This window comes from Aquila chrysaetos, unplaced genomic scaffold (genome assembly GCF_900496995.4).
Source record: "Aquila chrysaetos chrysaetos unplaced genomic scaffold, bAquChr1.4, whole genome shotgun sequence".
NCBI classification, from domain to species: Eukaryota; Metazoa; Chordata; class Aves; order Accipitriformes; family Accipitridae; genus Aquila; species Aquila chrysaetos.
Genome location: NW_024470395.1, coordinates 1 through 52,987, shown reverse-complemented (window position 1 = coordinate 52,987; position 52,987 = coordinate 1). Strand labels below are relative to the sequence as shown.

Genomic DNA, 52,987 nt, shown 5'->3' with positions numbered 1-52,987 from the left:
CAAAATTCCAGCCTGGCCTGCCTGTTCCTGAAGCGGGGGGCTGACGTGAACGCGGTGGACGCAGAGGGCAAGGACCCCCTCACCATCGCCATCGAGCTGGCCAACGCCGACATCGTCACCCTGTGAGATTCCCCTCCGGGAGGCACCCATGGGTGGTGGGGGGGGGCACCCATGGGTGGGGGTACCTGCCCTTCTTACACCGCCCCCCCCCCCCCTTTCTCCTCCCCAGGCTGCGGCTGGCCAAGATGCGGGAGCTGGAGGTGGCCCAGGGGCAGACTGGTGGGTTTGGGGGGGGTCCAGGGGTTGGGGAGGGTTTTTGGGGTGTCCCTGGATTTGGGGGGGGGTCCTGAGCAGGATCTTGGGGGGGGGGTTGGGGGGGGGCACAGGGGTGTTGCTGTGTGGTCCTCAGGTCCTGAGAAAGACCTAAGGGCGGGGGGGGGGGGGGGGTCCCTGAGTTCAGGGTGTCCTTGGGTTTGGGGGGGGGGAGCAGGTTTGGGGGGGTCCTTGGATTTGGGGGGGTCCCAGTATGGGTTTGGGGGGGGGGGGCTGAGTTTGAGCTGACCTGGAGGGGGTCCTTGGGGGGCTCCCTGGGTTTGGGGTTCCCCCAAGAGGGTCCCTATATTTGGGGCAGCCCAAGTTTGGGGTGTCCCCATGGAGGTTTTGGGGGGGGGAATCCTTGGTTTTGGGGGACCCCGATGGGGAGCTTGAGGGGGGATCCCCATTTTGGGGTCCCCCCACCGACCCACCTTCACCCCCCCCAGGCGACGACACCTACCCTCGACATCTTCCGCGACATCTCCCTCATGGCCTCTGACCACCCCGAGAAGCTCGCCCGCCCCCACCACAAGCTCACCACCCTCTAGCTCTGCCCCCTCCAGACCCTGCCACGCCCCCCCGGGGCAGGGCCCCCGCCCCCTTACAGGCAGCTTCCAATGAAATAAAGCATCGCCTTGGCCTTGCCCCTCCCATGGTCCCGACTCTGCGCCCGGCCGGGAACATCTGATGTGGTACCTACAATGGGGCTGGTTGGGCTACCTAGAACCGCCCCCCCAAATCTGCTCCCCACAATGGACCCTACTTGCGTTACCTAGAACTGAGCCCCCCCCCGATGGTTGGGTCATGCAGGACCAACCCCCCCCAAATCTTCTACCTACAATGGGCCCCACTTGGCTTACCTAGAACCGCGCCCCCCAAACGGGCCCGGGGTGGGTTACCTGGGCCTGACCTCCACCATGTGGTACCCAAAATGAACTCCGCTTGGGTCGTCTAGAACCAACCCCCTCAACGGGCCCTGGTTGGGGTACCTAGAGCTGACACCGCGCCAGTCTTTCACCTAAAATGGCTCCTGGCCAGGTCACCCCAAAGCAACCCCAATGCATCACCTAGAACACCTGGTGTTTTAATGGGGTGTCCCCACCCCAGGAAGGGGGTGACACCCACCCTCCGCCCTCCCCACCCCCACCCTTGGGTGCTGAAGGAAGGACGGGAGCCCGGGCTGAGCTTTGTGGGGAGCAGAGGGTTTTACATGGCTGGTTCTAGAGCGGATCAGCAGGGGGTCTCGGGGCCAGTGGGGGCCGGGGTGGGACTCCCCTCTTTGCCGCCGGCACCCTGGGAAGCGTGGAAGAAGCCGGGGAGGGTGAGGATGAGGAGGCTCCCGGCCAGGAGGAAGGCACCGGCAGCAAGGAAGGAGATGGTGTAGTTCCCGGTCACGTCCCGCAGCCAACCTAAAATATGGCAGCGTTGAGGCACCTGGAACCCCAACCGCCCCCCCTAGAATCAGCCCAGAGCCCACCTGGGGGGGCCAAAGGGTTGGGGAACAAGGAGTGTGTGGGTTGGGGCACCTGAAACCCCACCTGGGACCCCCCCTAGAACCTGCCCGCACGCCGCTGGGGGGACCCAAGGGTTGGGGGAGCGGGAGCATGTGGGTCGGGGCGCCCAGAACATGCCCGGGTTCCAAGGGGAACCCCAATCCTCTTGGGGTACCGAGAGCCTGCAGCGTGGCCGAGGTCACCCGACGTCACCCCACGTCACCCGATGTCACCCCACGTCACCGAATCCGGGTCACCCGAGCCCACCACGAGCCATCGCCCACCCAAACAGCCGTGGGGATGGGAAACACATCCCCCAACCGGTCCCCGGGTGCCCCCTGTGACCGGTTCTAGGTCACCCAACCCTCCCGGCCCCCCGGCACCGCGGCGGGTCACCTGCATACCGGCAAAGGGTGCCCCCAGCAGAGACCCAAAGCTCTCGAACATCTGCATGAGGCCGATGGCGTGGACCAACCGCCCGGCGCCAACCACCTCGGCCACGCCGGCAAACTGGAGGGGCACGACGGCTCCGGCGCAGAACCCGTAGGCCGAGGCCAAGGCCAGGAGACCCCCGAAGGAAGTCCCCAAGGGCAGGAGCAGCGACACCAGCCCCGTCAGCACGGCCCAGGCGAAGAGATGACGGAGCAGGGGGGTGGCCGGCCGGGCGGCCAACCAGCCGGCGGCGACCCGGCCTCCCCCGTCAACCGCCGCCATCGCCGCCATCACCAGCCCGGCGCGGTGCTCGTCGCACCCCACCTCGTGGGCGCGGGCTTCCCCGTGGACAAAGGGCACGTAGTAGCCGGCGTCCACCAACACGAAGGCCAAGGCGTAGCGGACGAAGGGCCCGTGCCGCAGCAGCCGCGTCAGCCCCGGCCGGTCCCGCGGCGGCCCCGGGGTCTCGCCGGGGACGGGCAGCGGCCGGAGAAGAGCCCCGGCGGCCACCAGGTTGAAGGAGGCGGCAGCCAGGAGGAGCAGGGCCCCCCGCCAGCCGTAGGCGTCCAGCAGCAGCGGGACCAGCGGCCCCAGGGCCAGTCCCGAGACGCTGGCGCCCGACACCACCAGCCCGGTGGCCAGCGCCCGCTGTGCCGGGAAGTAGCGACCCACGGTCCCCAGGGAGGGCGTGAAGACCAACGCCCAGCCCAGGCCTGTGGGGAGAGGCGGGGCACCCCGTGGGCACGGCCGGCCAATGGGGCGGGGTGGGCGAGGGCACCCGATAGCCTTGGGCCCTCTAAGGTTGCCCCATGGTTTGGGGTGTTCTGGGTCACCCAACGGCCCAGAGAGCTCCAGGCCGCCCGATGCCGCAGGATGTTCTAGATGACCCACATTCCCGCGCACCCCATCCCTCGCCCGGTGACCCGCCACGTTCTAGGTCACCCAACCCCTCTCGCACCCCATCCCTCGCCCGGTGACCCCCCACGTTCTAGGTCACCCAACCCCTCTCGCACCCCATCCCTCGCCCGGTGACCCCCCACGTTCTAGGTCACCCAACCCCTCTCGCACCCCATCCCTCGCCCGGTGACCCCCCACGTTCTAGGTCACCCAACCGCCCGGCACCCCGTTTCCCAGCAGCCCCTGCTCCGTACCCGCCAGCAACCCGACGCTGAGGTAGAGGTGGGTCATGTGGGTGGCGAAGGCCCCCAGGAAGAGCCCCAGGCCCGAGAGGAACCCCCCAACCATGGCCACGGGGCGGGCGCCGAAGCGGGTGCTCAGGGCACTGCCCAGCGGCCCTGCAATCGGGGGAGGGGGGGCGGAGCCCCCAGGGCTGCTTACTGGGGGGACTGGGAGCCAGGGGATGGATGATGGGGGGGTGCCAGTGATCCCAGGGCCCTTTACTGGTGGGATTGGGACCCCCAAGGGCTGGATAGGGGCAATCCCAGTGTTCCCAGTGCCCCCCAGTAGCCTCCAACCCTTCTTACTGGTGTGATTGGGACCCCAGAGGGATGGCTAAAGGCAATCCCCGTGCTCCCCAGTAGTCCCCAATCTTCCTTAGTGGTGTGCTTAAGACCTCTGGGGGGGGGTAGGGGGATTCCAGTGCCCCCCAATGCCCCTTATTGGTGTGCTGGGACCCCAGAGGAATGGATAGAGGCAATCCCAGCCCTCCCAGTGCCCCCTACTAGTGTGCTGGGACCCCAGAGGGATGGCTAGAGGCATTCCCAGTGCTCCCAGTGCTCCCCAGTAGCCCCCAACCTTCCTTAGTGGTGTGCTTAGGACATCAGGGAGAGGGTAGGGGGATCCCAGTGCCCCCAGTGCCCCCTACTGGTGTGATAGGACCCCAGAGAGGAGAATAGAGGCAATCCCAGTGCTCCCAGTGCCTCCCCAGTGCCCCATACTGGTGTGCTGGGACCCCAGAAAGATGCATAGAGGCAATTCCAGCCCTCCCAGTGCCCCTTACTGGTGTGCTGGGACCCCAGAGGGATGGATAGAGGCAATCCCAGCCCTCCCAGTGCCCCCTACTGGTGTGCTGGGACCCCAGAGAAATGGATAGAGGCAATCCCAGTGCTCCCAGTGCCCCCTACTGGTGTGATGGGACCCCAGAGAAATGGATAGAGGCAATCCCAGCCCTCCCAGTGCCCCCTACTGGTGTGCTGGGACCCCAGAGGGACAGATAGAGGCAACCCCAGCCCTCCCAGTGCCCCCCCAGTGCCCCTTACTGGTGTGCTGGGACCCCAGAGGGATGGATAGAGGCAATCCCAGTGCTCCCAGTGCCCCCTACTGGTGTGATGAGACCCCAGAGGGATGGACAGAGGCAACCCCAGCCCTCCCAGTGCTCCCAGTGCCCCTTACTGGTGCGCTGAGACCCCAGAGCGACGGATAGAGGCAACCCCAGCCCTCCCAGTGCTCCCAGTGCCCCCTACTGGTGTGATGGGACCCCAGAGGGATGGATAGTGTCAGTCCCAGCCCTCCCAGCCCTCCCAGTGCCCCCTACTGGTGTGCTGGGACCCCAGAGAAATGGATAGAGGCAATCCCAGTGCTCCCAGTGCCACCTACTGGTGTGCTGGGACCCCAGAGGGATGGATAGAGGCAATCCCAGCCCTCCCAGTGCCCCCTACTGGTGTGATGGGACCCCAGAGGGATGGATAGTGTCAGTCCCAGCCCCCCCCAGTGCCCCCTACTGGTGCACTGGGACCCCAGAGGGATGGACAGAGGCAACCCCAGCCCTCCCAGTGCCCCCCAGTGCCCCCTACTGGTGCGCTGGGACCCCAGAGGGATGGACAGAGGCAACCCCAGCCCTCCCAGTGCCCCCCAGTGCCCCCTACTGGTGCGCTGGGACCCCAGAGGCACGGATAGAGGCAACCCCAGCGCTCCCAGTGCCCCCAGTGCCCCCCCGGCGCACACTCACCCCCCAGCTGGAGGGCGGCCAAGGGGGCGGAGCCCACCCAAGCCGCCGCCCCCGCCCTGGCCCCGAAGGCGCCCCCTAGCGGCCGGAGGCAGAGCCCCAGCGCCCGCACCCCCCCGGCCACCAGCGCTGCCTGCAGGAACGCCCCCCCCAGCACCCCCCACCCCCCCGGGGGGGGCCGGGGGGCACCCAGGTGGCCGGGGGGGGGACCCAGGCCTCCGGGGGGGGGGACACTCAGGAGTCTGGGGGGGGGGGGACCCGGCTGGCTGGGGGGGGGGCACCCAGGTGGCTGGGGGGGACCCAGGTGGCTGGGGGGGGGACCCAGGAATTTGGGGGGGGACCCAGGTGGCTAGGGGGGACGCAGATGGCTGGGGGGGCACCCAGGAATTTAGGGGGGGGGGACCCAGGTGGCTGGGGGGGGCACCCAGGCCTTCGGGGGGGGGACCCAGGAGTTTGGGGGGGGACACCCACGTGTCTGGGGGGGGACCCAAGAGCTGGGGGGGACGGACCCAGGAATTCAGGGAGGGACCCAGGTGTCTGGGGGGGACACACGCAGGAGTCCTAGGGGGGGGACCTAGGTGGCTGGGGGGGTCACTCAGAAGTCTGGGGGGGGGACCCAGGAGTTGGGGGGGGGCAGGTGTCTGGGGGGGATCCCAGGAGTCCGTGGGGGGCACCCACAAGTTCTGGGGGGGGGACCCAGATGTCTGGGGGGGGGGGGGACCCAGGAGTCTGGGGGGGGGGACCCAGGTGTCCGGCGGGGGGGGTCCAGGAGTCAGGGGGGCACAGGCAGCCAAGGGGTCCCAGGGGGTCAGGGGGGCCCCAAGTGCTCCGGGGGGGGGGGTCCCAGGTGTCCGGGGGGGGTCCCAGGCGTTCGGGATGTGAACCAGGAGCCTGTAAAAAAGAGACCCAGGAGTTTGGAGGGGGGGGGGGGGGGTCACAGGGGGGACCCAGGCATCCAGGCCCGGTCCCTACCTGGTTCAGCGTCGGAGCAGCTCGGGGAGGGGGGGGGGGGGGGCAAAGTCCCCTGGGGGGGGTCGGGGGTCACCCGGCCGCCTGGGTCCCCTATGGGGGACGGGGGGACGGGGGGGTCCCCAGCGTCCTGAGCCCCTGTTAATGATCCACCCCCCCCCGTGCAAAGGGCGCTCCTGCCCATAAACCACGCCCCCTTCCCCCAGGGCGGGGCCTCCTGCCCGTAACCACGCCCCCTTCCCCGGGGCAGCCCCCTCCGGGGCTGCCCCGGGGAAGGGGGCGTGGTTACGGGGAGGAGGCCCCGCCCCCCCTCCCTGCTTTCCTGCCCTCACCCAAGATGGCGGCGCGGCTTCATCCCCGCCCCGCCCGCGCGGGGCATGCCGGGACGGGGGATTCCCCACAGCGTGCGGCGGCGGGAGCGGCTGGAGGTAACGGGGGGGGGGTCTCATATCGTGTGTGTGTGTGTCCCCAAAAAAAAGGGGGGATCCCGGCTTTTTGGGGGGGGCAGGGGGTGTCCCGGCCACCTATGGGGTGGGGGGGGGGGAGGTCACCCAGAAATCTGGGTGCTGGGCGGGGGGGACGACGCCTGGGTCCCTCTTTTTCTTGGGGGGGGGGGGCTCGTGGATACCTGTATTCCTGTTTTTTTGGGGAGGGGGGGGCTCCTGGATGCGTGCGTCCCTCCTTTTTTTTGGGGGGGGGGCGTCCCCAGATGCCTGTGTCCCCCCCGGGGGGGTGTCGCGGACTCCTGGGTCCTTTAATTGGGGGGGGGGGGGGGGGGAAGGCCTGGGCCCCATTTTGGGTTCCCCAGGACGCCTGGGTCCTCTATAAGGGGGGGGGGGGACACACGACACTCCATGGGGGGGTGTGCCCCCCCCCCCCCCCCCCAAAACCGGCCCGAACCGGCCGGATCGGTCTCTCTTCCGCCCCCCCCCGCGGGGCGGGTTTTGCCGGATTCACTCTGGTTTTGTCTCATTTCCCTTCCCCGGGGGGGGGGGGGGGGGGGGGCTCCGCCCCCTCGAGTGACCTGCAGGGACCCCGGTGTCCGGGTGACCCCCCCCAAACAGCACCCAGGCATCCAGGTGACCCCCCCCCTACCCAAAAGGGACCCAGGCATCCCGGTGACCCCCCCCAAAGAGGACTCCGGCATCTGGGTGACACCCCCCCCAAAAAAGGACCCGGGTGTCTGGGTCTCCCCCCATTCCAAAAGGTGTCCCAGGCATCTGGGTGACCCCCCCGAAAAAGGACCCAGGCATCCGGGTGACCCCCCCCCAAAAGGGACCCAGGTGTCCGGGTGACCCCCCCAAAAAAGGACCCAGACACCCAGGTGACCCCCCACCCAATGGCACCCAGGTGTCTGGGTGACCCCCCCCCCCCCAAAGGGGACCCAGGCATCCGGGTGACAGCCCCCCCCCAAAAGCACCCAGATCTCCATGTCGTCGTCCCCCCCCCCAAAAAGCACCCAGGGCACCCTAACTCCTTGTTCTCCCCCCCCCCCCTCCAGGGGACACAGGTGTCCGGACAGGCCCCCCCCCCCACCCAAGAGGGGACCCAGGCGTCCGGTGCTGCCCCCCCCCGCCGCCCCCCCCGGCCCCCCCCCCATCATGGCGGAGGAGCTGGAGCCGCTGCTGGGGGGCGAGGGCTTCCTCGACCTCTGGAACATGTGAGTGGGGGGACACGGGTGTCTGGGAGGGGGGGGGGAATTGGGGGGGGGGGGTCACCCTGGTGACCTCTGACCTTGACACCCCCCCCCCGCAGGCTCCCCGATAACATCCACTCGATTCCTGAGGAACTGCCGGAATGGGTAAGTGCTGGGGGGGCCGTGGTGACCCCCAAAAGGGGACCCAGGTGGCCTGAGACCCCCCCCAAAGAGGTACCCAGGCATCTGCGTGATCCCCAAAAATGGCACCCAGGTGTCCTGAGACAACCCCCCCTCGAAAAAGGACCCAAGTGTCCTGAGACCCCGCCCCCCCCCCCCCCCCCCCCAAAAGGGACCCAGGTTTCTGGGTGACACCAAAATGGGACCCAGGTGTCCTGAGAACCCCCCCCCTACCAAAAGGGACCCTGAGACCCCCCCAAAAAGGGCACCCAGGTGTCCTGAGACCCCCTCCCCCCCCCAAAAAGGGCAGCCAGGTGTCTGGGTGACACCAAAATGGGACCCAGGTGTCCTGTCCTGAGACCCCCCCCCAAAAAGGGACCCTGAGACCCCCCCAAAAAGGGACCAAGGTGTCCTGAGACCCCCCCAAAAAGGGACACTGAGAACCCCCAAAAAGGGACCCAGGTGTGTGGGTGACCCCCAAAATGGCACCCAGGTGTCCTCAGCCCCCCCCCAAAAGGGACCCTGATCCCCCCCCCCCCCCAAAAAAGGGGTCCCAGGCATGGGGGTGCCCTAACCTCCCCCCTTTCCCCCCAGCAGGAGCTGGACCCCCTGGACCCCCCCCGCGGACGCCCCTGGGGGGGTGCCGGTGCCCCCCCTCCCTGCGGACCCCCCTCCGCCGGTGCCCCCCTCCCCGGTGGTCCCCTCCACCGAGGACTACGGGGGCCACCACAATTTCCGTTTGGGCTTCCTCGAGGCCGGGACCGCCAAGTCCGTCACCTGCACCGTGAGTTGGGGGGGGGCACATGGGACCCCGGGGGTGGGGGTGGGGACGACACCCAGGGGGTGGGGGGTCCTGTACTGGGGACCCAGGCGTCTGGGTGCTGGGGGGGGGGTCGTGGTTTGGGGACCCAGGTATCCGAGGGGTCTCATCTCGGGGTCCCAAGCATTGGGGGGGGGGGTCCTGGATAGGGCACCCAGGGATTTGGGTGCTGTGGGGGGGTCCCAGCTTGGGGTCGCAGGCATCGGGGGGGTCCTAGATCACGGACCCAGGTGTCTGGGTGCTATGGGGGGGGGGTCATGGTTTGGGGACCAGGTATCCGAGGGGTTTCATCTTGGGGTCCCAAGTTTTGGGGGGGGGGGGGGGTGGTGTCCTAAGTAGGAGACCCAGGTATTTGGGTGTTATGGGGGGGTCCCAGCTCAGGGTCCCAAGTATTGGGGGGGGGGGGGGGTCCTAGATAGGGCAGTCAGGTATTTGGGTGCTATGGGGGGTCCCAAGCATCTGGGGGGGGGGGTCCTAGACAGGGCACCCAGATATTTGGGTGCTATAGGGGGTCCCATCTCGGGGTTGCAAGTATTGGGGGGGGGTCCTAGATAGGGCAGCCAGGTATTTGGGTGCTATGGGGGGGTCCCAGCTCGGGGTCCCAAGTATTGGGGGGGTCCTAAATAGGGCAGCCAGGTATTTGGGTGCTATGGGGGTCCCATCTTGGGGTCCCAAGTATTGGGGGGGGTCCTAGATAGGGCAGCCAGGTATTTGGGTGCTATGGGGGGGTCGCAGCTCGGGGTCCTAAGTATTGGGGGGGGTCCTAAATAGGAGCCCCAGGTATTTGGGTGCTATGGAGGCTCCCAAGCATTGCGGGGGGGGGGGGGGTCCTAGATAGGGGATCCAGGCGTTTGGGTGCCATGGGGGGGTTCCATTTCGGGGTCCCAAGCATTGGGGGGGGTCCTAGATGGGGAACTGGGTGTCTGGGCGCTATGGGTGGGGGTCATGATTTGGGGACCCAGCTATCTGAGGGGTCCCATCTCGGGGTCCCAAGCATTGGGGGGGGGGGGGGGTCCTAGATAGGGGATCCAGGGATTTGGGTGCTATGGGGGGGTCCCAAGTATTGGGGGGTGGTCCTAAAGAGGGGGCTCAGGTGTTTGGGTGTTATGGGGGGGTCTGATGTCGGGGTCCCAGGCATCTAGAGTGTTCTATACAGGACACCGAGATGTCTACATATATTGGGGGGGGGGGGGCCTAAATAGGGGACCCCCGCTACCCAGGGGGTCCAAGGTCGGGGTCCCATGTATCTGGGCAGTATGGGGGGGGTCCCAGCTCAGGGTCCCACACACGTCGTGTGTCCTGTCCGCCCCCCCCCAGTACTCCCCGGAGCTGAACAAGCTGTACTGCCGGCTGGCCAAACCCTGCCCGGTGCAGGTGAGGGTGGGGGTCCCGCCCCCCCCCCGGGGCTTTGCTCCGCGCCGTCGCCGTGTATAAGAAATCGGAGCACGTGGCCGAGGTGGTGCGGCGTTGCCCCCACCACGAGAGATGTGGGGGACCCGGAGACGGTGAGGACCCCCGCCTTGGGGATGGGCGGGGGGGACTGGGGGGGCTTGGGGCGGGGGGGGAGGTATCGGGGGGGGGGGGGGGGGCTTGGGGGAATTGGGTTTGGAGGGTCTGTTGGGGGTTGGGGGGGAGTTGGGGGGGCATTGGGGGGGTCTTGGGGGAACTGGGGGGGGTATTGGGGGGCTGGGGGGGTCATTGAGGGGCTGAGAGGTGGAAGGGGTTGGGAATGTGGGGGTGCAGAGGGGGTGTTTGGGGGTGCGGGGGGGGGGGTGTTGAGGGTCAGGGCCTGACTTGGGGTGTCCCGTTCTCCCCCCCTCCCCAGGCCTGGCCCCCGCGCAGCACCTCATCCGGGTGGAGGGGAACCCCCAGGCTCGTTACCCCACGATGATGAGACCACCAAGCGACACAGCGTGGCCGTGCCCTACGAGCCCCCTGAGGTAACACCCCCCCGAAAACCCCGGACCCCCATAGCTCCCCAGGACCCCAAATAGCCTTCCTGGGACCCCCCCGATCCTCCCACAGACACCCAATAACACCCCAAGGACCCCCAAATAGCCCCTGGGACCCCCAAATACCCCCCCCCAAAATTCCATGGTCACCAAATACCCACCTAGCACCCTTAAATACCGCCCAGGGACCCCAAATACCCTCGGGTACCCCCAAATATTTGTCAAGACAACTGAACATCACCCAGGTACTTTCAAATATTATTCAAGATAAGTAAGTACTTCTAATGAACCGTGAATCCCCCCAGCTAGCCCCAAGTATTTGACAAGATAATTAAATGCTTTTCAGAGGCTCAAAATATCTGCAGGTACCCAAAAATATTTTTAAAGACAACTAAGTATTTCTCAGGGACCCCAAATACCGCTCAGGTACTCCTAAATATCTGTCATGACAGCTAAATACCCGTCAGCAATCCTAAATACATCCCAGTTACCCCACCACCCCCAAATATCTCCCCGGGATCCTTAAATATCCTCCCCAATCCCCAAATATTTTTCCTGGGACCCCCGAATACCCTCCAAGAGTCACAAATACTCCTCCGATACCTCTAAAAAGATGTCTGAAATACTTAAGAGCAATTTAGGTATCCCAAATACACTCCCAGCCCCCCCCAAATAATTCTTTGGGATTTCTAAATATTTTACTTTCTAGGTCACTGAAAGGTAGTATTACCACCCCAACTGCTCCCTCAGACCACAAATACTTTCTGAGACCCCCAAATATCCCCCCAGGACCCCCCCAAATGCCCCACAGGGACCCCAATACCTCTCCAGGGACCCCAGAATGTCTCTTGACTCTCTTAAACACTTTCCTAGACCCTGAAATACTTTCACAGGGCCCCCCTTAAATGCCCCCCAGGGACCCCAGTACCTCTCCAGGAACCCCAGTACTTCTTTTGGGATTCCTAAATACTTTTCTAGACCCCAGAACGCTTTCACAGGACACCCCCCCCCAAATACACCCCATGGATGCCAATACGTTTTCTGGGACCCCAATACTTTGTTTCCAACACTTAAATATTTTTCTAGACCCCAAAACACTTCTCCTGAGGCCCCAATACCTTCCTTGGAACTCCAATATTTGTTTTGGGAGTCCTAAATACATTTCTAGACCCCAAAGCGCTCCTCCAGGGTCCCCCCTAAATGTCCCCCAGGGATCCCAATACTTCTTCGGAGACCCCCCATACCTCTCTTGGGATTCCTAAATACTTTGTAGACCCCAAAACACTGCCCCAGAGCCCCCCCCAAATGCCCCCCAGGGACCCCAATACCTGTTCCAGGAGGTATACTCGCTCTGTGACCCCCAAATACTTCTCTAGACCCCAAAATACTTGCCCAGGATCCTCCCTAAATGCTCCTGAGAGACCTCAATACTTTTCTTGGGGCAGCTAAATTGTTTTCTGGACCGCAAAATGCTCCCCTAGGCTACCCCCTAAATACACCCCATAGACTCCAATATCTTTGCATGGACCCCAATTCGTCCTTTGGGACCCCAGTACTTCATCTCGGACCCCTAAATATTTCTTTAGACCCAAAAGTGCTTCTGCAGGACACTCCCTAAATGCCACCCAGGGACCCCAAAACCTCCCCAGGGACCCCAAAACTTCCCCTGGGGACCACACATAGCCCCGTGGGGAGGGCTGGGGGGGGGGAATTTGAGGTGCTGGGGGGGGTTGGGGGTGCCTCTTTCCCCGTAACGACGTGTCGCCGTCCCCGTCCCAGGTGGGGTCGGACTGTACCACCGTCCTTTACAACTTCATGTGCAACAGCTCGTGCATGGGGGGCATGAACAGGCGCCCGATTTTGGCCATCCTCACGCTGGAGGGGCCGGGGTGAGCCGAACACCGGGGTCGTGTCTGTACCCCCCCCCAAATACCTGGGTCCCCCCCACCCCAGATGTCTGGGTCCCCCCTGCCCCGAACACCGGGGTCCCTTGGGAGGGGGCTGTCTGGGACCCTTCTGGATACCTGGGTCCCTGGATGGGGGGGGGTATTGCTGGGGTGGGGGGGGTCCCTGGGGGTCACTGGATGCCTGGGTTCATGGGTAGGGGGGTGTCCCCGGACGCCTGGGTCCTTGGGTGAAGGGGGGGGGGTCCCTGGGGATCCCTGGACACCCGGGTCCTTGGGTGGGGGGGTGTTTTTGGGGGTCCCCAGACACCTGGGTCCTCGGGTGGGGGGGGTCCCTGGGGGTCCCCGGATGCGTGGGTCCCCACCCAGACATCTGGGTTTTTGGGTGGGGGGGGTCCCTGGTGGTCTCCGGACACCTGGGTCCCCCACCGGACTCCTGGGTGTGTGTCGTCATCCCCCACCCCCCCAGAGGACAGATTTTGGGGCGTCGCTGCTTCGAGGTCCGGGTCTGCGCCTGCCCCGGCCGGGACCGCAAGATCGAGGAGGAGAATTATCGCAAGAGGGGCGGGGCCAAGGGCGGGGCTAAGAGGGGTGAGGGCGGGGCCAAGGGGGGGTCCCCGATATGTGGGTTTCTGTTGGGGGGGGGAGTACCTGGATGTTTGGGTCCTTTGGGGGGGGAATGTCCTTGTGGGTCCCCAAGACACCTGGGTCCTTGGGGGGGTCACTGGGTCTTTTGGGGGGGGGGATGTTCCTGGGTCCCCCCGCCTCAGATATGTGGGGGCTGGGCGGGGGGGAGGGTCTATGGGGGTCCCTTGGATGGCTGAGGGTTTTTTTTGTGGGGGGGTCCCTGCATCACCCCGGACACCTTGGGGGGGGTCGCTGGGAGTTCTCTGGGTACCTGAGTCCTTGGGGGGGGGGGGGGTCCCTGGTGGTTCCTCGGCATGTGGATCCTTTTGGGGGGGGGGGGGGGGTGTCCCTGGGTCCCTCCCAGATGCCTGAGGCCCCCCTGGACACTTGGGTCCCACAATGGGGTTAGGGTGGGGGTGCCCCCCAAGGTACCTGGGCCCCCCCGGATGCCTGGGTCCCAACTCTTGCCCCCCCCCCCCCCCCCCCCCAGCCATGTCACCCCACGGCTGAAGCCCCCGAGAGCTCCAAGAAGCGGGTGCTGAACCCCGACCCCGAGGTCTTCTGCCTGCAGGTCAGTCCTGGGGGGCAATTTGGGGTCCCAGGGGGGGCAATTTGGGGTCCTGTGGGGCAGCTGGGGGTCCCGGGGGGGGGCGGTTTGGGGGGTCCCAGGGAGAAATTTGGGGTCCCATGGGTCAGTTGGGGGTCTCAGGCAGGGAATTTGGGGATCTCTTTGGGCAGCTGGGGGTCCCAGGGGGTGTTTAGGAGTCCCAGGGGGCAATTGAGGGTCTGGGGGCAGTTGGGAGTCCTGGGGGCGGCAATTTGGGGGTGCCAGGAGGAAATTTGGGGTCCCATGGGTCAGTTGGGGGTCCCAGGGGGGGCAATTTGGCATCCCAGGGGACAGCTGAGGGGCCTCGGGGACAACTTGGGGGTCCCAGGGGCCACTTGGGTGGTCTATAGCTAGGGTTGGGGGGGGGGGGGGGGCGGTCAGGACCATCCCAGACACCCGAGGTTTTTTGGTTTTTTTTGGGGGGGGGGACAGGTCCATGGGCGCCGCCGCTACGAGATGCTGAAGGAGATCAACGAAGCGCTGGAGGCGGCCGAGGGGGCGGTGGCACTGCCACGGCCGTGAGTCCGGACAGGGACCCCCGGGGGGGGGGGGGGGGGCAGCTGGACACCTGCGTCCCCTTAGGATGGGGGGGTCCCAGGTGCCTGGGTGCCTGTGTGGGGGGGGGGGGGGGGGGGGATGGGGGGGTTGAGGGCAGGTGTCAGGCTTCCAGACGCCTCAGTCCTCTGGGGGCGGGGGGGGGGGGGGGTGTGGGTGGGGGGTGGGGTTTTGGGGAGGGGTCCTGAATGATGCGGTCACTTTTTGGGGGGGGGGGGGGGTGGGTATGAGGGTGGGTGTCAGGCTGCTGGATGTCTGGGTCCCCTTGGGGGGGGTGGTGCATGGCGGGGGTATGAGGGTCCCTGACACCCCCCCCTCGCCCCCCCCCCCCAGGGTGAAGGGTCGCCGCCCGCGGGGGGAGGGGCTGGTGCCGCGCTGCGGGAAGAAGCTGCTGCTGAAGGGGGAGCCGGTGGACTCCGACTGACCACGCCCCCTTTTCTGGAGGCCACGCCCACCCTGCCCTGCTCTCCGTGAAGCCACGCCCATCTTACCGTACCCCCGCCTCCTAACCCCACCCTCTCCTCTTAGCCATGCCCTCTCCCCTCCCTGATGCCCTCCCGGGGGGCACATTGCCGGGGGGGGTTGGAAACATGGGGGTTCAGGGGGAACAGACACACGGGGGTGAGGTCACCCATCCAGGCACCGGACAGGGTGGCACCTGCTTAGCTTCCCAGTGGGGGAAGCTGTGCTGGGTGCCCCCCCATTTTGGGAGACACTTAGGAGATGGGGGGGCAGGGATTGCACCCCCCAAAGGGACTAGGGACCCCCCAAGAGAATAGGGATCCCCCAAAAAGGGACTAGGGATCCCTCCCAAAGCAATAGTGACCCCCCCCAAAAGGAATAGGGACCCCCCAAGGCACTAGGGACCCCCAAAATAGAATAGATAACCCTGAAAGGCAATAGAGACCCCCAAAAGGGAATAAAGACCCCCCCCGAAATGGAATAAATAACCCCCCAAAGAATAGGGATCCCCCCAAAATGGGACAGACCCCCCCCCCCCAAAAGGAATAGGACTTCCCCAAAATGGGACAGGAACCCCACCCCAAAAGGAATAGAGATCCCCCAAAATGGGGCAGGAACCGCCCCAAAGGGTATAGGGATACCCCCAAGGGAATAGAGGCCCGCGCTCAAAATAAAGAGGGTTACCCCCCCCCAGTTCAATGAGTAGGGTCAGGTCACCCATCTGGGCACTGCCCAAGGCAGCCCCTGTTTAGCTTCCCAAACCGGCCGCTTTTGGGGTGGGCGCCGCCACCACTGATAACATAGGGCTCAGAGTGAGGGGCAGTACCCCCCCCCCCCAGTTCCCCCTCCCCACCCCTTCCCAGTACGCTACTGGGGACGCACCCAGTATGTCCCAGCACGGTGGCATGGTGCAGCGGCCCCCGCCCGCGGCTGTCGCTCTGGTTGACGCTGGCTCCGTTCTGCAGCAAGAACTCGCAAGCCAGCAGCGAGTTCTTTTTTTTTGGGGGGGGGGGGGGGGGGGGTCATACACAATTAGGTGGGGGGTGGTCCCAGCACCCTAGGGTGCCCCTGTGGGTGCCACCCCCCCCCGAAAACACCCCCTCGGTTACCGCGGCGACAGCTTGCAGCAGGGGGGTGCGGTTGTCCTCGGCGGCGTTGACCCACCCGGGGTCGGCGCCGTGGGCCAGCGCGTCGGCCATGGTGGGCAGGCGCCGGTGCTGGGCCGCCCAGTAGAGCAGAGCCCCGGGGTGAAGGCTGGGGGGGCCCTCCGCCTCCGGGGGCTCTGGGGGGGGTGGGGCTTCAGGACACGCCCATCTTGCTCGGGACACGCCCGCCCGCGGAGAGGCACGCCCATCCTGCCGCCCACCCACCCTCCCAAAGCTTCCCCCCATCCTCTGCTAGGAGGTTGTTGGCCTGTAAGCCCCGCCCACCTGGCTGGGAGGTCACGCCCACCCGGGATACCACGCCCACAATGCATAGGCCACGCCCACAAGGCACAAGCCATGCCTGAGGCACAAGCCACGCCCACAAAGGTGCAAGCCACACCCCCAGCAACTGCAACCCCCAGCAGCTGTTCTCCATCACAAGCCACGCCCCCCAAACCACACCCCTTCCCCATAAGCCCCGCCTCTTTGCAATAGCCCCACCCTTTGCCATAAGCCCCGCCCTTCATAAGCCCAACCCACTGCTAAGCCCTGCCCCTCACAAGCCCTGCCCTAATGATAAGCCCCGCCTTTCTCCATAAGCCCCCACCCCCTTATAACAAGCCCCCACCCCTCCAACTGAAGCCCCGCCCCTTAACATTATGCCCCACCCCCCACCACAAGCACATCCCCTTGAATGGCAGGCTCCACCTAATGATAGCCCTGCCCTCCACAAGCCCCACCCCACCCATCAAGCCCCTCCCCAATACACAGAGCCCCGCCCCTTCCTCCCCCCCACCCCCTTCCCTCCCCTACCTGGGTGTGGCAGCTGCGGGGGGTGGGGCTGCCGCGGGGGGCGGAGCCTGGGCGAGAGGCGGGGCCTGCGCGGGATGGGCGGGGCCGGGGCCCCCCTCCCGGGAGCCCGGTGACGAATTTCTTCTCCACGTACTTGGCCCGGATCCAGTCCTCCCGCTGCGCCCTGGGGGGGGGGGGGGGGTTTGGGGGGTCCTGAGGGGTCCTGGGAGGGTCCTGGGGGGTCCTCGAGTCCTCCCACTGCGCCCTGGGGGGGTTTAGAGGGGCTGGGGGGTCCTGGAGGGGGGCCTGAGGGGTCCTGGGGTCCTCCCGCTGTGCCCTGTGGGGATTTGGGGGGGTCCTGGGGGGTCCTAAGGGCTGGTTCTGGGGGTCCCAGGGAGGATCCTGGGGGGGGGGGGTCCTGCGGCTCCTATCACTGCCCCCTGTGGGGGGTCACCGGTTTGGGGGGTCCTGGGGGGTCCTCTTGGGTGGGGAGGGGGATATCCCAGGAGGCACCAGTTTGGGACTTGGGGGGGGGTGTCTCTGAGGGCCTGGGGGGTGTCTGACACCCCCCCCCAATTTTGGGGTGCAGTATGAGGGGGGGCTCTCACCGGGAGCAGCCGGGGGGGGGTCTCTTCACCCCCATCTCCTCCACCCGAGCCTCGTAGATGCGGTTCAGGGTGCTGTTCCCCAGCTCGCACATCAACTGGGGGGGGGACACACATTACCCCCAGAGTGTCACCTGGAGGGGCCACCCAGGCCCTCCCAGTCCCGTCCCCCCCCCTTCCAGTGCTCCCAGTTACCTTCACCAGTTCAGGCTCCCAGGAGTCCAGCGTCAGCGAACGCACTTTGGAGAAGTGGACCCCCAGGCTCCTGGGGGGGGGGGATTTGGGGGGTCAGGGGTGGCCCTCATGGTCCTGGGGGCATCCCTGGGGGACTCTGAAGGTCCTTGGGGGGGTCTTGGGGGGCATTGGTGGTCCCTGGGGGAGTGGGGGGGTCCTGGAGGCCCTACAGCTCACTGGGGGGAGTGTTGGGGGGGCCCTGGGGGATTTTGGGGGGTCCCTGGGGTGGCCCTGAGGGTCCGGGGGGGTCTTGGGGGGGCCCTGGAGGGTGTTTGGGTCCCTGGGGGTGGGCTGAGGGCTCTGACAGTCCCTGGGGGGGTCTTGGGGGGCCCCGGGTGGTCTCAGGGGGCTCTTGGGGGGGCTCAGTGGGAGGTCCTGGGGGTCCCCAGGGCCTGTGCAGGTCCCTGGGGGAGTCTTGGGGTGCATTGGGGGGCCCTGAGGGTCCTGGGGGGGGCCTGGGGATCGTGGGGGGCTCTGAAGGTCCCTGGGGGGGCCCTGGGGGTCTTGGGGGTCTCTGGGCGATCTTGGGGGTCACTGGAGTGCCCTGAGGATCTTGCAGGGGTGTTGAAGGGCTCTTGGGGGGGCTATGCAGGCCCACGGGGGGACCCTTGGGGGACTTTGGAGGGACCTTGGGCGAGATCTTTGGGGGGTCTGGGGGGGGCCAGGGGGATTTTGGGGCGCCCTTATCTCATTTTGGGGTGCCCCGGTAGATGCTGAAGCCCTCAAGGCAGAGGCTGATGCTGGATCTGGGGACCCTTGAGGGACATTTGAGGGACCTTGGGGAGACATTAGAGGGTCCTGGGGGGCAGGGGGGGGGTCGGGGTGCCCTGGGGGTTTTTTGGGGTGCCCGGGGGGGGGTTTGGGGTGCCCTCACCGGTGGATGCCGGAGCACTCGATGCAGAGGGTGATGCCCAGGTTGACGCTGGCCCAGGCGGGTGCCGGCTCCCGGCAGTCGCAGCAGCTCCCGTTCCCCTCCAGCCCCAGCACCGTCTCCAGAACCTGAGATTCGGGGGGCCCCCCCCCGAACCCCCCGGGACCCCGACCACGAACGTTCGGCGGGCTGCTGGGTGGGGGGCAGGGGTTGGGTAGTGCTTGGGGACCCCCCTTGGGGGGCAGGGAGGGGGCCCTGATCCCCCCCCAGAGAAGGTTTTGGGGTGCCAGATCACCCCATGAGGATTTTGGGGGGTCCCTGACCCCCCCAGAAGAGTTTTGGGGGTCCCTGATTCCCCTACAAGGGTTTTGGGGGGGTCACTGATTCTTCAGGAGGGTTTGGGGCATCCCTGACCCCCCCATGAGGGTTTTAGAGTCCCCAATCCCCCCTGAAGGTTTTGGGGGTTCCAGATCACCCCAGGAGGGTTTTGGGGGGTCTGCAATACCCCCCGGTGAGGATTTTGGGGGTCCCCAATCCCCCCCAGGGAGGTTTTTTGGGGGAGGGGGGGGTTGTCCCTGATTCCCCAGGAGAGGTTTGGGGCATCCCTGGTTCCCCCAGGAGGGTTTTGGGGGTCCTTGATCTCCCCAAGAGGGTTTTAGGGTGTCCCTGATGCCCCCAGGACAGTTTTTGGGGTCCCAGCCCCAGCCCAGGGGGTTCCTGATCCCTCCAAGAGGATTTTGGGGTCCCTCATCTCCCCCCCCAGTAGGATTTTTGGGGGTCCCTGATCCCAGGAGGGTTTTGAGGGGGATTCCTGGTGCCCCCAAGAGAGTTTTCGAGGGTCCCAGGCCCACCCTAGGGACTTTTGGGGTACCCACCTAGCCAGGTGGGCTTTTGGGGTACCACCCCTGCCAATGGAGGAGGTTTTGGGGTACCCACCTGACCGGGGGGGTCCCGGGGGGGCCCCTGGCTGAAGGCGGAGGCGATGCTGCTCTGGACGGCGCTGAGCCAGGCTCGCTGCTGCCCCGCCGAGTCTGCCTGCAGCACGCAGGACCTGGGGGACGAGGGGGGGCACGGGGGGGTCAGGGGGGGCCGGGGGACACAGAGGGACTTGGGGGGGACTTGGGGGGTCAGCGGACAGAAGGGGACGCAGGGACACGGGGGGACGTGGGGATGTGGGGGGACACGGGGGGGCACGAGGGGTCAGGGGACGTGGGGGGGACACGGGGGGACACAGGGATATGGGGGTCAGGGGACATGGGGGGGATGTGGGGGAGCAGGGCACAAGGGGGTTTTTGGGGTCCCCCCCGAGGTTTTGGGGTCCCCCCCCCGGTTTTGGGGGATTCCCAAGAGGGTTTGGGGTCCCCCGGGTTGTCAGAAGATTTGGGGGTCCCAGGGATTTGGGGGAGGGATTTTGGACCCCCCCCTTTGGGGATTGGGAGGTTTTGGGGTCCCGCAGGAGGGTTGGGGTCCCCCCCCGGGTTTTGGGGTTCCCCCGAGGTTTTGGGGGTCTCTGGGCACTCACTTGGAGGGGGAGACGACCTCGAAGCAGAAGCGACGCTCGAGGTCGGGGCAGGGCTTGACGGTGCAGAGGCGCAGGTCCTCCACCACCACTGTTGGGGGGTCCTGGGGGGGCACCCCCAAATTTCAACCCCAGCGATCCCCCCCCCAATTCTGAAGCCCCCCCCCCCCAAATCCACTCCCCAAAACCAGGCCCTAAAAAATACCTCCCAAAGTTCAGCCTCTCAAAGTGTCCCCCTGAGAACAGCCCCCCCAAAAGTGCACCCCAAAACTGACCCCCAAAAACTGCACCCCCAAACTGCCCCCCCAAAACCACCCCCCCCAAAACTGCACCCCCAAATTATTCCCCCAGAATCTGCCCCCCAGAATCTGCTCCCCAAAACTTGACCCCCAAATCTGCCCCCCAAAACTTGATCCCCAAACACCTGCTCCCCAAAACCACCCCCCAAAATTGCACCCCCAGAACCGGCCCCCCCCAACTGCCCCCCCAAACCTGATCCCCAAATCTGCACCCCCAAACCTGCCCCCCCAAAACCACCCCCCAAAGAACATGTCCCCAAATTCACCCCACTCAAAGTGACCCCCAAAACCTGCCCCCCAAATTACACCCCCAAAAACCTGCCCCCCAAATCTGCTTCCCAAAGTCACCCCTAAAAGCAGCCCCCCAAATCTGTTCCCCAAAACTTCACCCTAAAATCTGCACCCTCAAAGTACCCCCCCCAAAACTCAACCCCCAAATCTGCTCCCCCCAATCCATCCCCCCCCAAGCTCATCGCCCCCCCCGGGGCCCCCCAAAACCCGCTCACCCGCGCCCGTTTGAGGTACACCAGTTGGTTGCTCTGGATGGAGAACCAGCGCCTGGGGGGGGGGAAATGGGGGGGACCCCAAAACTCACATGGGGGAATGGGGGGGGTCAGGAGGATCTCCAAACCCCCCCAGGGGAAAGGGGGGGTCAAGGGGGGACCCCAAAACCCCCCAGGGGAAAGGGGGAGGTCAGGGAAAAGAAGGGGGCTGGGGGGGACCCCAAAACCCCCCTGGGGCAAGGGGGGGGTCGGGGGACCCCTCAAACTTTCCCAGGGAAAGGGGGGGGTCAGGGGGACCCCAAAATGCCCCAGGGGAAAGGGGGGGTCCGGGGGCACCCCATAAAAGGGGCATTCAGGGGTACGGGGGGGTTGGGGGTACGGGGGGGCACAGGGATTTGGGGGTACAGGGGTTGTTCAGGGGTACCTGGAGCTGTTTGGGGGTACGGGGGGGGGGGTGAGGGCACCGGGGGGGGTCAGGGGGGATTTGGGGGGTTGGTTTGGGGGGGGAGCAGATTTGGGGGTTGAGTGGGGTGCGGGTGGGGTGCGGGGGGGCTTTTTGGGGATCCGGGGGGGTTTTGGGGTACCGGCTCCAGGTGCGGAAGGCGTTGCTGGCTCTCTTGTACAGGTACCCCTCCATGGGGGGGGGCCCCCGGCCCCGCCTCCCCTGTGGCCCCGCCCACCGTCTCCTGTGATAGGTCCTGGGGGCCGCCCGTCAGCCTGGGCCCGCCCCCAGCCTCTCTGGACCTGCCCCTCAGCCCTGCTTGCCCCCAATAGGTCCTGGGGGCTGCCAGTCTGCTAAAGGCCCACCCCCTTCTTGGACGTGTCAATCAACTTGGCCCCACCCCCCCAAAGCTGTCCGTCAAAGGTAGTCCTGCCCTAGAACTGTCAATCAAACCTGCTTCATCTGGCCAGCTGTCAATCAAAGCTTATGAAAGCTGGCCCCGCCCCCAGCTACCTGTCAATCATCCCAGCCCGACCTGAAGGCTGTTAGTCAATGCTGACCCCGCCTGTCAATCAACCGGGTCCCCACCCATCAATCAAAACCGAGCCCGCCCCTCCCTGCTGCTGATTGGATACAGACCCCTCCCACTGCCCACGGCCCCGCCCCTTGGAGCTAGCTCCACCCCCACACCCCAGGCCACACCCCAAGCCTCCAAGACCCCGCCCTCCGGCTCAGGCCACGCCCCCTCAGCAGAGCCCTCTTGGTGCACCCCCTGCCTTTTAGGCTCAGCCCCCCCGCCCGCCTTCTAACCCCGCCCCTCCGGATTTTAACCCCGCCCCCTCGTGCCCTGACCACGCCCCCGGCCCCGCCCACCTGCTGCAGCAGCAGGGCGTGGCGCTGCTCCATGTCCCGCTGCTGCCGGGCCCCCTCCAGCACCAGCCGGTCCAGCTGCGGGGACCGGACCCCTCGGTCACCCCCCCCGGGCACCTGGGTGTCCCCTCCCCAAATGCCTGGGGCCCCCCCCGCACCCCTGGGCCCCCCCCCCAAATGCTGGGTCCTCCCCAGATTCCTGGGTCCCCCCCCTGAATGCCTGTGGCCCCCCTCAAATGCTGGGTCCCCCCCATACCTGGGTCCCGCCCCCAGATTCCTGGGTCCCCCCCAGCCACCTGGGTCCCCTGGGGTGGCTGGGGGGGGGTATGGGCGGGAGGTGTCCCAAGGGCCCAAGGGGTCCCACCCGGATAGTTTTGGGGGGGGGGGGGAATGACACATCCTGGATGCTGGGGTCTGCTGGGGTGGGTAGGGGGTCCCTCCCGGATGCCGGGGTCCCCTGGGGTGGGTGGGAGGGTTTGGGGGTGGGTGGGGGTCCCCACCTGCGCCCCCAGCTGCCCCCGGTACTGCTGGGTGCTGGTGGCCCTGCGGTGGCCCTGGCTGAAGAAGGCGGCCTGGGCTTCCAGCAGGGCCAGCACCTGGGGGGGGGGGGGGGGGTGTTAGTGTGTCATCTGTCTGTCCCCCCCCAGGACCCCTAGATCCCTCCGCCTAGCCATAGATCCCCACCATCACCCATGGGACCCCCCAAAAATTCTTAACACCCCTAAGCAACCCCAGTGGTGCCCAGACCCCCAGGACCTCCCCAGGCCCCCCCAGACCCTCCTTGAGACCCCCAGGCACCCCAGGACCCCCCCTTGTGCCTCCTGGACCCCCCCAAACCCCTTCACATCCCCCCAGGAGCCCCCCAACACCCCCCCAGACCCCCCTAGTTGACACCCAAACCCTCTCAGAACCCCACCAGGCCCCTCAGAGACCCCCATGACCCTCAGGGACCCCCAACTCCCCCAGGGACCCCCCAAAAACCCTCAGGGACCCCCCCAACCCCCCCCAGGGACCCCCCAATACCCTCCACCCCCCATCGCTCACAAACTGGAGGATCTCTGTCTTCTTCTTGTCCTGCATCACATTGATCTGGGGGGGGGGGGGAAGGTTAGGGGGTGCCCTGGCCCCACCCTCTTAAGCCCCACCCTCACAAGCCCTGCCTGCTCCAGCCCCTCCCACCTCAAGCCCCACCCAACAAACCACACCCCCTACAAAAAGCCACGCCCCCTCCAGCCCTACTCAATCCTTTCCCACCCCCCACCCCAACCTCCCCCCTCCCACAAGCCCCTCCCACCTCGAGCCCCACCCAGTTAAACCACGCCCCCGTAAAAAAATCACACCTTCTCCAGCCCTATACAATCCCTCCCCATCCTCCCCCACCCCAGCCCCCCCACCACCCAAACCCCGCCCCTCCCACGACCCCACCCCTCTCGAGCCCCACCCACCTGCAGAACATAATCCAGCCCCCTCGCCCGGGCCACGCCCCGGGCCCCGCCCAAAGCAGCGGCAGCTTCTCGGGCCTCCAAGGGCCGCCGGCGCGGGACCTCGGCGTGGTGCTGCAGGGCCCCCGCCAGCGCCTCCGCCGCCCGCGCCCGCTCCCGACGCGCCTCCCGCAGCCCCCGCGCCTCCCTGGGGGGGGGGGTACCCATGGGTGCTCCTGCTGGGGGGGGGGGGGTGCCGGGAAGGACACCCGCCCCCAGCCTCCGCACGGCCCACCGGGACATTTCCCCCCCCCCGCCAGGGTCTATAGGGTCCTCACAGCACCCATGGGACCCTCTGGCGCCCATAGGGTCCTGTAGGATCCCCACGGCACCCACCAGACCCCCAGCACCCATGGGAGACCCCCAGCACCTCCAGGACTCCTGTGGCAGCAATGGGATCCCCCAGAACCTATAGGATGCCCCCAGCACCCGTGGGACCCCCCAGCACCAATGGGACCCCCCCAGCACCTCCAGGACCCTCATGGCAGCGATGGGGTCCCCCAGAACCCATAGAACTCTCCTAGCACCCATGGGACCCCCCAGCACCCATCGGCTGCCCCCAGCATCCCTGGCTGACCCCCAGCACCCATGCCCCCCCCCTCCAGTACCTGTAGGGACCCCACAGCACCCATGGGGTCCTCCATCACCTCCAGGACCCCCATGGCACACATAGGCTACCCCTAGCACTCGTGGGTCCCCCCCCAGCACCCATGGGCTACCCCCAGCATCCCTGGTTGCCCCCCAGCACCTCCAGGACCCCCATGGCACCCATGCCCCCCCCCCCCCAGCACCCATGGGACCCCCCCCCCCACTCACTCCTTGAGCAGGGTGTGGATGGTGGCGGCGCAGGGCGACCTGGGTGCTGTCCTGCAGCTCCTGGGGGGACACGGGGGGGGGTCAGAGGGACCCGGGGGGGTCCCCAGGGAGGGGGGCAGGGGGCTGAGGGATCCCTCGTTGGGCCCCTGGGGGCGTGGCCAGGCCGGGAGGGGCGTGGGTAGACCGGGAGGAGGCGTGGCCAGGCCGGGAGGGGGCGTGGCTCTGGATGGGGGTGTGTGAGCCAGTTGGGAGGGGGCGTGGTCTTGCAAGGGATGGGGCGGGGCCAGGTGGGAGAGGGTTGGGAGGGGCTTGGAGAGGGGTGGGAGGGGCTTGGAGAGGGGTGGAGCTTGGGGTGGGGGGCGTGGTCTAGGGAAAGGGGGCGTGGCTTGCTTACCTCGTGGCTGTCCATCATCTGCTCTAGGGAGTCACAGAATTTCTCCAGAGCCTCCTGGGGGGGGTCGGGGGGGTCGGGGTGGGGCTGGGACCCCCATCCCTCCCCCCACATTCCCCGGCACCCCCCCGCCCCTTCCCTGAGCCCCCCAAAATCCCCCAGCAGGGCCCAAGGCCCCCCAACCCCCAGGGGCCCCCCAATAGCCCTGTAGCCCCCTCCCCCAGACCTGGGACCCCCCAATTTGGGGTGCTCACCTGGATCAGGGGGTCCCCACAAGCCCCTGTGACCCCCCCCAATTTTGGGGCGCCTGCTCACATCGGGGGCTCTGGCATCCCCAGACCCACTTTGGACCCCCCGGAATCACCCCAGGCCCCCCCATTTTGGGGTGCTCCCCCGCTTTGGGGATCCCCAAACCCCCTGGGACCCCCCCTCGGTTTGGGGGTGCTCACCCGCACGAGGGGGTCCCCGCGGGGGATCCCCGCCAGCTCCCGCAGCCCCGCGGCGAAGGCCCGGCTCGTTCCCTCCAGCTGCCGTCCGGCCTCCAGCATGGCGGAGCACAGCTTCAGCACCTGGGGGGGGGCACCGTCAGCCTCTTGGGGATCCCCCCCCCCCGGCCCCAGACCCCCCCGATCCCCTGGGATCCCTCAGGGAGCCCCAAACCCCAGGGAAAACCCCCAGGACCCCTCCCCAGCCACTGCCTGGGACTCTGAGGTCCCCCCCAGATCCCCCCCCAATCCCCCAGGATCTCTTGGGTGTCCCCAAACCCCAGGGAACCCCCCAGGATCCCCCCCCCCCCCAGCACTGCCCGGGACTTTGAGATCGCCCCAGATCCCATGGGGATCCCCAAACCTCCAGGACCCCCCCAAGACCACCCTGGCCCTGCCTGGGCTCCCAGGCCCCCCCCCCCCAGATCCTCCTGGATCCAGATCCCTCAGGGATCCCCAAACACTAGGAGCATCCTGGGCCCCCCCAGATCCCTTAGGGACCCCCCTAAATCCTTAGGGGGGGCCCTAATCCCAAGGGATCCCACCCCTCCAAATCCCTTAAGGCTCCCCATCTGCCCCCCCCCCCCCCAACCTTCTCCAGGTGGGTCTCGAGTTCGGCCACATCTGCCTCCGCCTCCTCCACGGCCGCCCTGGGGGGGGGACGGGGGGGTTTGGGGGGTCACTGGGGGGTTTGGGACAGGTCCGGGGGGGTTTAGGGGTTCATAGAGGGGGTTTGGGGGGTCACTGGGGGGGTTGGGAGGGGTCCAGGGGGAGTTTGGAGAGTCATAGAGGTTTTGGGGGTCACTGGGGGGATCTGGGGGGTCAGAGAGGGGTTTGGGGGGGTCCGGGGGGGCTTTAGGGGTCACTGGGGGGGTTTGAGGAGTCAGAGAGAAGTTTTGGGGGGACAAGGGGGCAGTGTGGGGGGTCATGGGGGTTTTGGGGGGTCACTGGGGGCTTTAGGAGTTCATAGAGGGGATTTTGGGGGTCACTGGGGGGCACGGGGGGGTTTGAGGGTCAGAGAGGTGTTTGGGGGGTCACTGGGGGGTTTTGGGGGGTCAGAGAGGGTGTTTGGGGGGGCACAGGGGAGGGTTGGGGGGTCAGAGAGGGGTTTTGGGGGGACATGGGGTGGTTTGGGGGATCTGAGATGGGTTTGGGGGGGTCATGGGGGGGTTTGGGGTGCCAGAGAGGGGCTTTGGGGGGGCCCGGGGGGTGTTGGGGGCTTTGGGGGATCCTGGGGGGGAATTGGGGTGTCAGGGGGGAATTTGTGGGGCCCTGGGGGGCTTGGGGGGCCCTGGGGGGGCCCGGGAAGGATTTGGGGGGGTTGGGGGGAGATTTGGGGCTCCGCGGTCGGCGGGTGCTTCCGGCGGCGCTTCCTGCGGGCGCCGTCGCCGTGGTGACGCCGTGACATCACGGGCAGGTTTGGGGGGGGGGGGCATTGGGGCACCCCAAGATGGCTGACGCCTTCCCCCCCCCCAGGCCTCGTGCGAGAGACGACCCTCGTGCGAGGACCCCCCCGGCGTGAGGGGAAACCCTCGTGCAAGCCCTGCCCCCTTGTACAAGACCCCCTCGTGCAAGACCCTTCTTGTGCAAGACTCCCCTCGTGCAAGGCCTTGCGTGCAAGACCCCCCTCGTGCAAGAGGCCCCCATCCCTCGTGCAAAACCCCCTCGTGCAAGAGCAGCTCCCCGTGCAAGGCCACTCTCGTGCAAGCCCTGCCTCCCCGTGCAAGCACCAGGCTGGAAGCACACACGCGTGTGCGAAGACGTGTCAGCTTGCACGCTCCCACCCCGGCTCCGGCGCACACGTGTGCACGAGGCTGTGGGAGATCACCCCCCCGTTGCACACGCGTGTGCGAGGCCGTGCGAGATCACACGCCCCCCCATTACACGCGCGTGTGCGAGGCCGTGCGAGAGGCCCCCACCCCCATCGCACACCCCGTCCCCCCCCCGTGGCTTCCTGCCCCTCCCCGGTGCGCACCCGCGTGCGAAACCGCTTCCTCCCCCCCCGGGGGGGGGCCCCCCCTTGCACGATGGGGGGGGGCGACACCCTCGTGCGAGGGGAGTGCACCGGGGGTCTCGCACGCTTGTGTGAGGGGACCTTGCACAAGGGGTGGGGGTCGCACGAGGAGGGGGGGGGCTCTTGCACGAGGCCACCTGTGACCCCAACTGCCCCCTGCCCCCCCCAGTGTGATGGGGGGGGGAGCTGGGGGCTTGGGGGGGGGCCTTGGGAGGGGGCTGGCCCCCCCCCATTTTGGGGGGCTCCCAGTGCTGCCCCCCCCTCCATTTCCAACCCTGGGGTATTGGGGGGGGGGGGGCTGGTATTTGGGGGGGGGGGCCTGGTCCTGGGGGATGGGGAGGGCAGATAGAGTTTGGGGGGGACCGGGGGGGGTCCTGGGAGCGGTGGGGGGGGGTCGGGGAGGCCGGGGGGGGCCTTGAGGGGTGCTGGTACCAGAGGATGCTCGGGGGGGGGGATCCCGGGGACAAATCGGGGGGGTGTCCCCATCCAGGGGGGGGTGTCCCGGTCCGGGGGGGGTGTCCCGGTCCGGGGGGGGGCCCAGGGGACAAGTTGGGGGGGGGGGGGGGGTTGTCCCGGTGCCAGGGGGGTCCCCAATTACCCCGGGGGGGGGTCCCGTACCTGAACCAGGGCGAGTCCCGCAGACACTCCTCGAAGTCCAGCTTCACCGTCATGGCGGGGGGGGGAACGGGAAAAGGAGGGGGGGGCACAGGCGGGACTGGAGGGAGGGGGGGGGTGTCCCGGGGAGGTGGGGGGGGGGGGTCCCGGGGGGGTCCCGGGGCTCCGGCGGGCGGCGGTGCCGGGAGGCGGCAGGCGGCGACGGGGCCGGGCGGGAGGCGGCTCCGCCCCGGGGGGAGGGAACGGGGGGGGGCACCGGGATGGGGGGGGGGACCGGGGGGGCAGCGGGGATGGGGGGAGGGGGGGATGGGGGGGGGATAGAGGGGGGGGACATGGGGGGGGTACGACCGGGGGGGGCGGGGGGGGGGTACGGGGGATTTGGGGGGGGTCGGGATGGGGGGGTGATGGAGGGGACGCGGGGGGGACACGGAGCAAGGGGGGGAAGGGGGGGGGCAGAGTAATTAGGCTGATTGTGTTCATTAACACGAAGCTTGACCCCAATCCGGGCACAGGAGTGGGCCTGGAAGCGCGCCCCCCCCCCCCAACCCCCTATTTTTAGTTAATTAGCCTCTAATTAACGCCTAATTGAGCGCTAATTAGCCTCTAATTACATCGTAATAACTTGTTAATTACTCCGCGATGGCCGCTAATACCTCAGAACCGCTTTATTTCCGTCGCGAATGAGATCCCAGCGCTAATTAACACCCCCCACACTCCCCCTCCCCGGCCGCGGCAGAACCGTAATTAGCCCAGCTTCGTTACCGGGGATTAATTAGCGGCGGGACCGCGGCGTTGCCGGGCAGGGCCCCGTCCCTATGGCAACTGTTGCCGGGACGTCAAGCGGCCGGCTGGCGCGACGGTGCCGTAAATGTGACTCGGGGCAAGGGGTGGTGGGGGAGTGGGGTGCCACGCTGCCGTAAAGCGCGGGGAAAGGGTGGCGGGGTGAGGCGGGGGGGAGGGAAGCGGGGGAGGAGAGCTTTGGGGGGGGTGGGGGGTCGCGGTGCAAGGCGGGGGGCACGGTCGGGCCGTGAAAAACTCCGGAGGGACGCGGCGAAATCGGGGTTAATCCCCGCGCCGCGCCACTCCGCCGTCAAGCGCGCCGCGTCGCGCCGCGCCGTAAAAACGTCGCAAAAAGTCGCAAAGGCGGTCGGTGGGGTGTGGGGGGGGAAGGCCCGCCGGTACCGTGGAGCGCGGCGGAGCGCGATGGCGGCACCGGGCCCCGGTGGGGCGGGCGGGGGCCCGGGGGGGCCCGGGGAGCTGCACCCCCGTACCGGGAAGCTGGTGTCGTTGTCTCAGGGGGGTCGGAGCGCGGCCCGGGCCCAGCCGGGTCAGGAGTTTAATCACGGGCTGGTGTTGAGTCGCGATCCGCTGCGACCCGGCCGCGTCTTCACCGTCCGCATCGACAGGAAGGTGGGGGGGGACTGGGAGGGCTGGGGAAGGGGCGGTGAGGGGGACTGGGGGGACTGGGAGGAGGGGACTGGGGGAACTGGGATGACTAGGAGAGGTGGAGAAGAGAGAACTGGGTATAACTGGGGTGACTGAGAGGACTGGGGAAGAGGGGACTGGGGGGAACTGGGATGAGCGGGAGGACTGGGGAAGAGGGGACTGGGGGGAACTGGGATGAGTGGGAGGACTGGGGAAGAGGGAAATGGGGGTAACTGCAGTGAGTGGGAGAACTGGGGAAGAGGGAACTGGGTATAACTGGGAGGACTGGGAAAGAGCAGACTGTGGGTAGCTGGGCGAACTGGGATGACTGGGGCAGAGGGAAATGGAGGTAATTGCAGTGACTGAGAACTGGGGAAGGGGGAACTGAGTATAACTGGGGGGACTGGGAGGGCTGGGGGGCATTGGGAGGACTGGGGAAGGGTGTGCTGGGGGTGACTGGAAGGAATGGGGAAGAAGGGACTGGGGGTAACTGGGGGAACTAGGACGACTGGGAAAGGGGGAACTGGGAAGATGGGGGCATTGGGAGGACTGGGGAAGGGGGTGCTGGGGGTGACTGGGGGCGATCTGGAGAACTGGGGGGCACTGGGAGGACTGAGGAAGGGGGGCTAAGAGTAACTGGGGGGACTGGGAGAACTGGGGAAGAGGGTACTGGGGTAACTGGGAGAACTGGGGAAGGGAGTGACTGAGGTGACTGGGAAGACTGGGGAGGAGGGGCTGGGCTTTACTGGAGAGGGGGCACTGGGAGGACTGGGGAGGAGAGCCTGGGGCTAACTGAAGACAGGAAACTGGGGTTAACTGGAAGGACAAGGTGGGGGATTGGGGAAGAGGGGGCTGGGGCTGACTGGGGAAGCCCTGGAGGCAACTGGGGGAACTGGGTGTAACTGGGGTGGGGGAAGGGGCACCCCAACATGAACCCCCAGCATGACCCCCCCTTTATTGGGGCTCCCCAACATCAGGCAATGCCCCCCCCCCACACCAGAGCCTCCGGTGTCGGGGTAACACAGACACCAGCGTTGGGGGGCCCTTGACCCCCCCCATTCCCCCATTAGGGCCCCCTTAACCCCCTGTGTCCGCTGCCCCCCCATCAGGGACTCTCTGAACCCCCGTTGCCCCCCCCTTCCCACAGCAGGGACCCCCTTAACCCCCCATTTTGCCCCCCTACATTAGGGACCCCCTTCTCCCCCCTTTCCTACACCAAGGACCCCATTTCCCCCCCATTCCTCCCTTTTTCTATACCAAGGACCCCCTTAACCCTCCCATTTCCCCCCGTTCCCCTCCTTACCCCCATTCCCCCCCCTTACCCCCCCTTTTGCCCCCCTTTCCCCCCCAAGGACCCCCTTGCCCCCCCATTCCTTCCCCCTTACCTCCCATTTCCCCCCCATTCCCCCCATTTGTCCCCTTACCCCCCCATTCCCCCCCTTTCCTACACCACGGACCCCCGTTTCCCCCTATTTCCCCCTGTTTTCCCCCCCGTTTGCCCCCCATTTCCCCCTTACCCCCCCCATTCCCCCCTTTCCTACACCAAGGCCCCCCCTTAACCCTTTCTTCCCCCCCCCCAGGTGAACTCCTGGAGCGGCTCCATCGAGGTGGGGGTGACGGCTCTGGATCCGGCTGAACTGGATTTTCCCAGTAGCGCCACCGGTCTCCGGGGGGGGTTCCTGGGTCGTGTCCGGCTGTTCCGTTCTTCGGGACGGAAGATCTTTACGGGAAGATTTTGGGCCGGATTTAGACGCTTTAGGGGAAGGAGATCGAGTCGGGGTTCAAGCCACCCCAGGGGGGGAATTACGGCTTTGGGTAAACGGGCGGGACTGGGGGGTCGCGGCTGCCGGGTTGCCCCCCCGCGTTTGGGCCGTGGTGGATCTCTATGGGAAATGTACCCAGGTTACCGTCGTCCCCCCTGAGGTGGCTGGACCCCCCCCGGCCCCCCCTTTACCGCCGGTACCCACCCCCCTGCCGGGTAATTGGGAGTGGGGGGGGGGGATATTTGGGGGGGATTTGGGGGTCTAGGGGGGGATTTGGGGGTCTAGGGGGGGATTTGGGGGGCTGGGGGTGATGGAGAGGAGGATTTGGTGGTCAGGGCGGTATTTGGGGGGGTGATGGTGGGGGGATTTGGGGTTCTAGGGGGGATTTGGGGGGCTGGGGGTGAGGGAGGGGGATTTGGGGCTATTTGGGAGTCTGCGGGGGTCTGGGGGTGATGGGGAAGGAGACTGGGGGGATTTTGAGGGAATTTTGGGGTATGGGGATATGGGGAGGGGGGATTAGGGGTGGTCTGGGGTGGTCCAGGGGTGATGGGGAGGCAGGCTGGGGGGATTTGGGGGGAATTTTGGGGTATGGGGATATGGGGAGGGGGGATTTGGGGGGGCTGGGGGAGTACTGGGGGACATTACTGGCAGGGCACTGGGGTTACTGGTGCCCCCCCCGCTCCCTCCCAGCGCTGCCCCCCGCCCCGGCCCCGCCCCGGGCCCAGCCCCGCCCTGACAAGTTCCCAGACAGCCTCGACCCCCCCCGAGGGTGGTGAGTGACAGGGGGCGGGGCCTGGCTTCGAGGGGCGGGGCCAGTTCTAGGGGCGGGGCCACAACCAGCCTTGTCTGGGAGGGGGTGGGGCTTGTCCCCGGGGGTGTGGCCAGCTGCAGGGGGCAGAGCCTTTGCCACCTGTCTGTGGGGGTGGTGTCTCTCCTTGGGGGTGTGGCCTCATCCCAGATGGGTGTGCCTCAGTGGGTGGAGTTGGCTTGAAGGGGCGGGGCTTTCACCATCCCTGCCTGCAGCTGGGACAGGGGAGGGGCCTTGTGGGTGGAGCCTCTCCAGGGGGTGGGGTCTTTGGTGTTGGGGGTGTGGCCTCTTACCAGGGGGTGGAACCTTTCCTCTCCCCACTTGCAGTTATGGAGTCTTTTCCAAGTGGGTGGAGCATCTTGCAGGGGCGTGGTCTCTCTTGGTGGGTGGGGCCTGTCCTGGGGGTGTGATCTGTTGGGCAGGGCCTGTCCCGATGGGGGTGGGGCTTGCCTCAATAGGGGCGGGGCCTGTCTTGGGGTGTGCCAAATCACAGGACATAGGCTGTTTGGTGTTTTTTTTCTGAAACATCTGATAAATAGGGATTTTAGTGGGTGTGGCTTGTCTTTGTGGGTGGTGTTTGTGTGAAAAAAGGTCGGGTCTCCTCAGGGGGTGTGGTCTCTCCGGGGGGCATGGCCCACCCTAGGAGGCGGGGCTTCCACTGCTCTACATTGCCATAATGAATGGATGGAGCGATTCTCTGGAGAGTGTGTCCCCGCCCGGAGGGTGTGTCCCCCGCAGGGGGTGTGGCCTAACCAACCCCACCCACAGGTGCGGCATGGGCGGGGCCAGGGGCTCCGCTGTCCAATGAGGCGTTGCTGTTCCACGAGAAGTGCGGGGCGCTCATCAAACTGAGCAACGGGCACAAGACAGCCGAGCGCCGGCGGCCCCTCGACGAGTTCAACAACGGCGTCGTCCTCACCAACCGGCCCCTGCGTGACGGCGAGATGTTCGAGGTCTGGGGGGGTCCGGGGGTTCTTTTGGGGGTCTTGGGGGGCATCATGGGGGTTTTTGGGGCATCGCTGGCATCCTGGGTGGTCGTGAAGGGGATTTGGGGGGGTCCTGGGTGGTCGTGGGGGGTCCTGGGGGGCATTATATGGGGCCTGGCTGGCATCATGGGGGTCTTTGGGGCATCAGGGTGGTCCCTGGGGCATTATGAGGGTCCTGGGGGGCCTCACGGGGGCCCTGAGTGGTTGTGGGGGTCTTACAGGGGACCTGGGGGGGCATCATGGGGGTTCTGGGGGGGCTTATGGGGTCAGGGGGGTATCATGGGGACCTTTATGGAGATCCTGGGCGACTTATGGGGGTCCTGAGTGTTCTTGGGGTCTCATGGATGTTCTGGGGGTTCTCGGGGAGCATCACAGGGGTCCTGGGGGGGGTCTTGGCACATTGTAGGCGTCTTGGGGGGGGGTGTCGCAGAGTTGGGGGGGGGGGTTGGGAGAATACTGGGGACCTGAGAGTGTCTTGGGGACATTTTTGGGGTCCTGAGGGCAACTGGGTGTCCCATGGGGTATTGGGGGGGGCTGTGAAGTGCATGGAGGGGAATTCTGGGGGGTGTCAGGGGATCCTGGGGGGGGTTGGGGGTCCCTTGACACCCTCCCCCTCACCCCATGACACCCCCTGTCCCAGATCCGTATCGACAAACTGGTGGACAAATGGTCTGGTTCCATCGAGATCGGGGTGACGGCGCACAACCCCAACAGCCTCGAGTACCCCGCCACCATGACCAACCTCCGCTCCGGTGAGCCCCCCCGGATGCCTGGGACCCCTCAGATGCCTGGGTCCTCCCCCAGAGTGGGGTGGGGGGCCCCCCGGATGCCTGAGTCCTCCCAAGACCCCCAACAGTAGAGCTGGGGCTCCCCGAATGCCCTTAGAAAAGGGGTGGGGGTGTTCCCCAATGCCTGTGTCCCCCCAGAGAGGATGTGGGGGGGTTCTCTGTATGCCTGGGTCCCCCCCCAAGACCCGCCCCACTGCACCCCCGCAGGTACCATCATGATGAGCGGCTGTGGGATCCTGACCAACGGGAAGGGGACGCGGCGCGAGTACTGCGAGTTCAGCCTCGACGAGCTGCAGGTGACACCTCCAGGGCACCCCAAAATCAGGAGGGACCCCCTTCAAATCAGGGGGCGACCCCTGAACCCCACCCCCAGGACCCCCAAAACACCCCCAAATCCCCAATGCGCTCCCCTGGGGGCTCCAACCCCTCCCTTGGGGTCCCCTAAAATCAGGTGGGACACCCCAAACCCACCCTGGGATCCCCAAAGTCCCCAAGGCCCCCCAAAATTGGGGGGGGACCCCCACGTTCTCTCTAGAACCCCCAAAAGCCCCCTGAGGCCCCCCAGAATCAGAGGGATCCCCTTTCAACTCCCCTGAGACTCCCAAAACCTCCCCAGGGCCCCTCAAAATTGGGGGGACCCCCCTTAACCCACCCTGGAGACCTTCAACTCCTCATTAGCCCCGCCCCCCCCCCATCTCCACTGTCCCCGCAGGGGTTTGGGGGAGGCCCCAGCGACGTCAACCTTCTCCTGCACCCCCAATTCCCCCTTTGGGACCCCCAAACCCCTTTCTCCACACTTCTGTTGTCCACTGCAGGAGTTTTGGGAGGGTCCCAGCGATGTCCCCCTGCCCTGCTTGTGTCCCTGGTGTCCCCACCATCCCCTGCAAGGATTTTGGGGGGTCCCACCAATGCTAGCCCTCCATCGCTGCACCCTCAACCCCTTGAGGACACCCTGGGGGTTGTGGGGGGGCTCCCAATGCTCCCCAAAGCCCTTCCCTCAGATTTTTGGGGGCTTGTTGTCACCCACGTCATGTGTGTGTGTCCCCCCATAGGAAGGGGACCACATCGGGCTGACGAGGAAAGCCAACAACGCCCTCCACTTCTACATCAACGGCATTGACCAAGGTGGGGGGACACAGGGACACCCTGGGGGGACACAGGGAACATGGGGACACCCCCCCCATACCCCCAGGGGTCTCCTGAAAGTCCCCAAATTGGTATCTTGGCGCTGGGAGGGGACATGGGGACAGCAAGGTGGCTTTGAAGATGTCCCCATCCATGGGGTGTCCCTCGTGTTGATGCCTAATGACCTTGAGGGACCCCAGGTGGTTCTTGGGGACATGTTCATCTGTGGGGTGTCCCCAGTGTTGACACCCCAGGACAGGGAGGGGACATGGAGACCCTAAAGTGGCTCTTGGGGCTGTCCCTGTCTGTATGGTGTCCTGCAGGTTGACACGTCATGACTGGGAGGGGACGTGGGGACCCCAAGGTGGCTCTTGGGGACAACCCCATTCCCAGGATGCCCCCCATGGTGGTACCCCATGACCTTGAGGGCACATGGACACCCCAAAGTGGTTCTTAGTGACGTCCCCAGCCGTGGGGTGTCCCCCACGTTGATGCGCCATGACCTTGAGGGGACAGAGGAGACCCTAGACTCGCTGTTGGGGATGTTTCCATCCCTGGAATGTCCCTAAGGTTGACACCCCATGACCTTGAGAGGACATGGAGACCCCAAAGTGGTTCTTAGTGATGTCCCCAACCCTGGGCTGTCCACCACGTTGGTGCTGCACAACTGGGAGGGGTCGAGGGTATCTCCAGGGTGTCTGTGGTGGCACCTCCATCCATGGGGTGTCCCCAACATTGACACCCCATGACTGGGAGGGGGCACAAGCGATACCAAATTGGTTTTTAGTGACGTCCCCATCCATAGGGTGTCCCCAGTGTTGACACCCCATGATCTCGAGGGGACCAGGGTGTCCCCAGCATGGCTGCGGTGACATCCCTCTCCCTGTCTCCAGGGGTGGCAACGACGTTGACGCCGCTGGTGGTCTATGGGGTGGTGGACCTCTACGGGATGGCGGTGAAGGTGACCATCGTCCACAACCACAACCACAGCGACCGCCTGCGGCGCAACAATGCCATCCTGCGAGCGTTGTCACCCGAGGGTGGCCGGCGTCCCCTCACGTCCCCCCAGCCCCCTGCTGGGCCCCCCGCCGGGCCCCCACCGCCCCCTCGTCTCCTCTTCCACCCCAACTGCGGGCAGAAGGCGGCCATCGTCAACGAGGGGCGCACGGCTCTGCGGCCACAGTGAGTGACGCGGGGGGACGCTGGGGGACATGGGGAGGGACGTGGGGGCTTGGGGGGACCTGGGGACATGGAGGGGTGCAGAGGGAACGGGGACAAGGGAGGGGGAGATGGTCTTGTGGTCACAGCGAGTGACCGTGTCTCCTTTGATGTGATGGGTCCAGCCCTGGTGTCCCCATCCCTGGTGTCCTCATCAACGTGATGGACCCATCGCTGGTGTCTTTGTTGACGTTGTGTCCTTGTTTCCCCATCCCTGCTGTCCCTGTCGACGTCATGAGTCCATCCTTGGTGTCCTCAAGGACGTTGCGTCCTTGTGTCCCCATTCCTGCTTTCTCTGTTGACGTGATGGACCCGTCTCTGGGATCCGTGCTGACGTTGTGTCCTTGTGCCCCCGTCCCTGGTGTCCTCATCAACGTGATGGACCCGTTACTGGTGTCCCCCCTGACATTGAATCTTTGTGTTACTGTTTCTGGTGTCTGTGTTTACGTGATGAGCGTGTCTCCGGTGTCTTTAGTGACGTGTCTTTGTGTCCTCATCTCTGCTGTTGCTGTTGACATCATTGACTCCTCTCTGGCGGGCTCGTTGACGTTGTGTCCTTGTGTCCGTTTCTCTGCTGTCCTTGTTGATGTGATAAACCGATTTTCAGTGTCCCCGATGATGTGGTGTCCTTGTGTCCCCATCCCTGCTGCCCCTGTTGACGTGATGGACCCATCCCTGGCATTTCTGTTGACATTGAGTTCTTGTGTCCCCATCCCTGGCGTCCTCATCAACGTAATGAAGCCATGTTTGGTGTCTTTGCCGACGTTGTGTCTTTGTGTCCCTGTCCCTGGTGTCCCTGACAATGTGATGAACCCATCTTTGGTGTCCTTGCTGACGCTGTGTCCCCATCCCTGGTGTCCCCCATTGATATGATGGGTTCATTCCCTGTGTCCTTGCTGATGCGGTGTCCCCATGTCCCCGCTGACATGACGGACCCATCCCTCGTTCCACCCTGCCCCCCCCCCGGGTGACACGATGTCCCCGTCCCCAGCGCGACAGATGACTTCAACCACGGGGTGGTGCTGAGTGCCCGGGCGCTGCGGGACAACGAGCTCTTCCAGGTCCGCATCGACAAGATGGTGGACAAGTGGGCCGGGTCCATCGAGATCGGGGTGACCACGCACAACCCTGCCTACCTCCAGCTGCCCTCCACCATGACCAACCTGCGCTCAGGTGGGTCCCCGACATCTCCATGGGGTCCCCAACGTCCCCATGGGGTCACCACCTTATCTACCCTCAGCTGCCCACCAACATTACCAACCAGTGCTCAGGTGGGTCCCCAACATCACCACGGGGACCCTATGGGGTCCCCAACGTCCCCATGGGGTCACCACCCACACCCCTGCCTACCTTCACCTGCCCTCCCACCACGACCCGCCTGTGTTTGGCTGGGTTCCTGATGTCCCCGAGGGGTTCCAAACATCTTTCTGGGGTCCCTACAAGGCCCCCAGCTACCCAGGGTGTCCCCAGGTTGTTCCCAGCCACCCCAGCATGTCCCCTAGGCATCTTGAGCCACTCTAGGACATCTTCAGCCACTCCGGAGTGTCCTTGGGGCATCTAGAGCCACTCCAGGGTGTCCTCAGCCGCTCCAAGGTGTCCCCGGGATTTCTTGAGGCACTTCAGGGTCTCTCCAGAGTGTCCCCAGAGCATCTCATACCACTCAGCTATTCCTGGGTGTCCCCAGGACATCTCCAGCTTCTCCTGAGTGTCTCCAGAGTGGCACCAGCCACCCCACGATGTCCCCAGGACTTCCCCAGCCAGCCTTAGGTGTCCCCAGGTCATCTTGAGCTGGTCCAGAAAGTCCCCAGGGCATCTCAAGTCACCCCAGGGTGTCTCCAGCCACCCTGGGTGTCCCTGGGGCATCCCCAGCCACTCCAGGATGTCCCCAGAGTGTCTTCAGCCACCCGTGTGTGTCCTCAGGGCATCTCAAACCACTCCAGGGTGCCCCCAGCCACTCTGGGTTGTCCCAGGGTGTCTCCAGCCACTCCAGGGTGTCCCCAGGGCACCTTGTACCACTCCAAGGTGTCCCCAGCCACTCCAGGGTGTCCCCAGGACGTCCCCAGGGCATCTTCTACCACTCCAGTGTGTCCCCAGCCCCTCTGGGGTGTCCCTAGGACATCTCATACTACTTGGGGTGTCCCCAGGCACTCCAGCATGTCCCCAGGACATCTCATGCTGCTCCAGAATGTCCTCAGTCACTCCAGGGTGTCCCCAGGGTGTTTCCAGCCACTCCAGGATGTCCCTAGAGCATCTCATACCACTCCAAAGTGTCCCCAGCCACTCTGGGGTGTCCCCAGGGTGTCCCCAGCCACTCCAGGGTGTCCCCAGGGCATCTCATACCACTCCAGGGTGTCCCCAACCACTCCAGGGCATCCCCAGCCACCCTTCCCCTCCATGGGTCGTGTCCCCAACCCCGTCCCTGTCCCCGCAGGCACCTGGATGATGACAGGCAACGGTGTGATGCACAACGGCACTACCGTCCTCGACGAGTACGGCCACAACCTCGACCGCCTCAAGGTGGGACAACCCGGACGCCCGGGTCCCTGGTTGGGACCTGTCGGTGTCCCCCCTCCCCGGGTGACGTGCATCCCCGCAGGCGGGGGACACGGTGGGGGTGGTACGCAGGGACGACGGTACCCTCCACTTCTTCGTCAACGGGGCGGCGCAGGGACCCGCCGCCTGGAACGTGCCCCCCAACGTCTACGCCGTGGTGGACCTCTACGGCCAGGCCGCCCAGGCCACCATCGTCGAGGACGGCGGTGAGCTCCTGGGGGGGGGCACTGGGGACGTGGCGGCTCGGGGGGGCACCTGGGGAGGTCAGAGTTGGAGTTTTGGGGGGCTTGGGGGCATCGGGGTGGGGGTTTGGGGCCACTGGGGACACCGGGGTGTTGGGTTTGGGGGGGACAGGGGTTCTGGGGACATCAGAGGTGGAGTTTTGGGGGGCTTGGGGACATCAGGGTGTGGGTTTGAGGAACATTGGGGACCCCAGTGTGCAGGGCCACCTGGGGGGCAATATCGGGGTGCAGGGCTGGCCCTGGGGGTGCAGGGGGATTGCTGGAGCCCTGACATTGGGGATTCACGGGTCATTTGCGTGTGTCCCCCAAGAGGTGACCTCGCTGGCGGGCGATGGCTCGGAGGGGGACACCCCGGGGTCCCCCGAAAGTCCGTCCCCGGGGGGTTCCCCCAGTGACCTGCGGTTCCACCGCCTGCACGGCACCAACGCCGTCATCACCAACGGCGGGCGCACCGCCCTGCGCCAGAACTGCCGCTCCGAGTTCAACGATGCCATCGTCATCTCCAACCGGTCAGGAGCACCCCAAAAATCCCCACTCTGTACCCCAAAATCCTGCCTTGCACTCCAAAACCTTCTCCTGCACCACAAAACTTGACTATGGGTCCCCCAGTGTCCCCCAGTGCTGTCCCCATGTCCCCCAACCTGGGCCAGAACTGCCGCTCTGAGTTCAGTCGCGTCATTGTCATCTCCAACCGGTCAGGGGCACCCCAAAAACCTCCCTCTGAACCCCAAAACCTTCTCCTGCACCCCAAAACCTGGCCACGGGTCCCCCAATGTCCCCAAGTGCCAGCCCCAGGTCCCCAAATCTGCACCAGAGCTGCTGCTGCAATGACGCCATCGTCATCTCCAGCTGGTCGGGGCACCCCAAAACCCTCCCTTTGTACCCCACAACCATCCTGTGAACCCCAAAAACCAGCCCCAGGTCCCCCAAATCTGCCCCCATCCCTGTCCTTGCACCCCCAAACATGTCCCTGGGTCCCCAAACTGGCCTCTGCACCCCCAAATCTGCCTCAAAACTGCCCCCCCCCCAGTTCATCCCCAAATCCACCCTGGGACTCTCCCACAGCACCCCAGGGTGCTTATAACCCCCCCCCACACCTCCCTGGGGGTCCCTATGCCCTTCTCCCCCAATGTAGGGACCCCTGTGCCCCCCCACGCCACCCCGTTGTCCCTCTCCTACCCCCCCAAGGTTTTGGGGTGACCTCCCCCGGTGTCCCCCAGGGCGCTGCGGGATGGGGAACTCTTTGAGATCGTCATCCAGAAGATGGTGGATCGCTGGTCCGGCTCCATCGAGGCGGGTGAGAGGGGACGAGAGGGGACACGGAGGGGAGGGCGTGGGGGGGTCCCCCACACCCTTCCCCATCTCCTGTCCCCCCCTCGGTGTCCCCTGTCATCCCCGTTGTCCCCGCAGGCGTCACCGCCATCCGCCCCGAGGACTTGGAGTTCCCCAACACCATGACGGACATCGACTACGACACCTGGATGCTGAGGTGAGGAGGGGGGGACGCTGGTGTCACCTGGGGGGGTCACCTTGGTGCCCAAGGGGCCTTACTGGGTCACCAGGTTCCCCGAGGGGTCCCCCGTCCACCCCTCTTTTGTCCCCAACGTCCTCTTCTGTCCCCAAGGGGCCAGGACTATGTTCTCGGTGTCCCCAAGGGGTCACGTCTGTCCCCAAGGCGTTGCGCTGGCTCGTCGGGTTCCCCGAGGGTCCGTAATTGTCCCCAGGGTCCCTGGGTTGTCCCCAAGGGAATGTGTTGGTCCCCAGGGTCCCTATCTGTTCCTAAGGGTCCCTGCTTGTCCCCCAGTGTTCCCATCTGTCTCCAGGGTCCCTGTCCATCCCCAAGGGTCCCCATCTGTCTGTCCCTACGGGTTCCTGCTTGTCCCCAAGGTCCTCATCTGTCCCCAGGAGTCCCCATGTGTCCCAAAGGGAACACGTCTGTCCCCAAGTGTCTCCATTTGTCCCCAGGGTCCCTGTCCATCCCCAAGGATCCTCATCTGTCCCTAAGGGTCCCTGCTTGTCCCCGGGGTCCCCATCCATCTCCAAGGATCCCCGTGTGTCCACACAGTCCTCGTCCCATCTCGGAGGGTCCCCGTCTGTCCCCAAGGGTCCCCATCTGTCCCCAAGGATCCCTGTGCGTCCCACAGTCCGTGTCTGTCCCCAAAGGTCCCCATCCATCCCTAAGCATCCTGCTGGGCCACACGAGCCCCGAGCGCTTTCTTGTCCCCTCGCCGTCCCCCCCAGCCCTTCCCCGGTGTCCCCACGATGTCCCCGTGTCCCCGCAGCGGGACGGCCATCATGCAGGACGGTAACACCATGCGGAACAACTACGGCTGCGACCTGGACTCGTTGGGGACGGGTTCGCGCATCGGGATGATGCGGACGGCGCGGGGCGACCTGCGTTACTTCATCAACGGCGCCGACCAAGGCGTCGCCTGCTCGGGGCTGCCGGCGGGTAAGGGGACAGCTTGGGGACGCGGCGGGGACGAGGACGGGGGGGGGGACACGCACACGCGCACGCGTGGGGTCCTGCGTCCACACGATGAGCTCGGTGCGTGGGGATCTGTGATGGTCTGGGGTCCCCGGGGGACATACGGGGATGGGGATGGGGACGTGGTGGGGACGTGGGGATGGGGACGCTGCGGGGGGGGGGACAGGGATGGGGACACGGGCTCCCGTGTCAGCGTGATGTGGTCCTGGGGACCTGAACTGTTCTGGTGTCCCCTGGGGACATGGTGGGGGGGGGGACACACGGGGGACAAGGATGAGGACACAGTGGGGGGGACGTGGGGACGGGGACAGGAGCATGACGGACACGGAGGGGGATGGGGACGTGGGGATGGGGCCATGGGGGGTGACACGTGTCCCCCTCCCCGCAGAGGTGTACGCGGTGGTGGACCTCTACGGCCAGTGCGTCCAGGTGTCCCTCACCGGGGCCACCGGCCCGGCCGACAACAGCCTGACCACCAGCAGTGCCACCGAGAAGGCTTGTCCCCTCCCCTCCCCAGGTAGGGGACACCGGCGGGGGGGGCGGCGGGGGGGGGGGGGGCACTGGTGTCCCCATGGCTGTGGCCCTCAATGGGGTGACGTGTCCACCCGAGGGTGACGTGTCCTGTCTCCCCCCGGGGGGACGTGTCCCCATTCTGGGTGATTGTCCTGTCCTATCCCCCCCCAGGTTGATGTCCCCCCCCCCAGGGTGACACGTGTGTCCCGCGGGTGACGTGTCCCCATTCTGGGTGATGTGTGTCCCCCCCCCAGGATGACACGTCCCCCGGGGCACACGCACACACGTCACTCGGGAGGCGATGTGTCCCCCAGCGACACCCCCCACATCCCCCAGCCCCATGGCCACATGTCGTGTCCCCCCCCGTGACATCACCCCTGCCAAGCCCTGCCCCTCCCACTGCCACACCCTCCTCTAACCCCGCCCCTTCTCTCCCGCCGCCCCCCCCCAGCCCCCGGCCCGTGCCAGCGTTTCCACGGCCGCTGCGGGCAGAACGTGGCGCTGGGGGCGGAGGGGCTGGGGGCCGCCCGGGTGGCCGGCTACTGCCACGGCCTCGTCTTCAGCCGCTCCCACCTCCGGCCCGGGGAGCTCTTCGAGGTGGGTGGGGCCCCCGAGGGACACGCCCACTGGGGGGTGGGGTCAACCGGGGTGGGAGGGGTTGGGGAGCGGCCACCCCCCTGCGTGGTGGAAAGTGGGGGGGGGGGGGGGAAATGGTGGGAGGTGCGGTGTCTCTTTAAGAAAAGTGGGAGGGGTTGGGGGCTCCTCCCCCTGTATAAGCCCCGCCTCCTCCCCTGCCGCGATTTAAACCTGGCAGTGGCTCTGCCCAGGGTGGGAGGAGTCTCTTGGAGCCCCGCCCCCTGTTTTAAGCCCCACCCCAGCCCAGATTTAACCCTGGCAGTGGCTCTGCTCAGGGTGGGAGGAGTCTCTTGGAGCCCCGCCCCCTGTTTTAAGCCCCACCCCAGCCCAGATTTAACCCTGGCAGTGGCTCTGTTCAGGGTGGGAGGAGCATCCTGGAGCCCCGCCCCCTCTAAGCTCCGCCCCCTCCCCAGCCCAGATTTAACCCTGGCAGTGGTTCTGCCAAGAGCGGGAGGAGCCTCCTGGAGCCCCGCCCCTTCTATAAGCACCACCCACGCCATCCCCAGCCCCGATTTAACCCCTTATTACCCAGCTACAACTCAACCCGAGGGCGAGCCATAGATACGCCCACAGTGGGCGGTGCTTTTTGGTAGCCACACCCGCGGTGGGCGGAGCCTTTTTGTAGCCCCGCCCCTCCCCCAAGCCCCACCCCCCCACCTTTAACCCTCGCCCTGCCAGGTGCGGATCGAGGCGCTGGACGAGCGCTGGGCGGGTTCGGTGCGGCTGGGGCTGACGGCGTTGCCCCCCGGGCAGGGCCCCCCCGGCCCCCCCGCCCTGCCCGCCACCCTCCTGGACCTGCCCGCGCCCCCCACCTGGGTGGTGGCGGGGGCCGAGGTCCGGCGCAACGGGACCCTCACCCGCCACAACTACGGCGTCTCCCTCGACCGCCTGGCGGTGAGTTGGGGGGGGGTCCCCAAGGGGGTCTTGGGGGGTCCCAGGGGGGCCCTGGCGGGGTCAGAGAGGTCCCCAGGGGGGTCCTGGGAGTCCCAGGGGGGTTTGGGGGGTCAGGGAGGTCCCTACTGGGGTCTTGGGGGTCTCGGGGGGGGGGGGGGGGTCAAGGAGGTCCCCAGGGGAGTCTTGGGGTCCCAGGAGGGTCCTGGGGGGGGCAGGAAGGTCCCCTTGGGGTCTTGGGGGTCCCAGGGACGTCCCCAGGGGGGTCCTGGGGGTCCCTGGGTGGGGGTGGGGTTTGGGGGGGTCCCCGGGGGGGTCTGACGGGTGCCCCCCCCCCCAGGTTGGGAACCGGCTGGGGGTGCGGCGCGGCCCCGATGACACGATGCACATCCTGGTGGACGGGGAGGACATGGGCCCCGCCGCCACCGGCGTCGCCAAGGTAACGCCCCCGTGAGGTCACACACCCCGCTCTGATGTCACCCCTTTCCACGTTACTCCTTTGATGTCCCCCCCGTGGTGTCGCTTCCTGTGATGTCATCTCCGTGATGTCACCCCCGCAGTGTCACCTGATGCAGGGCTCCAGGGTCACCGGGAGCTCTCTGACCTCATTTCCTGCCTGGCAGGGGCATGGCTGTGATGTCATGAGGCTCTCTGGCCTCATTTCTTGCGTGGGAAGGGCGTGGCTGTGACATCATGAGGTGCTCTGACCTAATTTTCTGCCTGGGAGAGGCATGGCTGTGATGTTATGAGGCTCTCTGGCCTCATTTTTTGCCTGGGAATGGCGTGGTCGTGATGTCACGAGGTTCTCTGATATCACTTCCTGCCTGGGAGGGGCTTCACCATGATGTCACTCGGTTTCCCGAGCTCACTTTTTGTTTGGGAGGGGCACAAGTATGATATCATAGAGCTCTCTGATGTCAGTTCCTGGGCAGGAGCAGCCTGGCCGTGATGTCACAGGGCAGGGTGAGCTCACTTCTTTCCTGGGATGAGCTTTGTTATGATGTCATCAGGTTAGGTGATCTCATTTCCAGTTCTAGAGGTGCTTTGATCTGATGCCATTTCATTTTCTGACCTCGTTTGCTACTTGGCGGTGGCACAGCTGTGATGTCATAGAGCTCTCTGATCTCACTTCCTGCCCGGGAGGGTCCTGACTGTGACGTCACAGGGCTCTGTGACCTCACCTCTTGCCTGGGGAGGGTGCTTGGCTGTGATGTCGCTGGGTTCCCTGGCCTCGTGTGCTGCCTGAGAAGAGAGTGATAGCGATGTCACGGGGCGCTCTGACCTCGCTTTGTGCCTGGGAGGGCCTTCGCTGTGATGTCACTGGCGTCCCTGAGCTCACGCCCTGCCTGGGAGGGGCAGGGCCGTGACGTCACGCGCTGACGTCGCCGCCTCTCCCCCCCCCGCAGAACGCCTTCGTGGCGCTGGACCTGTACGGGCGGGTGACGGCCGTCTCCATCGTCAGCGCGGGGGGCGGGGAGGGGGGGGGGCAGCAGCGCCCCCTCCCCCAGCCCCTCCCCCACGCCCAGCCCCTCGCCCACCGCTGGGACCCCCCTCGCCGTGAGTGGGGAGGCACTGGGAGGGACTGGGGGGGACTGGGAAGGGACTAGAGGGGCACTGGGGGGAAACTGGGAGGGACTGGGGGTGGCTGGGGGGCTTGGGGGGAGCATGGGGGGGCGCTGGGAGGGACTGGGAGGCTCAGGGAGAGGGGATGGGGGGGACTGGGAGGGAACTGGGTGCTGTGGAGAACCCCAAATCCCCATTGGCCCCCCCTTTCCATTTTTGGGGTGCTCCCATCCCCCCCAACCCAGCCCCTGACCCCGTGCCTCCCCCTCCCCCAGGGCCCCCCCACATTTTTGGGGTGCCACGGCAAGAACATCCTGCTCTCCAACGGGAACCGCACGGCCACCCGCGTCTCCAGTTACAACCAGGGACTGGTGCTGGTGGGACAGCCCCTCCCCCCCGGCCGCCTCTTCCAGGTACCGCCCCTTTCCCGGGCAGCCAATGGTAGCCCTGCGTTGCTATGAGGTCAGAGATGAAGTTGGGGAGGTCAGAGAAGGGGGAGGTCAGGAGGGGGGTGATGATGTCACACTGGGCCGGCCAATGGTGGCTGTGTGTCCTGATGAGGTCATGGCGGAGGAGTGGGAGATGGGGGGGGGGGGGGGGCTGGGGGCGTGTCTCTGCATGTGAGGTCATATGGGGCGGCCAATGGCGGCAATGCGGCAATGTGGGGTCAACAGGGGTTGTGATGTCACGCCGGGGACGGCCAATGGCGGCGCTGCAGTTGCGTGAGCTGACCAGGGACTGTGATGTCACACGGGACTGGCCAATGACGGCACTGCAGCTGTTTGGTGTCGCTGTGACGTCACACGGGGCCGGCCAATCGCTGCTCACCGGGTCCCCCTGACATCACACCGAGCTGTCCCGTCTGATGGCAGGGGTGGTGTGTGACGCTGGATCACGACGTCCCAGTGACATCACAACGATGTCACAGACGCCCTTAAGCGCAGGGGGAGTCGCTGAACCCACAGTGGAGCTCGTTGCTGGGTGGGGTGGGGGGGGGGGGCCCTGAGGGGGCGGTGACATCACTGGGAGGGGTGATGACATCATGGGGGTGTGATGGCCTCCCACTGATGTCACCCATGGCGGCGGCGGAGCTCGTCGGTGGCGGGGAGGGGGGGGGGGGGTGGCCGGTGGTGTGGGCGGTGATGTCACGGAGGGGCGGTGATGTCGCGAGAGAGTGGCGATGACATCACAACGATGTCACCCACCCCGTCCCCCCCCCCCGGGGCGCGGCGCGACTCGGCGCGCCCGCGGCGGGCTTCGGTGCTGGGGGCGACGACCTGGGGGGGGGGGGGGGGGGGGGGAAGGTGACGTCACGGGGGGTGGGATGCCGTCACGGGGAGGCGACGACGTCACGGTGACGTCACGCCGCCCCCCCCCCCCCCCCAGGTGCAGATCGACGCCCTGAACCCGCAGTGGAGCTCCTCGCTGGCCCTGGGGGTGACGGGGGCCCCCCCCGGGCGCGGCCCCCTCCCCGCCTGCGCCGCCGGCCTCAAGCGCTCGGCGTGGCTGCTCCAGCGCCGCAGCGTCTTCCACAACGCCCGCAAGGTGGGGGGGGGCACCCCGAAACGCGCCCCACCGCGGGGCGGGGGGGGGGGGACGGGACACACGACACCCGGGAGACCACCGTAACCCCCCCCCCCGCCCCAAACCGCCTCGGGACACGCCACCCCTCCATGGACCCCCCCCCGGGGACCCCAACACCCCCAGGGACCCCCCCAAAACTCCTCGGGACACCCCCCCCCCTTTCCCCAGGGGGGGGTCCTCAATTTTTTGGGCATCCCCAAGGGGGTTCCCCCATCCCCAGGGTTGTCCCCCCCATTCCCAGGGACCCCCCCCCATCCCCAGGGCCCCCCCATTCCCAAGCCCCTTTTGCCCCCAGGGGCCCCCCCCATCCCTAAGTCCCCTACACCCCTAGGTGACCCCCCCCCATTCTCAAGTCCCCCCCCATTCCCAAGCCTCCTTCACCCCCAGGTGACCCCCCCCATCCCCATGGCCCCCCATATCTCCAAGTCCCCCCCCATTCCCAGGGACCCCCCCCCCATCCCCAGGGACCCCCTATTCCCAAGCCCCCCCCATCCCCAAGCCCCTCTTGCCCCCAGGTGACCCCCCCCATCCCCATGGCCCCCCCTATCTCCAAGTCCCCCCCCCCATTCCCAAGCCCCCCTCACCCCCAGGGACCCCCCCCCCATTCCTAAGGCCCCATTCCGAAGCCGCCCCCCCCCCCCCATTCCCAAGCCCCCCGATCCCCTTGGAGGCGTAGATCCCCTCTCACACCACCGGGGGGTCCCCCTTACACTATGGGGGTGTCCCGTGTCCCCCCCCCCCCCCCAGATCTGCGAGAACTACGGCCCCAACCTGGACGCGCTGCCGGCGGGGACGCTGCTGGGGCTGCTGGTGGACGGGGGGGGGGCGGCTCCACCTCTACGTCAACGGCTGCGACCAGGGGGTGGCGGCGGGGGGGGTCCCGGCCCCCTGCTACGTCCTGCTCGACCTCTACGGCCAGTGCCAGCAGGTGAGGGGGGGGGGCACCCCCATTTCGGAGCACCCCAGGGAACCCCGTGTCTGCGTGGGGAAGCCCTCACCCCCCCCCCAAAACGGAGCCCAGGGGAGCACCCGCCTTGGGGGGGGACCCAGGTGTCTGGGGAGATCGCCCCCCCCCCCCCCCGAAGGGTTTGGGGGGGGCACCCTGGTTTCTGAGCACCCCAGGGACCTGGGGGGGGCACCCACCTCCTCAGGGATTCTGGTATTCCCCCCCCCCCCCCCCAAAAAAGGGACCTAGGCATTCGGGGAGATCACACACACCCCCCCCCCAGAAAGGGTCTGGGGGGGCACCCCGATTTTGGAGCACCCCAGGGACCCCCATGTCTGGGTGGGGAAGCCCTTAGCCCCCCCCAAATGGACCCCAGTGGAGCACCCCCCCAAAATGGGACCCAGGTGTCCAGGGAGATCTTCCCCCCCCCCCCCCCCCCCCAAAGGGACCCCAGGGTCTGGGGGGGTCCCACCCCTTCAGGGATCCTGGTACACACCACACACCCCCCCCCCCACCCCCCCCCCCCCAAAAAAAGCACCTCAGGCATCTGGGCCCCGCTGAGCCCCTGTGTGTCCCCCCCCCCCCAGGTGACAATCGTGTCAGAGACGCCGGACGGGGGGGGGCCCCAGCGGGGACCCCCGGACGCGGGGGGATGTGGAGAAGGCCGACGTGGTGGATGGTGAGTGGGGGGGGGGGCACCCAAAAGTGGGGGGCTGGGGGGGGGTCAGGGCCCCCCAAAATGGGGTGGGGGTGGCAGAGGCAGGGATTGCTGGAATTTATGGGGCTGGGGGGGGTCAGGGCCCCCTAAAATGGGGGGGAGGGAGGGTCAGTGCCCCCCCCAAACTCCATGGAGCTTGGGGGGGGCTCAGACACCCCCAGATCTATGGGGCTGGGGGGGTCCCGCTCCTCCCTGTGGGTCTGGGGGGGCTCAGACCCCCAGATCTATGGGGCTGGGGGGGAGGGGGGGCCTCAGGACCGAACCAGAGCGGGCGTGCCCATTTAAAGCCCCCACCCTTGGGTGTGGCCCTGCAATGCCCCACCCCTGGGCGTGTCTAACAGAAGCCCCGCCTCCTCGCTAGGGATCAAGGAGAGCCTGTGCTGGGCCCCCCCCCCTGGCCGGGCCCCCCCTCAAGCCCTGCGAGTACCAAGCTCTCTGCGCCCGCTTCAAGGACCTCCTGCTGCTGCCCGGTGCGCCCGCACCCCTGGGCGCCCCCCCCCCCAAAAAGGGTGGGGGGGTCCCGGACCCCTGGGTGCCCCCCCTTAAAGAGTGGGGGGGGGTCCTAGACCATTGGGTGTCCCGCTGGGGTTGAGGGGTGGGGGGCCTGGACCCCTGGGTGCCCCCCCCAGGGTTGAAGGGTGGGGGGCCTGGATGCTTGGGTGCCCTGGGGGGGGGGGTTGGGGTACCCCCCCCGACCCCTGGGTTCCCAAAGGATGGGGGTCCCAGATGCCTGAGTGCCCCCCCCCCCCCCCAACTTGGGTCCCTTTGGGGGGGTTTGGGGGTCCCAAATACCTGGGTTCCTTTGAGGGGGGGGGGAATCCCCCTGGGGATGGGGGTCCCGGATCCCTGGGTGTCCCCCCCCCCCACCCCAGACACCTGGGTCCCTTGGGGGGGGTTGGGGTCCCCCCTGACCCCCCCTAACCGCCCCCCCCAGATGAATATTTCACCCCCGAGCCCCGGCGCAGTCTCTGCTTTTGCGAGTCCTGCCAGCAGCTCCGGGGGGAGGAGGGGTGCCGGCGGGGGGAGGGTCCCCGCGACCCCCCCGTCCCCCTTGGCTGGTGTCGCTTCAGCCTCCGGTGAGTTGAGGGGGGGGGTCTTGGGGGGGCCCTGGGGGGGTTGGGGAGGTCTAAGAGGAGGTTTGGGGGCTCTAAGAGAGGGTTTTGGGGGGATTTTGGGGGGTCCTGGGGGGGGGGGGGGGGTCTAAGAGGGATTTTTGGGGGAGTTGGAGGGTCTCAGGAGGGGTTTCGGGGGGTCTTGGGCAGGTTGGGGTATCAAAGAGGGTTTTTGGGGGGGTATGGGGGGATGTCGGGGGGTCCTGGGGGGGGTTGGAAGGGCTCTGGGGGGGCCTTAGAGGGATTTTGGGGGGCTGCAGGAGGGGTTTAGGGGGATGCTGGTGGTCCGGGGGGGGATTGGGGGGCTCTAGGAGGGGTTTCAGGGGGGACTTTGGGGGGACCTTGGAGGAATTTGGGGGGGTTGGGGGGGGTCTAAGTGGGGTTTGGGGGGTCCAGGAGGGGTTGGGGTGAGTCCTGGGGGGGATTAGGGGGGAACTTTGGGGGTCTGGGGGGGATTGAGAGGTCCTGGGGGGGCTCTGGGAGGGGTTTGGGGGGTGCTGGGGGCTTTGGGGGTGCCCAGGGGGGTCCAGGAGGGATTTGGGGAGGCATTGGGGGGGTGTTTGGGGGTCTTGAAGCAGTTTGGGGGGCGTGGGGGGGTTGGGGGTTCTGGGGGGGTTGGGGGTTCTGGGAAGGGTCTAGGTGCCGTGCGTGGGGGGGTGGGTGTGTTTTGGGGATGCCAAGGGGGTTTTGGGGTGCCCCTGCCCCCCCCGCCCCCCCTTTTTTGCCCCCCCCCAGGACGAAGCCGCGGCTGGAGGCGGGGGGCGCGTGGCAGAAGTGGCCGACGGCGTACCACGGCACCAGCGCCGGCGCTGTCCGCCGTCTGCTCGACCAGGGCGAGCTGCTGCCAGGTGGGGGGCGCGGCGCGGCGGGGGGGGGCGGGACACACGGCCCCCCCCGGACACCCCCAGAGCCCCTCCCAACCTTCCCCGTCGGGGGACCCTGGAGTCAGGGGGGGAACCCCAGAGCCCCCCATGACCCCCTGACCTTCTCCATCAGGGCACCCCAACATCTGGGGGGTGGACCGCCCCATAGCCCCCCCCACAACCCTCCCATAGCCCCCCCACACCACCCCTTGACCCCCCTATAGCCCCCCCATAACCCACCCCAGCTGCCTATAACCCCCATACCCCCCCATAACCCCCCCATAGCCCCCATACCCCCCCCATAAACAGCCCACAGCCCCCCCTAGCCCCCCCAGAACCCTCCCTACCCCCCCCATCAGGCCCCCCCCCCCCCACTGACCCCCCCTCCTCCCCCCCCCCAGGCCCCTGGTCCATCCTGAGCGGCACGGCCAAGGCGGAGCCCTCGGGCGGAGCCCTGCGGGGTAACCCCGCCCCCGGGGCGGGGCCTCAGCCCTCAGCCCCGCCCCGCCTCGTCCTCTCCCCCGCCCTGCGCTACGCCGCCCTCGAGCCCTTCGCCACCAAAGTGCAGTACGTGGGCGGGGCCTGGGCGGCGGGCGGGGCCTCGGTGAGGGAGGGGGCGGGGCTTTGTGGGAGAGGGCGGGGCTGGAGGGGGTCCCCTTTGGGGGTGGGTGGGGCTACGCAAATAAGAGGTGGGTGGGCGGGGCTATCCTGGGAAGGGTGTCCCCTGGAAACCACGGGAGGGAGGTGGGGCTTTTGTGGCAGGAGGCGTGGGCATGCAAATTATAGCCTAGGTGGGTGGAGCTCCTGCAGAAGCAGCTGGGAGGCTTTATGGGCTGGGGCTATGCAAAAGCTTCCCGGGTGGGCGTGGTTATGCAAATGAGCTCATAGTTGCATACAACCTTATAGGGCCTGGTTCCCTCCCGGGGGGGGTGGGCGTGTGTGGGCGTGGCCTACATGGAGGCGTGTCCTATCGGTGTCCCCGCCCCCAGCTTCCAGCCATTCCCGGGGGTGGGTAGGCGTGGCCATGCAAATGACCCCACCACCACACGTAGCCTTAAAGGGGCCAGTCCCCCTCTGGGGGGGGTGGGGCGGATGGGGTGGGGAAGGAGTGGGCGGGCTTTCTCGGCGTGGGCGTGTCCCAGGGGCGGGGTGGGCGTGTCCTAACGCCGTCCCCACCCCCCAGCTTCCGGGACCCGGGCTCTCAGCGGGCGCACGGGGCGCAGGTGGCCTTGGAGGTGTGCGTGCGGCCGGGCTCCTTCCGCGCCGGCCCCCCCTCCCTGCGCCCCCCCCGAGGGGCTGGACCCCGCCGAGCTCGAGTGGGTCACCAAGGAGCCGGGGGCCACCGTCCTCTGCGGGCTGCTGGTCCGCGTCGACTGACGGGGGGGGGGGACGGACACCCACCCCCCGCCCCCCTTCCCGGGGCTGGGGATGCCCCCTAGATGGGGACACCCCCCCATAGGGATGGGGAACCCCCCCCGAGAAGGTGGGGACCCCCCCCAGGGATGGGGACCCCCCCCAAGGACAGGGACCCCCCCCCAGGGATGGGGAACATCCTCCTCCATTCCCAGGGATGGGCAACCCCCCCTTAGTTGGGGACCCCCCCCCGAGATGGGGAGACCCCCCCCCACCAAGGCGATGGGGAACCCCCTAGATGGGGGAAGCCCCCCCTTAGTTGGGGACCCTCCCAAGAAGATGGGGACCCCCCCCTCTAAGTGGGGACCACCCCAGGGATAAGGAACCCTAATGGGGATGGGGAACCCCCCCCAAGAGGATGGGGAAACCCCCCAGGGATGGGACCCCCCCTTAAGTGGGGACCCCCCAAGGACAGGGACACACCCCCACCCCCATGAAGGAGACCCCCCCCCATGGGGGCAGGGACCCCCCCCCGAGACACAGCCCCCACCCCCCCCAAAAACATGGACCCCCCCCCCGTGGGGATGGGGACCCCCAGGTTGGGGACCCCCCCCCTTCAGGGACAAGGACCCCCCCAATTTGGGGACACCCCCCCTGTGCTGGGGACCCCCCTGGGGCTTTTGGGGGGTTCTGCCCCCTCCCCAATTATTGGGGACCCCCGTGGCCCCCCCCCATGTGGACCCCCCTGCCCTAAATTGGGCCCCCCCCAAATCCCCTTTATGGGGGGAGGGGGACACTTTGCACACCCCAAATTGGGGACACCCCCCCCCACCCTGGAGCTGGTTTGGGGGGGGGTCCCCAAATTGGGGGGGGTGTCCTGAAATCGGGGGGGGGGCTCTGACCCTATTTTGGGGGGGTCTCACCCCAATTTGGGAGGTGGGAATCCCCTTGGGGGGGGAAGGGGTCGAATTTGGGGGGGGGGTGTTCTCCTGAGCCCATGGGGTCCCAGCCCCCATTTTGGGGGTGGGCGGGGGCTACAGCACTTACCCCCCTCCCCCACCTGCACATCCCCCCCCCCGCTGCCCCTCCCCCCCCTTTATTTATTACCCCCAAATGTGAATCCGGGGGGGGGGCGGGATGGGGGGGGGGGGGGTGTCTTTTTGTTGTTTTTTTTTTTTTTTTTTTTTAAAAAGGAATTTTTATTTAAAGCTGCTTTCGGGGGGGGGGGAAGGGGGGGTCCCCGTGATCTGACCCCACCCCCCCCCCACGTGTTCCCCCCCCCCCCCCCCGGGTTTATAAACCACAAGAGAGAGAGAGAGAGAGAGAAACACGGTGTGGTCTTTTTTTTGGGGAGGGGGGTCAGGATCGGGCCCCTGGGGGGCCTGGGGGGGGCTCCTGGGGCAGGATCGACCCCCCCCCGTGAAGGGTGTTGGGGTCCCTGGGGCAGGATCGGGAAACAGGAACGGGGGGCGG

At 66.8% G+C, this 52,987-nt stretch overlaps 4 protein-coding genes across 4 annotated transcripts; 2 read left to right on the top strand and 2 right to left on the bottom strand.

The window, feature by feature from the left end:
- Positions 1 to 1,132: 1,132 nt before the first annotated feature.
- Positions 1,133 to 5,317, bottom strand: SLC16A13 (solute carrier family 16 member 13; the record flags this gene model as incomplete). Its single annotated transcript, XM_030006773.2, has 4 exons — positions 1,133 to 1,724; positions 2,213 to 2,953; positions 3,392 to 3,535; positions 5,149 to 5,317. Coding segments are annotated over 4 exons (1,233 nt in total), but the record flags the coding sequence as incomplete, so codon positions are not given.
- A 1,119-nt stretch (positions 5,318 to 6,436) lies between these two features.
- TP53 (tumor protein p53) lies at positions 6,437 to 14,939 on the top strand. Its single transcript, XM_030006774.1, is given in 13 exon segments — positions 6,437 to 6,542; positions 7,616 to 7,774; positions 7,870 to 7,915; positions 8,525 to 8,714; positions 10,068 to 10,139; positions 10,141 to 10,255; positions 10,576 to 10,631; positions 10,634 to 10,690; positions 12,482 to 12,591; positions 13,076 to 13,197; positions 13,725 to 13,804; positions 14,273 to 14,358; positions 14,729 to 14,939. Coding segments are annotated over 13 exon segments (1,275 nt in total). The 5' UTR covers positions 6,437 to 6,451; the 3' UTR covers positions 14,820 to 14,939.
- A 590-nt stretch (positions 14,940 to 15,529) lies between these two features.
- On the bottom strand, positions 15,530 to 28,071 carry ACAP1 (ArfGAP with coiled-coil, ankyrin repeat and PH domains 1). Its single transcript, XM_041121909.1, is given in 20 exon segments — positions 15,530 to 15,849; positions 15,967 to 16,145; positions 16,821 to 16,978; positions 17,403 to 17,497; positions 17,595 to 17,664; positions 18,508 to 18,724; positions 19,446 to 19,555; positions 20,027 to 20,127; positions 20,829 to 20,880; positions 21,410 to 21,468; positions 21,470 to 21,523; positions 22,141 to 22,215; positions 22,638 to 22,733; positions 23,182 to 23,226; positions 23,583 to 23,762; positions 24,435 to 24,494; positions 24,829 to 24,882; positions 25,275 to 25,394; positions 25,903 to 25,960; positions 27,943 to 28,071. Coding segments are annotated over 20 exon segments (2,115 nt in total). The 5' UTR covers positions 27,996 to 28,071; the 3' UTR covers positions 15,530 to 15,570.
- A 1,091-nt stretch (positions 28,072 to 29,162) lies between these two features.
- NEURL4 (neuralized E3 ubiquitin protein ligase 4) lies at positions 29,163 to 52,038 on the top strand. Its single transcript, XM_030006762.2, is given in 31 exon segments — positions 29,163 to 29,349; positions 30,945 to 31,342; positions 31,818 to 31,899; positions 32,704 to 32,888; positions 33,562 to 33,673; positions 33,917 to 34,005; positions 34,762 to 34,834; positions 35,728 to 36,016; positions 37,044 to 37,225; positions 38,484 to 38,569; positions 38,649 to 38,811; positions 39,158 to 39,356; positions 40,068 to 40,144; positions 40,258 to 40,336; positions 41,130 to 41,299; positions 41,724 to 41,852; positions 42,300 to 42,445; positions 43,163 to 43,378; positions 43,716 to 43,814; positions 45,214 to 45,351; positions 46,325 to 46,483; positions 47,270 to 47,350; positions 47,352 to 47,450; positions 48,056 to 48,082; positions 48,084 to 48,147; positions 48,548 to 48,591; positions 48,593 to 48,656; positions 49,121 to 49,262; positions 50,034 to 50,146; positions 50,563 to 50,728; positions 51,345 to 52,038. Coding segments are annotated over 30 exon segments (3,822 nt in total). The 5' UTR covers positions 29,163 to 29,349; positions 30,945 to 31,249; the 3' UTR covers positions 51,601 to 52,038.
- Positions 52,039 to 52,987: the final 949 nt, after the last annotated feature.